The sequence below is a fragment of the Monodon monoceros genome, unplaced genomic scaffold (assembly GCF_005190385.1).
Source record: "Monodon monoceros isolate NGI ecotype Baffin Bay Population unplaced genomic scaffold, NGI_Narwhal_1 Super_Scaffold_14, whole genome shotgun sequence".
NCBI lineage: Eukaryota > Metazoa > Chordata > Mammalia > Artiodactyla > Monodontidae > Monodon > Monodon monoceros.
Window position 1 is genome coordinate 66660149 of NW_021703770.1, and position 72089 is coordinate 66732237.

Sequence of the window (72089 nt, forward strand, 5' to 3'; positions counted from 1 at the left end):
GTTCTTTTTTCCCCCTTAGGAGTTAAGTGTCGCTCTAGTTTATCACTATATAAAGTTGATACTCTATGTAAACTTTTAAAGAGAAGAGAAATGGTTCTAAGTTTAGTAAGAATGTTATATACTATTTTCTGATTATATTTCACTAATGAATTATAATAGTATTAATCTTTTACCTTGTTTATTTATTTCAATTCCCTCATTTCTGCCTAGCTCTAATCCCAATTCATTGTATTGTTTCTTCCCTATTTTCATTCCGATGGAAATCTACCCAAAAAATTACTTTGCAGTTATAAGAATTAAGACATCTTTTAAGGGATACATTTCACTCTATAAAATCCATATGAATCATACTACAACACTGGATTATTGTTAAGACACTTTGAGTTATGGAGCTTTGAGTTCCTCCACTGGATCGGGCTGGAGCCCAAGGAAATGAAGTATGGAGGATTGTACAGAAAGTGTGATGGGATGGGTCTAGAAACAGTGAACCTCACTTCTCCAAATATTTCATCGGTCAGAAGGCAGTCACATGGTCTGGGAAATACAGTCTTCTTGGAAACCAAGGAGGAAAAAGAAAGGGTTTCTGCATATAAAGCTACATTTCTTCTGTGCAAGGAAGTGGATATTTTTATCCTCACTTTATAAATGAAGATAGGAGGTATTAAGTAGCTTGCCCAAGATCATGGAGCTAATAAGAGGGAGAGAGCGAATTCAAATCTAAGTAATCTGCCTTGAAAACCATTTATCTTTCTACAGACTTTTTTTCTGGCTGATTGCTTTTTTCTTAAACTTTTCCAAAATAATGGGGAGGCAGTAGTTGCCCTACTTCCACTTCATTACTCTTTGTAGTAATTTATTTGATTGATAAATTTGAAAGATGCACCAAGCACATTTGACTCAGTCCCTTCATCTATTTAGAGCAACCTGCCTTCAACATGTTCTTGTTCATCTTTCTGCTATATGGGAAGTACCTGCCTAGTCAGGGATATGTTATAGCTGTGCCTTGGGGAGTGGAAAGGAGGTTATTTAGAGTGTGAATATTAGAAGGACTTGGCCATGGAGCCAAACCACTTTCCCAATAAAACTTTTCACTAATATAGCTGATGTCTTGATCTCGCTCGATCTCAATCCTTTCTCCCTAATGGTTCCAAATTTCAGAGGGGAAAAACGGCATATAGCTGGTCTTAAGTCAATCTACTATTTCATTTAATTTTTAGAACAATAACTTAGCATGCAAAATTTTAAAGTCAATGTACATCAAAGGCGACTAAGTCCCTTCCAGAAGAATGTGTAGCCATTAGAAATTCCAAGACAATTAAAACAATAGCAACTTTTGTATGTTGCATAATACTTGACGATTTCATTTTTAATCATGCTGTTTAACATCGGTTATAACCAGTAATGGAGCAGTACCTTGAAATGGGTGGTTAGTAACATAAATGACCCCAAGAATAGTTTTGTCTTTGCTTAGAATGCATAGAAGTTTGACATCTTAGGGTGACCCAGTGACTAATGAAAGATACCCCTTTCCAAGAGGGAAAGAGGGGAAGAAACTGAAGCTTGAAGAGGTCAGACTAGGCAAAAAGTTTGTGGAAAAAGAGGAATGAGGACAAAAACCTCCTGGAACTTGGTCCAGTTTTTATTATTTAATTTTTGAGAGCAAATACATTCTTTATTATGAGTAACTTAATTCACTGTAGTAAAGGAAAGTATCCCAACATATACTCTATAATGGAGGGTTGATATTTCACTTCAGTTAGTCCATGATGTGAATCTAAGTGCAGTTAATGAGGACTGGATTTTAGATTATATTTTCTAATGGGATTTTTTAAATGAATACCTTTTTTTCCACAGTGGAAAAAAAAATGAAGGAAACTCAAGTAACATGCTCTAGGTCATAATATAAGTGCAAAACCAAGCAAGAAAATAAGCTAACAGTCCCTCTCTACCACTTATAAGTACAATGTAATAAAATTCATTATAATAGCATTCTAGTTTTGTCATAAAACCTTAACAAACCATAGTAATTACATGAAAAATAGAGTAACTAATATTTTGCCTAGTAAAACTATAGTAAATTGGTCCTAGTAATAGCAACACTATAATGATCATACTGAAATATAGCAGCAAGTTACGATCTGTATATTTACTACATTATTATAATAATTTTAGTTCTACCATAGATTTCTTTTATACAAAAGCTAAATTTACTCTAGTAATTGCATTCTCTTTTCACTTCACTTCACTTCACATAAGACCGTAAAAGAGTAACGTTTGATTTGAAATATGAAAGTTTCAAATTTTTTTTTTATTAAATGATTTGCAATTGGGGAAGATTAAAGGAGAAAAACACAAAACTTTTTCAGAACAAATATATCTACCTGTGTAAGACTAGTAAAATGTCAAAATCAAAATGTAAGCTTTTATCAAAATTTAAGCATAAAATTTTTCTTAATATGTGGAATACAGAATAACCTGACATAACTGAACCAAACTGAAGAGAAGCTCTTGAACATATTCTATGTCATCTCCAAGGGAATCTCTCCATCTTTTCCTTGCCTGGTGACATCGACCAATGCACTTGGACTCTGCCTGTTGTACAAGCTCTCAGACAAAGGTAAGGACTCATCAGGAATTTCTAAGGGGAAATGATGTAAAGGGACTCATTGACACTCATCGGAGGATGCAATAGACAGTTGAACAGCCGTGAGCCTAGGAGGAAGTGAAAACAGTTTCTTGGCCAAGAGTAATCTTACTCATTAGATATGGACATTTCCTGTGAGAATTCAGGTCTAAAAGTATTTGATAAAGAAACTTCAGCTTCTGTAGAAAATGTTTTCTCCTTCTCTGTCATTTGCTTCTACCTGTTCATCCACTGAAGTGACCGTACTATGTCAGAGGCTGGCTAGATGCTCACCAAATCTGTTTCCAATTCCTGGACATAGAGTTAAACTACATTTCCCAGCCTGTTTTTAATTAGGTGTGGGCAATATGATTCTGTTCTGTCCCAGAGAACGTCTGCCACCTCCGGGCTCACCCTCGTAAGACCCTCATCATACTTCCCGCTCCTATGGTGGGTAAAGACGGCTGCACCACAACATGAAAGGGACCCAGGTCCCTGTGTCTCATGCTTGCAGGAGAGATTCCCTACCCACGGGGCTGCAATGTGTGCAAGCAATTCATCTTTACTCTATTCAGCCATTGAGAACCTGAGGTTGTTTGTCACAGCATTTAACCTTCACTGACACTGGAACCCCAAGTTCCAGTGGCCTCTCTGAATTTTGCTTTAACACTATTTGTAGAAGCTGTGAGAGAAAACAACTTTAACTATACTATTTTTTCTTTCTCTTTCTTCCCTCCCTCTCTCCCTTCTTTTCTTCTTTTTGTTTCTTCCTTGCTAATGGAGCTAAGTAGGTGGAGGGCTATCATGCTCCCATACCCCTATATCCTCGCCTTTCCTTTCTTTCAACTCTCAGTACCACCTCTTTGCTTGTGTTTTGAATTATATTTGGAATAATATTGTAAATGCAAATGTGTAATGTTTTGACGGTAACCTCCTAAGAACCTCTGCTGAATATCTGTACAAATCTAGCACAGAGACTCAAGCAATAAAAGGTTTATGTACAAACTGTCTAAATACCTTAAGGATGTATTGCAACAGTGAATTTCCTGTTACTTAACATTACTTAAAGTAAGGTAGAAAAACACTGGTGATTTTGATTTTGAGCTCTATAATTTCTAAGACAGAAAAAGAATTGTGTTTCATCATGTTTACGGGTTTTTTCTGTAATTTCCTGCTTCTTGTTTGTTTTCAGAACTTGCATTGTATTGACTCCTTCAACCCAGCTTCTTGTACACACCTCTGCTGTGCATATCTAGAAGATCTTTCTCACTCCTTGCAAGAGAATCACAAATCCAGCTTCCCAGCCCCACAATAAATGCCATATTTTATATGAATTGTTTCAGAATATTCTCCAAATTGAAACGGATCACCTTATTCTCTTCCCATTGCCTTCATTTTCTTAAATGGAATTCATCTCACCGTACCTCTTACAGCCTGTTACAAGGTATTATCCAGAACACACAAATATCTGTCAGGGTCTTTCTGCCTTTAGCAAATTTCCCTCTCTATAAAAACTTGAGAGAAGAAAAAGCAGCAAATCCTCAAGGGCGATGTAAGTATTTGTATATGTATGTGCTGGACTTATTATTTTTTTAATTGCTTAGAAAGAAACAGATTTTTTATAGAAATTGTCCAAAGCAAGTTTTGCTCTCAATGAAATTTGGGTTTTGTTTTTTATACGCTGCTAACATGAGATAATCTGGTTCATTTGTTTGGAAGACAGGCAGCATGGGAGCACTTGGCTGTTCCTGATTTGCTGGTTCGGTTGGAGAGGCTTGAACAGCATTGCTGAGGAGCTGTCCAACCCAAGAACTTCAGTTCTCTCCTCCCCCACTGATGGCAAACATCCAGGGTCCTCCTGCAGTGGCCCTTGAGAGTGACACCGGAATCTTTAATAGCATGTTAAGTGCAGTTGCTGTAACTGCTCAGAATAAACCCTGAGTTAAAACTTATTTCCTGGGCTTCCCTGGTGGCGCAGTGGTTGAGAGTCCACCTAACGATGCAGGGGACATGGGTTCGTGCCCCGGTCCGGGAAGATCCCACATGCCGCGGAGCGGCTGGGCCCGTGAGCCATGGCCGCTGAGCCTGCGCGTCCGGAGCCTGTGCTCCGCAACGGGAGAGGCCGCAATAGTGAGAGGCCTGCATACCGCAAAAAAAAAAACCTACTTCCCATCTCGTTTTTATGGCACCACTGAAACATGAGTTTTAAGATCAGAAAGGCCTATGTTCAACTCTCTGGCACTAACCTGTTATCATTCAAGAGGACATTTTGGGCACTGCTACTTAAGGTGGCAGGGTAACCGCCAGCCTCCAGAAGTGAGCCCAGAACATGGTAGGAGGCTGGCACCCAAATTCCTCCCTGTTTTGCACCATCCCCTTTTGGGCAGAAACATGGCCTCAGAGGGGAAGGTCATGGTTGGCTCGGGCACCTACCTGCCTGCTCATGTATCCAAAGCCTTGACAACTTCCCTTTATCAAAATCTGCCTGGATTTGTTGGCTTCTTTAAAAAAACCATAACGCAAAAAGGTTTTGCATTGAAATGCTGACTTTCACCCACCCTTAGAAAAAGGATGTCCAGCACATGGATGGAAGAGTGGCTACATTTATGTCCAGGGAGCTTACACGTGACCTTCTTACGAGAGCAATCACTTCTCTTTTAAGCACTTCTCTTGCTATTATGCGTGCGTGCACGCGCACACACAACTTCAGCTGCGCAGGGCGTCTTACTATGTGTGTCAGCCACCTATAGGAATGTCCTGTGCACTATTGGGTGTGACGCTCATTTAGTACACTTGTCTTTCTAGGTGCACCTATTGTTTATTGCTTATTGTTCCTTCTGGCTATATCTATTTATTGTTCTTCCAACTGTTTTGTACTTTATCAAAGGGGTGGGTGTCTCATCCAAACAGAATTCAGATGAACTCCACCCAAGGTGGGTAGGTGAAATGCTAGGCAGTCTTAGATTTAGGAATGGAGATCTCTGATTACTAGCAAAAAGCCTATTATGGTATTTCTTTAAATATTTTTTCTTAATTATGTAAATGTAAGGGGTAAATAACCACCCTTGGTGTTCAAAGGACAACTGAATAGGAATGTTCAGGAATTCTTTTGTTTGTTTTTAGAATTCCACATCAAAAATCTCTCCCCCTAGAGAGGTGGGGATCTATGACCAATTTACGAAAGATATTCAGAAGTCTTCAGATCTAAGGAGACCCATTGGGGTGAATGTGGTTGCTCCATGTCAGGTCCAAAAGGGGGGAAGAACAATAATCTGGATTAGCATCTGTTCACTCTACAAGGGATTAAGTGCTCATTAGACAGAGTTTGTGTGTGTTTGTTCGTTTTCCACTGTACATGACAGGTTCTGGAAGCTTCTACTGACCCAGCCACACTGGCACAGTGGCTGGAGCTTGGGGAACAACGGCCAAGCCTGTGGGTGTGAAGTGGAGAGCCGGAATGTGGGCACTCGTGCAGCGGGCAGGGATCTGAGCATCGCAGGCAACCAGGCAGAGCAGACCTTTGTCTCTCACACACTGTTCTTGCGTCGCGGCAACAGGCAACGGCAGAGCTGCAATTCCAGATCCCCCTAGAACTAGGTGTTCAAGGCAGCACTGGTTCTGCATCAGGAGTGAGCCCACAAGGGTTCTTGAACCCTTGGTATGTGGGGACCTCAAGAGGAACATGTAGGATTTCATTGTTTATGCGATGATTTCCTTGCTCTAGAGAGTAATTGGAAAAAAACAAACAGATATTTATAAACTGAACTGGTGAAGCAAGACGTTGGAGAAGTTTCCATTTGCCATGTCATCTACTCCCCTCCTTGTTTCTTGCTCTATAATATAGAAAACAGAAGAAGCTAATGTATGCTTCCATAAATAGCAGAAGTCTTATTTAGTATGGTCAGTAAAAAAGAAGCTGAAGAAACCCAAACTCCAAAGTGTAAATGAGAATTCAGAGCTATGCATATAAGGACCTATAAAATGTATCACTACAGGTAGGGAGGACTCTATATAACAATGTGGATTATTGGATCCAATCTGCAGTTGTTAAGCACTAATTCTACACAAGGCACTACGTCTGAGACTTTACCCTTGAGATGGGGTAAAGAATTATGAAAAGTGTTGATTCAAGAGTCCAGTTCCCTGGTTCTTGTTACAGGTCTGCATCTTGCTAGCTTTGTGCCTTAACTTCTCTGGCCCTCAGTGCCCTATATAGGAAGTCGGGGGTAATAACAGGCCCCATCTTATAGATTTGATGTGGGAATTGAATGACTATTTAATATAAAGCTCTTAAAACAGTGTCCGGCACATCCTAATAATGAAGAGTTGTTATCATTATTATCGTCATGGTTATTATTACTAATAGTAATGGCAATAGTACTATGTTACCTGACTTGAATAAGGACGTAACATTAGACCCTCCCCTCACACATAAAAGGAATTGTAGACTGAGAGGATGATGAAAGGAAAGGGGGGAAAAAATCAAAAGGAGACAAACAATTGAAAGCACCCAGGATACTTATTTGGGGCAATTGGAAGGAGACCATTTTTCAAGGAGTTTTACACATTTAGTCAGTATACCAAATAAATTCTTGGATCAATACATCGAGAAATAACTTTGTAAAGCAGAAGTCTAGGATTCTTTGGGTCTCTATAGGAGGACTCCCCTCCCAAGGTAATAATGCCTTTCTTGGTGTTCAAGTATGAAATACCCACCAAGTAACACGCTCCCCACCCTTCTGCAGCCACAGGGCCGGGGAGATGCAGGAAGTTAGCTTAATGCCACCAGTTGTTAATTGCTGAGCGAGATGATAATTAGTAATAATTACCACACTTCAAAGAAATTAAAAATAGTACAGTGTGCTCTCTTGATTGTATTAAGTAGGCATGGCCTCTGGTCTGAGCTCAAGCAAGAGCTCCAGCCACAGAAATAAGTTGAAAAGCTACAAAGAATGCTGATTTGTCTGTGGCTTTTGCTGTTACCTTCTCCTTTGGACTCATTCTCCTCTATACAATGAGTTCAATCAAAAGTTACAGTGAAAGAAGGGGGGATGCAAAAATACTATTTTGGACATAAAGGGAAAACAAAGAAAATTGACTTTCTCTAGAAGATAGGGAAACACATGTTTTTTAGGAGGAAGAATATTTTTAAATTGTGTCTACACTGACAGTCTATACGGGTGCTAATTTAGTTGTTTTTGGTAACTGGTATCAAACCACAAAATTGGCAGGGATTTTTCTCTCAAGTGCTCTATTTATTCCTTTTTTTATTTTGGTGTATGAGAAAAAAGGTCCAAGTGTCAAAACAATTGCTGGTTCAAAAAAACGGATTCATTACCTGATTTTTGTGTGTGTGGTAACATATCAAAAACAAAGAGTTAGTACATCCCAATTCAAGAGAAACCAAAAGGTGACTAGTGATCTTCCCACATTCAGAATACAGGGATTCGTTAATGAATCTTTATTCTCTGTGTGGCTCAGACGCCCTAAAATCGGGCCCATTTTTCTTTCTTATTTTCAATTGGCTCCATCTGCTAATTTTAACTTCTTGCTTTCTTTGGGGGTCGAGGTGGGTGCAGTAGTTTTCAAATAACCTTTCAGTGACACAAAGAGAAAACTGGAGTTTGCAGTTTGGGGAAGCTAACGCTTCAAATTAGCAACTGCATCTAACAGCAGCAGCTATGATTAGAAACAAACTCCTGCCAATGGCACCAACAAAAGAGAAAGAGATGCAGAAGCACACGCAATGAAAGCCAAAGCCTCCTGCGGGAAGACGGGAGGGTCCTGATGGTGCTGGAGAAAACGAACTTACGATACCATGACTTAAAAAAATGGTGAATAATATTTATTATATTTATACTGTACAAATGCAACTGCCAGTGGGGTTGGGGACTGTACAAGATTGCTTTATGACATAATGGTAACACTCGATTTAACACATGAATATCACAGGGTCTTCTACCGGGAGCTCGTTAGGCAGGTCACCATATTCTGGGACATATATTGGGATAAATCGCTTACACTGACTGTTAGAAAATACATGCCATTTTCCTTTTGCATTTTTGAACAATCGTTTAATCCTGATAATAAAAGTCAGGCATTTGAAGAAAATCTAGAGCTTACAGAAAAGAATAAGAAACCAAATATAATCTCACTATCCAGAAATAACCTTTGTTGATATTTCACATTTTTGTCTTGCACTTGTATGTCTGCATGTATATGATTAATACGATAATGTAGAAAAACATTTTGATTGCTTTTAAAACTATATATTTCTTAAAAAAATACTTAAAGTATAATTGATTTACAATGTTGTATTAGTTTCTGGTGTACAGCAAAGTGATTCAGTTATATTCTTTTTCATATTCTTTTCCATTACAGTTTATTACAGGATATTGAATATAGCTCCCTATGCTATACAGTAGGACCTTGCTGTTTATCTATTTTATATGTAGTAGTAAAACTATGTTTTAATATACAGAAGTAATAGATGCTTATTGTAGGAAATTCAGAAAATGTGGAGGAAATTTCAAAAAAGACAAATCAGTCACAATTCTACTATCCATATCCTTGGGTACGTGGATGCAGATTGCCTTTTTCTTTATACATATAGGTTAATATTTTAGCTACTCATTTTAGTCAACAATACATCATCATGTACATCTTATCAAGTCTCTATAACATGCTTTTTAACGGCTGAATAACATTCCACTGAATGACTGTACCATTGCCTAGGCAACATATTTTAGGATACTTGAGTTATATAAATGGCCATTTTCTAACACTTTTTCAATAATAGGTTTTTGGTTTTGTTTCGTAAATTGAGGGCTGTATGTGTACTTAGGAGCAGAGTGTGATAGGAATACCTAACTACTCTGCAATTAGAGACCCAGAGATGCACTATGGTGCTTGCACCTTAGTGTCAACAATACCAAAGCTGCAGAGCTGTCACTGACTGAATTATTAACAGGAGAACTTACCAAAAGCAGCCCAATTAGATGGCACAGTTTTGATCCTGAGTAGCCAAATTTGGCCCATACAGAAAGGTCTGTATTAGCCCCAGCATTTTTATTTACCAAGTTACCAAAGATAATACGAGGGATCCTTGGCATTTTATAACCAAACATCATTTCACAATGTCCATATGCAAACTCATACTAATTGTTGGAATTAATCACTCTTTACAGCAACTATATGAAATAGCTTTCTGTTTCCAGGTTCTGTAAATGGAAAACAATAAAGAGATATAAGAAAATGTGACTTTCATAAAACGACAGAGGAAATCACGAGGAAAACAAAGCATAAATCCTTACTTTTTTCCTTGCTTCTGCATTTAGAAAAGAATTAAAATTAGATCAGGAAACCTATGTTAAGACTCTTTTCTTGAATAAACCTGCTCATTCCTCATATAGATCTGAAGATACCCACCCTTATAGAGAAGTTTGTGCTTTTCAAAAGCATCTAGATGGTCAGGGCTTCAAACTGAACAATTTATTTAATCGAGTCTATCCATACATGAGTTAGTTTGAACTGTATCATCAAACTGGTCATTAGTGATGATTAAATAAAACCCCAAAGAAAGAAGATGTATGTGTGTTTATGTAAGTGTATAGTATACAATTTTTATATTTTATTGCATTTTTGATTAAGCCATTCAGTATTTTTGAATCAAGTAAACCAAAAATATTAGTTATATCTAATATCTAACAGTATTATCAAATGGTCATAAGTGTTGATTAGATAAAGTCCCAGTGATGAAGACAGCTCCGAGCAAATATAAATATCTGTTATATGTGTACAGTAGAATTGCTTTTTCCATTTTAAGTGCACATATATCTTCATGTCTGAAAGAAAAATGCTGATCTCTCTCTAATGTTGCTGCAGACTATCACCTGTCCTTTCCAAAAACCTGATGAACAGACAAACCCCAGGCTCTTCTCCATAGAAATCCCACTAAACAATATTGCTAATCCTGGGCATTCCACTAAACCAAACAACTAGTAAATAAGTTTAGAAAAAAAAAACAACCCTTTTTCTTTGATCAAAGTTATCGGTAAACTCAGTCAGAATAATTGAACTAGGATTCTCAAATAGGCAACACTCGAAGACTCTTCAAAGGTTTACAGGACAGAAACAATTTCATTTTCAAAGCATACAGGGCTGTGTAAGAGAAAATGTAAAAATACCCTCACAACAACAGTGCTCAACTAAAAATAAGCAGTAGAGATTCAGCCATGTGGAAGAGTTTCTACCTTACAAATCCCTAAGGATTTTGAATAAGAAAGCTTAGGCTAATAGCTGTGTGTGGTACAGTGGAAGAAAACAGCCCTTCAGGAAAACTGTGTGTTCGTGTTAGGATGTGTCCGGTCAAGTTATGCTCTTCCTCTCTCAGAGAAAGAGAAATCTTGAGCTATGAAAAGAATAAAGAAAGCTAGATAAATTTCTGTGTGGTGCTGAAAATGTGAATTATTCTTTGTTCTTAATATATAGAGGCAGGGTGCTGCTAACAGAGCATGGGCTTTGGAAGGAGATTAACTGGGTTTAAATCCCAACCTATCAGTGTGCGACCTTGGGCGAGCAACTGAATTTCACCCTCCTTCCTTGTAAAATAGAGGTAATAATACCTGCCCACTTTTCAGGGCAGGATATAAGCAGTAAATTACCCACTGTGAGGGGTAAAAACAGCTTAACATAGTCCCAAGCACCTGCTGGATACCCAACAAATGTTAGTTTTGTTTCTTCCTCTTAAAAATACTTGGCTCTAAATACTAACACTTGGGTGTCTGTATAAAAGACACTTTAGGATTTTGGCATTTCTTAATTTTCAGTTTTATCACAAGTTCTAAGTGTTCCCTTAGTTTATCTATGTTTTCCTCATTGTTTTCCCTGTTTTATTTTACTTCATAGCTTTTATCATCACTTGATACCTATTTGCTTGTCTGTTTTCTACCTTTTGCCGTTAGAATACCAGCTATAAGAGAGCAGGAACTTTGCGCGATGCTGAATCTCCACCAGTGGGACTTCAATAAATATTTGTTGAAATAAAGAATAAATGCCTTATAAATGTGTTTTATTTAAAGCTGTTTCCAGCATTTCATGCTGAAATCGTTGGCAACAACACACCAGCTATTTGTAAATAAATATGTACACGAATAGATAGTATCATAATATATACTTTTACAGCTCCCCATAAGATAAATAGTACCCTGAATACAATCAACATTTAATCAATATTTGTCAAACGTGTTAATACGAGCTCCTTATTCAACCAATATATATGCATGAGTATATCTTCAGCTGGCAGAAGGGTATTGTTTCTTATTTTTGTGCAGACAAATGACTGCTTTGTGTGGAGAAAAAATACCATAGTCATGTATCGCCTAGTAACATATATTCATAATTTACCATAATAAGTACTGGAGGAGTCTTGTAAAAAGCAATATTCTGGGATTGAGTTGTCATTCACACATGTACAAATAAATATAACGTCATAAATGTTTAGGTGTGTTATGTGTGCATATGTGTACGTGCTTGTTAAGTGGATCCTGGCTGTCTATTTGTTGAATAATTCATTAATATATTCACATATGTGTATATAAAACAAGCTATAAAAATGCATTGACACAGTGGCATGGTACCATAAATGTCGGGATAAGTGGTATAGGCCAAATGTCACTGAACTGAGTTCTGAAAGAAGAAGAATGCTGAAGTTTGATTTAAAAAAAGGCAAATTATGTGAGATGAGCTTAAAAGAAGCCAGGTTGTATACCATGTTTTTATTTACCATCCTTTTAATATATATATATATTTTGCCACGGATGAGAGAGAGAAGTGGAAAGGCCTTCCAAGGGCCTTTTGGACGACAAGGAACATTAGAAACAGGGGGTGGAAAGTTCTGGTCGTGGAGAGATTGTAGCCAACCTCCCGCCCGCACACCCTCAGCACTTCAACTCCTGCCAGGCAGGAACTAGAATCTTCTGTAGAGCACCATTATAGTATTAGGAAGTAAGACAACCACAAAGGAGAGAAGAAAGGCTCGATCTACCGCCGGATAGGACTCTAAAATGCTGCCCTGCGAGGAAGGCTGGGGCAGCGTGAGTCAGAAGAAAAGACCTCCCCACCGAAGTGTCATGTCTAAGAGAAGCTCTGAAGCCGGCTAGGAAAAGCATTTCCACCCCCAAGGGCTTTCATTTATTTTATTTTTTTTTTAAGTTAGTTCAAAGTTAGAGATAATGAAGCACATTTTTGTAATTCCATCCCTAATCTTGGCTCTGGACCAAGGCCTCTCCCATCTCTTGCCTACCTATCTCGATTCTCAGGCTCCTCCCACATCAGGGGAAACTCAGGGATCTCTCGTGAAATGTGCTTGACAAGTTATTGAACATTGGCAGAGGATGGCACTATTGATAGAGAATCCAGACACACACACACACACACACACACACACACACAGATGCTTGAAAGCATCTTTCTCCATTTGCTCTGTCAGTTAGAATATTCTCCTTTATTGATTGATTTATTTATTTTTAATTGGAGTATAGTTGCTTTACAACGCTGTGTCAGTTTCCACTGTACAACAAAGTGAATCATCTATATGTCTACATATATCCCCTCCCTCTTAGACCTCCCTCCCACCCACCCCCACCCCACCCATCTAGGTCATCACAGAGTGCCGAGCTGAGCTCCCTGTGCTGTACAGCAGGTTCCCACTACCTATTTTACACATGGTCAATCCTTAAAAAAAAAAAAAGAATATTCTCCTATAACTCCCAGCCCACATCACCATATTTATCCAGACCCCTTTATTCCCCTCAGGAACAGTCTGGGATCTTCCAAACTGGCCTGTGACTTTCTCAGTAAGGTAACAGGGAAAAAAAGCCAATAAAATAATATTGAAAATCCTGCGGCACCACCTCCCGTACCCCCCGCCCCAGACACACACACAGAGGCACACACGATTACTTGCTCCACTTTACAATGGAACACTGGCTGTTTCATGGGCCTTGGCTGGTGCTAAGGCCCAATACATCTGAAATCTAGAAGCTGAAGGAAAAATAAAAGCTAGGTGTGCAAAGGAGCCAGAAGGAATTGTTGCCTTGTCCTGGATCAGAGCTGGAGAATATTCCCTTCTGTGATTTCCTCTCCCCATCACAGGGCTATGAAAAGTCTCCCTGAAATAGGGAGACAGAAGAGGGGAAAGAAAAGGTGAAAGAAAAAGGGACAGTCATAAAAAGACTTATTATTTACTTTTGAAATAAATCAGCAAAGGGAGGCCCAATCGACCACGCACTCTGAGGGCCCTGGGATCCCACACTGACTGATGTGCCGCTGCCCATTTTGATCGGCCCTGAAATTAACAATCGGCTGCTTTATGAAATATTATCTTTGTTAGCTTTACCACTAACAAAAATACACTTCCAGTTTCTCACACCCACACACTACATCTATTAAAGCAATCTGGGAAATTAGTTGGAGATAAACTGTACAGCAATTTTATTCATAGCTTCCCCATATCTCACACTGTTCCTCTGCATCACAGCTCGCTAAATAGTGCCTAATGTTTATTGCATTTAACTGAATGTATACAATTCTGAGGGTACGCCAGGGACCGATTATCATAATTATACATGTTTCTATGGAAACCCACAAGTCTAACAGTTTTGATTCATTATATTGTTATACCTTCTAGCACTTTCTAATTATTAGGTGCCCATAAAAAGTCTCCGTCTTGCTGTTACTATAGAAATGAGCTATAGACAGGCCTCAATTGTTAACCCTTAAAGGACCAAAATATATAGACTCAGACAGCTGGTAGCTATTCACACAACTGATACAGCTAATAATTTCATCTGTTACTTAAATTCATAATTGATTTTATATAAATTTCTGAAAACATTTCGCACGGATAACTCACGAATGATTATCTCAGATTTTATAAAACTGTCCTGACTTTGAGGTTCCCTATCCTATCAAACCCCTTCAGGTCTGATAAAAGACACACGAGCACTAATGCAACCTGGAATTAGCATACGCCAAAATCTGGAGTCTTTCAGGACCTATTTCTTATATCATAGTAAGGATGCTTTTGCTGGTGTAAACTTAGAATTAACATGCTAAGTGATAAAACAGATAACTCAGGATATTACAGCAAAAACTCAGACGTACTGAGAGCCTTTAAATCAAACATCTAAAATGGCTTCAGAGTAATATGGCTATTTGGGTATAATTTAATGTTGCTACTTAAATTGCAATTTGTAATTTAATATTTTCATTTTACTTTTTCTCCTATATTCACTAACAGAATCCTGTGAAAATTGAAAGGGACTGAGCAGTTTCATTGTCTCTCTAACCCTCCTGCTATTATAGTTTTCAATTAGAAGTGCCTTTTAATTTAGATCAGGAAAGCTCTCCTAAAGTGACAGCTCGCCCTTCACACTGCATATCTATTTATTTCGGAAGTCAACACACCATTCAATAACCTGAGAACAGCCCTGATTGCTATGCTAATAGTATTCAGAAATATGTCGACACAGATCGAAGCAAGTAAACTAAGGCTAATTCATAAAGTGAATAATAAAAGGCAAAGGAAAGCCTTTCATACCTTCTACTACTACTTCTTCAGCTGGAATCTTAAGCTTACAAATTTAATTTTTTTTTCCTCCCTTAGGGAAATGAACACTATATGGTAACCAAACTGAAATTAGATTTTACCTAATATTACAGCCTTGCCTCTTTGACGCGGCTTGTTTTATTATATAAGGCTGCCATGGGAAGCACAGAGACAATGACCGGGTATGTTAATGTTTGTGTGATCTAGGAGATGCTTGCTTCAGCAGCCTCTTCAACTCAAAGCTAAATGCATTTTGCTTTTTGAGGTAGGGGGAGGAGGTGGGGAGCCATAAGAATTTTAAACGGATGCCCACATGAAAAACAACAGCGCATGTGAGGGAACAATTGTCTTCTTATTCCACGCCCAAGCCACCAATGTCCATAGCAGCTCCCCGCCAATTAGGAATAAATCAGACTGTATAAAGAACAAAAGGTATGGACATTTGCGTGTTGACATTCAAACTCTTAAAAACCAGAGAAGCGATCACAGCCTTTTGTTCCCAACTCTTATAACGCCATTAGCCTCTGAGAAAAGTAGATTTACCACTAAATAGAAAATTTAAAGTCAGTTAAGAGTAAATTAAATCAGAGAGTTTAAAAGCTCCATTCATCAGTATGTGCATATATTACTACTTACATGTATGTGGCCTGAAATTGATTATATTTAATTCACATTAAAATTCGTCTCCTCGCCATAACCAGTTATTGGTTATCCAGAATAATTAAAGTATGTCTGCGCATTTTTTTTACTTACCCATAGAAATTAAACTAACCTTCGATAATCAACATCTTATTTTTCATCTTGCTTATACTGTCATTCCCATGATTATTAGTTATTCCACCTAATTCAATAGCCCCCTCCAAAAATCTAAAGAGCTTTTTCATACATTTTAAACCAAGCAAATACATACACTCATTGATAAAATGTAACAAAATATATGTGTGCAGAAAATTATATGAATGTTTCTAGATGAGTCAAAGAACTATATGAGAAGAACAATGATACTAGTGCCAAGATTTCACACACTCGATTAATAAGCCTTAAAAGTGACAATAAAAGCTTCTGAAAGCAAAAGCACAAACCGCTGTGTGTTTTTGAAAATACCTTAAGATCACTGTTAAGTCAGTGAATCCTGGGGTAAGATGGGGGTCAGATACCGAGGTCAGGAGGGTGATTAGGCAACAAAAGCAGAGACAGTAAGTCATTCAAGCAGCAAACATATTACCACCTGGGATGTCATTTATTTCCTAGAGATAGAGGTGGGTAAAGTCCCTGCATGGTAAAACCATGAATTAATTATATTCTGCCCCTCCCAGTGAGCATAAAGTGCTCAGATTTTCTTTTGGGGGGATAGGGGGAAAGATGGCTTATCATTCACAGTTGGATGTTAAAATCCCAGAGGAGAAAGCCAATAAAAGCAGCTCCTAGTGACAAAAATCCAGGAGCTGTACCATCACTATCAATCAAACTGAAATGTTTTAGGATTCATATTTATTTTCACCACTTTGTCACTGAAGAAAATGTCTAGTCAACTAGACAATGTATAAATTCTAGTTTTCTGATGCTTAAAAGAAAAGTGAAAAGGCATTAGGGAGTTGTGATTTACTTCAGTGGAGGGGATTCCTTTGGAGAAGGCCGGTCCATGGTGAGGGCAGCTGATAGATGCCTCTGGCACTGTTTCTAGCCCCCAGGGTCAGTCTCAGGGGGACCAGCATCAGCCAGGCCCCGGGCAGAGGCACCCAGACAGGCTCCCCTCCTTGAAGTGTTCAGGATGAAGCAGGAAGATAATGTTATTTCTGTGGGGCTTAATCAGAGGCCCTTGGGCAGTAGTTCTTTTTCCAGTTTAATTACAAGAAATCAGAGAAGGAAATAGATGGCTTGCTCCCCAGTTAGGAACTAGCCAGTAAGTGTAACAGAGTGAGACCAGATAAAGCAAATTCTGATCCAGCTGAAGGAAGATGTTCTGGGAAGAAAATGTAGGAAGAGAAAGAAGCCAAAGAGAGACTCAGCTAAGCAGCCACCACAAGCAAAAAGTGCTCACCTACACTGTTCCTTCCAATACCCTTCTTGGCCGTTTGTCTTCCATGTCAATTTAACATAGACACATGTGCCTCTCAGCTGTGGATTGCCACATCGCTATGAGCACTAAGGATCTGGGCAGGGGGACTGGGTACCAAAAAGAAAGCAATAAAGGAGCCACTCCCACAGGAGACAAAATGTAATCACTACACAAGAGTACTACAATACCATCAAAGTGTTTTAATGTGTCTATTTTTCTCAGGCCCGATGTGTTATTTCAGAAAATATTATGTTGCTTATGCTTGAGGAACACAAAAAGTCAAATATTTTAGTTTCTCCTCTTTAAGCAAATAAAGAATATAGCTCTCACTTTCTCTTTCTCTGTGTCTCTCATGTTCCTCTCTCCCTCTCTTTCTCCCGCTCTCTAGCTCTCTCTCTTTCACTCTTCTACTTTATCAGTGCATCAACAAAACACTCATTATTATTCACTCTGGAAGACTGTCGTTTTAAGAGGCTAATCAACAATGCTCGCGGTTTATGTTTAGCTTTTAATGCTACTTGGAAGTTTGAAAATGAAAAATCACCAGTATTAACACATGTTTGTTTGAGTCTCACTGTCTGGCTGATAGAAACCGTTCCTTGGATGTTCATATATGGCACACACGTGTTCCCTACCAGCAAGTAGCTTACATTCTCTCCCAGAGGCAGGACACGATGCTAAACAATTACATACACAAGGGGTGTGCTGCAAACCACTGTGTCAGCCAGTCCGTGCTCTGTGACTCAGGTAAGGATGGGGGGGCTAGTGAGGGTTAGGACTACCGGGGACTCGAACATGAGCTACAAGGAAGGGTAGGTTTAGCTCATGGAAGGGAGATGCAGAAATGTATTTGACAAATACAGAAATTATAATCACCTAAATAAAGTGGACCGTTTGTTTAGATGGAGAAGAAGCAGAGGAACTAGAGGGTGCTGACTGATTGGTACAGGAGTTTGCGGATTATTTTATTGTAAGAGAAAGTCATTAACGATACTTTTGAATAGAAGATGTAGCTTGTGTAGCAGGAGAAAAGTTGGAAATCGTGTGCCAGAAGACTAAAATGAGGAAAGATTTTGCCTAAAAAGGCTGTTAGAGACTCTTATACAATACTTCTATAGACACGAGTTTTATACTAGAGTGTTCCTGGGGAGAGGAAAAAGAAACGAGCGTGATGAAAGAGAAGTAGGATCAACACATTATGGGCAGAGAGGAAGAGATAAGGGGTGAGTCCAAGCCACCAAGGCAAGTTACAACGGGATGATGACATACTGGCAGAAATCAGTTTTGGGGGCAAGAGAATTCACTTGACTGTTGACATATTGCTGGAAACTGTGCTGAAGTCCAGCAGGCAGCAGGACTAAAGATCAGAAAATTATCTTTAAAGCGAGGTCACTAATTTTCATTCTCATAGTCATGCACATGTTTTGTTTTGTGTTTTAAATTAGCCAGTAGGTAAATGAATATGAATAAGTAAAAAATGAACAGTACATGTGATCTGATAGTTGATGTTGTAAGAAAGAATAAACTCTACAAGAAGATATGGAGGGGGAAAATTAAATAAATAAGAACTGAATCTTTTAATTTTCATCCAACTATGGACAAAGGAAGAAGTAAAATAAAGAAAGAAAGGAAAGAGAAGGAGTCGCAAAAATGAAGGGAAAATTTGCAGCAACATGGAAGGACTTGGAGGACATTATGCTAAGTTAAATAAGTCAGACAGAGAAAGACAAATACTGTTGTTATCCCTTAGGTGTAGAATCTTAAAAAGATACAACAAAGTAGTGAATATACCAAAAAAAAGATGCAGACTCACAAATATAGAAAACAAACTAGTGGTTACCAGTGGGGAGAGGGAAGTGGGGAGGGGCAAGATAGGGGTAGGGGATTAAGAGATACAAACTACTATGTATGAAATAATCTACAAGGACATACTGTACAACGTGGGGAATATAGGCAATATTTTACAGTAACTATAAATGGAGTATAACCTTTAAAAATTGTGAATCACTCTATTGTACACCTGTAACTTATATAATATTGTACAGTAACTATACTTCAATTTTTTAAAAAAGTGAAGGTAAGGCAAAGATGAGAGGATGTCAAGAAGAGAGAAAAATAGAACAGTAGCCTAAGGGAGGTATCAAGACTGAAAGAAGCTTTAGTGACGTTGAATTTGTGTGTGTGTGTGTGTGTGTGTGTGTGTGTGTGTGCGTGTGTGTGTAAAATAAGAGAAAACTAGACACATATGAAGGCACAGGAGGAGACACCAATGAAAAGGTTCAGGTTAAATGTTTCATTCTTATAAGGACCGGTTGATACTCTCAGGGGCGAAGGCAGAGGGGAGAAAATTTGGGAGAGTTCCAGGAGGACTTTAAACCTGGCACTGGTAGGGGTGGGGGGAGGTTTATTCTATTGAAAAGGAAAGAAGAGAAAATAAGTGATGATCCAGAGATATTTTGAGGTTTGAAGAGATATGTGCACAAAGATATAAGTAGGAAAGAAGAAGGAATACATGCCAGATGGTCTCAAACTAGGAACAAAATGGCTGGGTAAACCAGGCTTTAAGGAACCAACTGAATGAAGCCAAAAAGTAAAATTAATATTGAAGAGTTGAAGGGGCAAGGCCCTAGTATTGCTACTGTGAACAATAGTCACCAGGATTTTTACTGCTAAGTAAAACTTCCATCTGCAAATCTTGGAAGACTACCAGGTGTAACAGTGAGGCAAACAAAACTGTCAGCAAAAAAAAAATAAAGGAACTATCTTAAAACTCAATTCAATTAAAAATATATCTTGAGCACTGATTACATGCCAGGCACTATATTAGATAAGAGCAGGAAAATTTTAATGGAATTCTAGGACCTGGAAACTTGCAAAAAGTGAACATAAAATTTGTGCTAGTTTCTTAAAACTCTAAAAATGAGCTTCCTCTAACCCGGATGACTCAAGATGACATAAACTGGCCTCAGATGACCCCTCCATTCTTTTCCATATCAGCTTGTTGGGAGAGCTCTGCATATCTAGCCAAAAAAAAAAAAAAAAATTAAGTGAGGATTAGGTAAACTAAGATACCACCAATAATAATGCTGTTGTGTCACCAAAGCCAGAAGGAAATAGTATTAGTTATTACTCAGTAATTTCCATCTCATCCATCCCAACGGCTGTAGGTTTTCTCATGACCTACAACAAAGCATGAAAAGATGCACGCTGAAATGATGTACAAAGATTTAACAGACGTTAAATATTGAATGACTACTGTTTCGGGAACACTATCCATGTCATCTCAATAAATCTTTATATCTTCATGAAGCAGGTATTATCATCCCTATTTTATAGGTGAGGAAATTAAAGCTGAGAGACAATAAGTACCTGCCCAAGGTGACTAGATCAGTAAGTGGACAAGCTCCAGCTGAAACATAGCTGCATCGTTTTCCAAAGTCTGTAAATTTTCCGCCTAGCCTAGTGATGCTCAATCTTGGTTGCATATCAGAATAAGGTAGAGAAGTTTCCAAACATATCAATGCCTAAGTCTCATCACAGACCAATGAAGTCAGAATGTCTGTGGGTGTGGAACCGGCCTCTGGGTGCTGAATGATCTTCCGGGTGACTCTCACATGCGGTCACCACTGGGAACCACGCTTCTACATCAAGCTGCCATCATTCAGTCATCTTTCATCCCTCTGTCTTTCTCTGACTTCCTCAGAGTCAGCCTACTTTTTTATTAGTGCTTACACTGGACAATAAGAGCAAATACTATGTCTTCGTGACCTTATATTTTCAAATTCCTGGTTTTCTCATCTGCAATTATCCCTTCTAGCTGAGACTTTATGATTCTATAATTAATAGGTGTAACATCTTTTAAATTTTAATGAGTTATATTTATATCTGTTATACACATAATACACATTATTCTTAGAAAATTATTTATCAAGTATTCACTACTTTTCAAGCACTATTCTAGGGACTAGGGTATGGTAAGGAAAAGAAAACACAGGCTAATAAAGAGTCAGAATTTGAATTCAGCCTTTTAATTATAGGTTTAGTCCTCTTTCTACTTCCTTATACTCATATAGAGTATATTTATGTAGCTATTGTAAAATTATTAAGGGGGAGGCTAATATAATCCAAGGGTTGGCTATGCAAACATTACGTTTATTACAATATATTCTGTATATGACTCCGTCTGCTCCAAAACATTTTCCTCACTATGCTATCTACTCTAATTCTTCTTTTACTATAAAGTCTGAAATTCCCACCACTCTTTAGAAATAGACATCAAATATAAAAATGATGATACTTCAGTAAGGGTTACTATCACCTGCCACTTACAGAAGTCCTGATTAAGAAAAGCTTAAGCCAATCAGTTCTTTACTACCAAGAAGTCTGAAGACAGGTGGCTATTAACATTGGTTCAGTGGCTCACAGATGGCAAAGCCAGTATCTCTGTAATTCTCATGAGCAGAGTGACAAGATGGTGACAAGATGGATGTGCAGTGCCGTCATTCCCGTCTACACTAAAGGCAGGATAAAAGAAAAAGGGGCTTTCTGTGTCAGCTGTCTGTCCCTTCCATCAAGAAAGCAAAACATACCCTGAATCCCCAGCTCACTCCAGCTCATATCTCTATAAACCTTGTTACATGATCATATCTAGCTGCAAGGGAGACTTGGAAAGTGTGTCTTTTCTTGTCTCTTTAGTGAGGACTTGAGAGACAACGTCTAGGCTCTAGTCACACATTATTTAGAAGCCATATTTAAAAGGTACTGCATTTGCAAGGATATGTGGACCATCAGGAAGTCTAGCCTTTTCTCATCTGTTCATTCACGTTACTTAATCAAATACGCTGAATGTTTTCTCGGAAAGCTCAGAGCTCCAAACCAAGGAATCCCGGAGTTTTTAGACAAGAAGAGGTCGAATGCCAATGATAGCTCTATACATCTGGAAACATCAAAAGGGACTAAGGATGTCAGCACCTGTGAGGGGTGGTAGGGGAGGCAGCTGCTCATAAACACGGGAGATCCAAAGAAGGGGTCTGTGGAAAGGTCGTGGAAACATGGACACAGTTTGGATGAGAGTTGGTCCTCTCTCCATGTAAACTGATTCTAATATTGTAAAAGTCATTTCAGTTTTAACAGCTTTATTGGGATATAATTTAACTACCATATAATTCACACATTTAAAATGTACATTTCAATGGTTTTTAGCATATTCACAGATATGTGCAAACATCACCACAGCCAAGTTTAGAACATTTTTATCGGCTCAAAAGGAAGCCTGTAATATCACCTGACTATCCTTCATCCCCCACCCCTGTCTTAAGCAGCCACTAATCTACTTTGTATCTCCATAGAGCTGCTTCTTCTGGATGTTTCATTTAAACGGAATCGTATAATACGTAGCCTTTTGTGACTGGCTTCTTTCACTTAGCACTAGGTTTTCAAGGTTCATTCGTGCTGTAAATGCATCAGTACCCTATTCCTTTTTATAGCTGAATAATATTCCATCCTATTATTTATGTTTGTCCATTCTTTAGTTGATGGATGTTTACGTTGTTTCCACCTTTAGGCTACTCTGAATAACGTTGCCACAAACATTACTGTTCGAGTTTTTATGTGGACGTATATTTTCATTGCTCTTGGGAATATACCTGGGAGCAGAATTTCCGGATCTATATTAACCATTTAAGAAATTGCCGGAATGTTTTCTAAAGTGGCCGCATCATTTTGCATTTTCACAAGTAGTGATAAGCGTTCTGATTTCTATACATCCTTGCCAACACTGTTCTCTGACTTTTTTTATTCTATCTCATTGCAGTTTTGATTTGCATTTTCCTGATTACGAATGCTGTTGAGCATCTTTTCATGTGCTTATCGGCCGTTTTTATTTCGTCTCTGGAGAAATGTCTATGCAGGTCCTTTGCCCAGTGTTAACTGGGTTATTTGTCTTTTTTATTATTGAGTTGTAAGAGTTTTTAATATACTCTAGATACAAACCTAATATTAGATAGATGATTAGTGGATATTTGTTCCATTTTTTTGTTTTTTTTACTTTCTTAATAGTGGTTTTTGAAGCACAAATATTTTTAATTGAGATGTTGTCCAATTGATCTCGTTGTTGTTCATGCTTTTAGTGTCATATCTAAGAATTCACCGCCCAGCCCAAGGTCCTGAATATTTACTGCTATGTTTTATTCTAGAGTTTTATAGTTTTAGCTCTTACCTTTGAGTTTTTGATCTATAATCAATTGATTTTTGCGTATGGTGTGAGGTAAGGGTCCAACTTCATTCTTTTTCATGTGGCTAATCCATTTATTCAAAAGACTATTTTTTGTCTATTCAATGGTTTTGGCATCATTGTTGAAATCCAGTTGACTATGGACACATAGGTTTATTTCTGGACTCTCAGTTCTATTCCATTGATCTATATGTCTGTCCTTATACTAGTACCACACTGTCTTGATTACTGTTGCTTTGTTGTTAACTTGAAATTAGGAAGTGTGAGTCCTCTAATTTTGTTCTTTTTCAGGATCATTTTGGCTATTTTGAATCTCGTACAATTCTAGATGAATTTTAGAATCTGCCAGTTGCTACAATGAAGCTAGCTGGAATTCTGACAGGGATGGCATCTTATCCACAAGATCAGTTTGGGGAGCATTGCCGTCTCATCAATAGTAAGTCTCCTGATCCGTAAACTGGTTCTTACCTTGTCAAGGACGTTTCTTACTGTCTCTGTGTTTGCCATTGTTCAGTCCCTTTTCACTTTATTGGTCATGTGTAAGCAGAGTATAATAAGGAAACAGAAAATCGAAGTATAGTGGTATATGGACAAGGAACCATAATTAAGGAATAGAACATGGTTCCTGTGAATAAATCCAGGTAGAACAGTTTCCTGTAAGATCAATCTTTTGTGTTTGAAGGGAAATCCTAGAGGCATTCCATTCCAGCGCCTCATTTGGGGTCATCTCTTTCTTTCATATGCTGCAGCCCTGGGCTCCCTTTTTTTTTCTTTCTTTTTTATTGCTGTGGCTGCCATGGCAACGGTTCACATGGGCCGGAATAGAGACGATGAGGCCTCCGTGGAGCCATCATTAGTGCTACTCTGGCCAGCAGGGGGTGCCAAGAAGAGCAGCCACTTGCACCTTCTGTTTGTAAGTGTTCACACCCACACCCAGGAAAGCAGAGGACGTGGAACGAACTGAGGGGTGACGTGTGTACTACTACAAAAGGAGATCTTGAACTCTCTGGAGAGGTTTTTAAAGATTTGTAAGGATTTCACTAGGAATTCATATCAGAACATAATGTACGAGTGATTAAATAGATAGGAAAATTGAAACTTCACTACAAAATATGACCTTTCCAGAAATCAGAGGTCATATTCTTATTTTTACTTCTTTCTGCTGCACAGATTTAATTTTTATGTATCCTTCACTCAAAAGACTCCCACAGGTTAGCTTCTCTTTGTGCAGAGTGGTTAGACATCCTCAGGAATTAACAAATGTTTATTAAGTTGAATTCAAATGCCTGTTCTCTAGATGCTGAAGGAAATTCTGTTTCCATTCAGTATAGAGCAGTGAATTGACCACCCACCAGTGCTTTCCTAGAACCACAGAATGAAATTTCAAGAGGACACCTGGTAGCTCTTTTACAATTCCATTTCACGTATGCATCAGAATATTCTACCTTCACACACGTAAGCAGGCAAGCAGCTATTAAATTAAAATGTGATGCCAAATACACTTTAAAAGAACTGTGGAGAACAAGGTAATGACCTCCTATCACCCTCCCCAGAGTACTGTGTGGATAGTTATGGATTTATATTTTGGGGGTTATATTATGTGGAATAATTTGCACAGCTCTGACGTGTGAGCTTGAAATCTTCAGATCTTTGATGCCTATGGCTGACAGTTTTTACCTTTGCAAATTCTTTGGTATGCAGCCAGTGCTGCCTGATACACAGAGTTGACTAAATATTTAGCAAATATTCATACAGTTACTCAGCGCATTAATTATTGAACAAGTTTCCACTCGACCATCCTTCTTTTTGCTACAGCTAATTCTCCGTTGCTCCACTGACATCTGTTCTGGGGAGAGGCAGAGAAATAGGCAGCTCAGCAACTTTTATTCCTTTCAAGGTTATGCATTAAAGTGTGAGAAAGCAAGACACCCATGAAAGCTACATCACTGGCTTGGCTAGCTTAGAAGTTTAAATATATAGATGAAACTCCTAATGGGTTTGTGTGTTTTGCTTTTTGAACAAATTTATTTTTAAAGTAACTCTTTGATATTCTATTAACTGACAAAAAAGAAATTCTTTTTTGCAAAGCTAAAATTTTTTATTACAGAAGACAAAATATTTTCCACTGAGTAACGTTCATAATAATAATTATGAATTACAACAGAAGCCCTGTTCTTGATGAAAATATTCTAATTTTAATGGCTTATTAAAAACATTTATTTAGTTATTGAATATTCAATCTAGTTTATCTTATAAACCTTAGATATTTCTAAACAATGAAAGCCAATACGTTTATAACCACTTAAACTGAAATGTACAAGTTCTGTTTTCAGTAGCTTTTTCTTCTTTTTTTTTGAATTTTATTTTATTTATTTTTTTCTACAGAAGGCTCTTATTAGTTATCCACTTTATACATATTAGTGTATATATGTCAATCCTTTAAATAGCTAAAAAATAATTATTTCCATAGAGACTTATTATAGTATATTCTCCTGTGCAGTATTTCATTTTTTTCCAGAGGAAACCCAGGCTAGCTTCTCTATTCCCATTTTACAGAGGAGGCAGATGAGGTTCTGAGCTACTCACCGATTTTTCCCAAATTCACACAACTGATAAGTGGCCAAACTGGCACTGGGACTTGTGTTCTGTTTTATGTAGTGTAGCATAGCTATGTATATTAAAGGGAAAAAATGGAAATATTTGCTACTGGGATCAATGGGATTTTATTTTAGCAATGTTTTCATCATTCTCTGTATTCAGAATTGAAATTACATTATGCACAATTCTTCTCTTGATTTTGATAGGCTATACCAAAAAGAAGTTACTGTTTCCATAAACCAGATCAGAAGAAATGGGGGAGAAGGCGGACCCGGGGATTTTTGTCCCCTCGTAGAGCAGCTGTGCTACAGCACTAGGATAGTCTGGACCAGAACGAGCAGGTGTTCAGGGATCAAGTGATTGCATCATCACCGCCAATCAGTCATCCAAAAATTCATAACCTTAGAGAAGACGGTAGAAATAAGATAGGTCGGGGGGGGGGAGGGGCGGTGCAGGGGAGGAAACCAATTACTGTCAATATTCAACTGCGGCATAGTCTTAAATAACAGGATTCTCTTTGGGATCTTTAACATAGAATTTGCACTCCTCGGAAGAATATCATTTCCATTACAGAGTTTGATTTCCGCTTTCAGTTAGATCTAGGTAATTTATATCTCCTTCATAGAAGAATAGATCCCAAGCTACCATGCAAGCATCAGGCATCTCAGCATTTCTATATTCCGATCCAGTGCAGAGTTCTCATTTCTACACCCTTTAATTGGGTCAGCAAGATTTTGTTTTTCCATCAAACATTCTCAACAAGACATTCTAATGTCATATCATATATGCTACATCTCTTCATTTTGTCCCTAATAACATTATCATAGTTTACCCATTTGGGTAGTCTACTTAAAATCTTAAAACTAGGAATTTAAACAATATTTTTGGGATCACAGTAAATGAAGATTTTGAAACAAAACACTTTAACATGCTTCTAAAGTATCCTTTTGTGAAGAAATGTTTAAAAACAAAAGATTTGCTAGACATGTGACAATTAATATCTATTATAAATAGGTCAGGATTTCAAGGTTACTGACCAACCATTAATTACTAGTGTATTGTTTCAAATAAATAATAATACAGATTATTTACAACATTATCAGCAGATGTGTTCATGTTGTAAAACACGGGTAGTATATTTAATTAGTTGTAAGTAATACAAATGCTCGACATAAACTCTTGAGACTTCAGGTGTGGAGATGGTTTGTGAAAAGCTTTGAAATCCACTGGCACACACCATTCTTTCATTCAAGACAAATATGTGGACGAATCAGGAGGAGTCCATTCTGGCTTCCAGAGAGTGCCCTGGAGCTGTCCACGGGAAGGTGCTGGAAAAGGCAGCCGCAGATGGTCCAGGTACACAATTATTTCAGCCTGAAATGCAGCAGAATAATCAGACTCATGTTAGGGTATTTCTACAATTACATGACCTGGAAACGGCTTCATGAAGGTTTTCAGGGCCACCTTCAATCTCCTTTGATAATTATAAAGATTTTTTTCCCTAAGAAATAGGGAGAAGATTCACGTAAGACAAGGAATCATTTATTTAGTCTCAGATTTAAATGACATTCCTAATAGGTACCTGGCTGAATTGCTAAATAACTGGCATTTTATTCCAGAATATTTAAGTTCTTTATTGAAGAATGTTAAGTTCAGACTCTCTGGATGTTCCTAATATTTCCAAATCCATATTGGAAAATCAAACATCATTTAAAAAATCAGCTATTTACCTCCAATAGAGTTGCCCTCCTAGCACACTGAAAAGAAAGGGGACAAAAGGATTTGTAGTTTTAGCAATATACAAGGGCTGACTTTCAGATCCGTGGTAAAGGTCAGGTGTAATATTCAAAAACAAATTAAAAGGCAGCCATTCTATTGGACTCAGAAGATTCCAGCAAGCATTGGGTACCCATGGGCATTGGCTCAAAATGTGTTTATTGTGATCACACCCCAGATGATGCTGCAAGCACTATTAAGGACCCTATTCACCACCATCCTTCTTGCATTATGTATGCAGTTATTGTTTTGCATTATGCACTATCTAAAATGATACAAAAACATTTTGCTGAAAAATAAACCACTGGTTTTATGCTTAACACCAGGATTACAAAATGTGATGTCATGAATTATTCATATCATTCGATTTAATGTAATCATTTTCTCCCCAGCGCTAAGCCTCTGTGAATGGCGTCCTATGCAGCCACTGTTCTGAAGAACTTAATACGAGGGGGAGGAACACCTGGCATTAACTGACAGTGAATTAGGCTCATTGTCACTTTGGAAAAAAAATTGCAGTTTAATCTTTGATCTTCTGTACATCCTAATTCCAAGGAGCATTTATCAGCACTACAAAATGAACCAACCTTAGGAATTTATGGAAATATTGACCCCGACGTCTAGACACAGACGTATATAAAAGTGCACATACACATTTGAAATTTGAACTATAGAATGGAATCCATCTTTGTTTCTTTCAAAGCAATAGTGGGATCTATTTTGAATGTGTTTACACTAATAGCAAACAGATTTTGATACACATTTAAAATTTATTTAGATCAAATCTTTCAGAGAAGAACTGACCTCAGGACAAAGCATTTTGAGAAAGATAAATACATCAATGCAACTTAGCCTGCAGATTAAAGCAATTTATCTTCAAGGCAGCCCCGCCCTCAAAAAAAAATCAAAACCGAGAGAAAAGAACACTTCTGAATGTTTGAGACTCTTTAGAGAAAGTACAAACATTGGCTTAAAACTGGTAGAAGAAACTTTTAAAAATCAGAATCTCCTTCTGGTGGCCTATCTTTGACTTTGAATCCATGTTTAATGAGAAAAGTTATACCAAAATGTTTCTATTACTCTTAAATTAGAAGATGCTTCGTTCTGGGATTGAATATATGACTGTGTTATTAGTGAGAAGAGAAGAAACTCAGCCAGCCTGATACCTAATCCCAGCCCCTTTCAAAGTCCAGCCCCCGAGCATCTCAAAGTGGTGCTCTCACCTACCCTACCACCCACAGGATGGGGTAGGGAGACCCAAATGATGTACTGAGAAGTGAAACACATCCAAAACTCTGAAGTGATCCACAGATGTGAGGAGTTATTACTTAAAACCAAAAATGTTTGTAACCCGTACATGTCTGTAATCTACAGAAGTGTTGGAATGGATACTGATACAGGTATCAGTAAGAAAGGTTTAAAAAAAAAAAAGGAATTGCCTTAACACAAAGAAAAGAACAACATGCATAGCAATTTAAAAATTAAATGCTACCCAAATCTATACGGAATAACTCACCCAGGTAATTAGGAAAAGGAAGGAAAGTTTGTACATAGTGTCAGGCAAGATCACAATCACAGCTCCAGAACAATTTTTATCTCTCGCGGCACCTAGTATAGCATCTTGCACATAGTTGGGACTCAGCCAGTGTGGCCTGATTGAAAATGAAGATAGCTACCATGGTCAACCAGTAATTCAACGTTCAGTCTTTATAAGGTCAGTGTAGTCTGTCAACTGCTCCTCTGTGATAACAAACGCCTGAAAAACTTGAAACTTGGGCTTTACCAAAATAATAATTGACAATGTTCGCCGCTTTTCAAAACAGCAATGGGGTATTTTAAGAGGTGCCGGGGCAGGGGGCCGGGGAGTAGCAAGAGAGGCAGAGCAGTGGATGGAAAGTATTCCTTAAACTAATGGCTTCTTTGATTTGTTTCTATAACAAATCTCTTTTCTACTTAATAGGTAAAGGAAAATTTCTCTTTCCCCTAAATAAAAATTATTAGGCACTTTGTCTATCAATCTTAGAAGCAGGCTTCAACTAGTCTCATTAACATTGTGAACTGGGCCAGAAGAAACCGTGTCATGTCATAAGAGCAGCCTTCCTTTCATTTCAAGAGCACCTTGACCTTCTCCAGCACCCTGTGCTCCTATCATCGTTCTCACTGCTTCCCAGGGCGGCTGTCTGGTCTCCCGAGGGTCCATCGGTACAGGGTGATCCCCAGAGACAGTCTGCACGGGAAGCCTTTAGGGTCAGCTTTTCATTTGCTCACTTACACACCCACGGTTTTAAAACATTATCATGGCTCCAAATCCAAAAAATGTTTGTGCTTTAAAAAAAAAAATCTGGAGAACTGAGAACCAGAGCCGGTGCTTTAAGCCTCTCCGTGAAGCTACAGCCTAATTACTGCCTGCTGCGTGGCGCAGTTAAACACAATCAGTCAGAAAGCCTTAAAGATACAATATCCCTTTTCACAAACTGTCTGCTTGTCAATTCCAAGTCACCCCCCTGCTTTAAATCAACCAACCACAGAGCTGTTATGAACAGCAACTGATTTTCCATGCAGTGCTGCAAAACAAAATCACACCGTATCCTATTTTTAATGGCCACAGTTTTTCAACTACATAACAAGAGTTAGCTGGCACTGCTGAGCTGAACGGTATCAAAAAAATGGGTTCAAGTAGAAATAGCATGGAACCCTTGAAGTGAACAAGTACAGACCCAATTACAAGAGCTCAGTACCAATTACATCCAAATAACAGTGGAGCAAATTCCCCCTTAACAGTTATATTGTAGACATCAACTTCTTTTATTTTTGTTCCTCTAGGTTACAGCTTGATACTTAAAAGGAAAGAAAAAGGCTGAATCATAAATATTATTTTATTAATACATGGTCTATTTATGCACAAAGGCCTTTCTGTGATGTCAGCTTAGAGACACGGTACCTTGGTCACCACAGAGAGAAGTGCTCTGCTTCTCTCTTGCAGAGTTCGTGGTCTGTCAGGAATTTCACTTGGGAAAATCAGATTTTCTTCCTTGTGTATTGCTCATTAGAAATGATCTTCCCTCAAACAATACCGTTTTCAATTATTTGAGCCTTAGAGATATAAACAGATACTACCAGGGAATTTTTTTTTTCCTTTTTAAAGGAAACCTAGCCCCATCTCCAAAGTAGTGGGTAAAATTAGGCATTCCATGAATTAAGGAAGCTGCCACTCGGGCCCCTGGGGGTTGATACATGACAGGTGCCTTAATAGCTAGAAAGAAAAAAGGAAGAAAGGGAAATAGAAAAACAAATGAGGCTGAATGGGAGTTGAAGAGACGGAAAAGAAGGTGCAAACACCAAATAGGTCCTTAAAACACGGAGACAAGGTATGAGAAAAGAAGAAGCAAGGGAGACCAGATTAAACCAAGCAAACCAAGGAAACGTAGCTCTAGCGTATGTGTGGTGTTTTGTTGACTACCAGAGAATCAGAGAAACGAGGTCCCTTCAATGTCATCCTGTCTAACCCTGGACCACATACTACCCCAGTGGTCACCCTTGCTCTGCTGGAATGTTCTGCTATAGCAGCCAGCGTTCACTTATTCCTTGGGTATTAACTTCACTTCCAACTTCTTCCAGGCCAGTATGGGCTCTAGAGTCGTCGGTAACAGCAGAACACCGGCTGCATCTTTCCAAGGCTGGCCACTCAGGCTTGAGGAAGGTAGCGAGAGAAATTAATGATGTCTCCAAGGCTTCAACAACATGCTTCAGAGGATAGGAGCACAGTTGTGAGCAAGTAGATCCTTCTTTATTTGCCCCTTTGCTGTGCCCATTTTCTCTTTATTCAGAACCATGAGATGGAGCATGTGGCCCCGAATTTCCCCAGCTTGCTATCCTTTGCTCTTTCCTCTTTTCCAGTTCAGTGTGAGCTTCATCCTGAAACATAGCAAAACAGAATATGCACCTTGGGGTGTAAGATGAAATGCAAGTTCTTTAAAAGTTTTCATTCAGAATAAAAGCTAAACAAGAGACATGCCACTGATACCAAGAAAAGTGTTAGAAAGCTACCAACCATCTCACCTTAGAGATGAGGAAACTGAGACTTCGGATGACCATGAATTCTATGGCACATTTGTCGTCAGCAAGCAGGGGTGTCAACGGCAGTGACACCTGGCATTGATTCCAAGACTCGTGGTAGCAGGGGGAATGCTATTTATTGTACATAGTGACTCACAAATCTAGGTTATGTGAACTATAAAAAGCCTGACTCAGAACCCCAGAGAGCAAGGAGGTGATACTACTTGAAATATAGGCCATAGATTGCGGTATGAGGGTGTTTGTAGGATTATCTTTCAAGGCAACATGATCCAGGCAGCACTGAATATAGCCATAGGTCCACTGATGAATAGGTCTCAGGAACTTTATAACATTGACTACAATAACTTGTGATGGTAATCAGCATATATACTTCAGGGCGTTCTTGGGGAGAGGGAGGGAGAATCGGGGTATAGCTGAGGTGGAGGTTGTGAGGCGATGAGCCTGTGACGCAAGTGAGCCTGGGGGCGGCCAGAGAGGGCAGGAGAAGCCAGGGCCCCAGACCCACCAGCAACCCAGGGCCGAGTCTCTGTCAGTCTCTGCTATCTCTTTGTCCCTCTGGAAGGTCAGGGAGAAAAGTTATAAACGTTTCCATGCCCAACTTCAACATCTCCCCCAAAATGTTAAAGCAAGTCTACCTTCAGGACATTTGAATGATTTCAACCCCTCCTGCCTTGCCTCCAATTTCCCCAACCTCTGTCAATAACTGACGTTCCTTTAGACACTGAGAGCTAAAATGACCTAAAATGCAAATGCTTGGATGAGGTAATGTTTAATCAGTGAAATAAAAAATAGAACCAATCCATCAAAAGGCAAAGCCTGACTTGTGATCTTTTCCTGTTTTGACGGAGGAGTCTGTAAACAGTAGGAGGATACTGGTTACCTCACGTACTGGGGAGAAGAAATCAGTTTTGAAAGAGAGAGAGCTGAAGACACAGAAAGAACATTTCAACGACAGCCAACACAGCAGGGGTGTGGAAGGAGGCTTAGTATCAAGTGTATTTTAATCTCAGCTAGGAAAATGGAGTTTTATCCTCAAATGATTTAGGGAGATTTTTGTGGGGATGTTTTGGAGATGTTATGGGGATTTTTATTGTTTGCTGCTTCTGTCGTTTTTAACATCACTTGCTTCCTATAAAGAGAAATTTTTCCTTCAGGGGATTCTATCCCTGTAACTATATTGACTTAATTCTGAAGCGCCAATGCAATTAAAAGACGGTTCTAATTAATAGGCAATAGAATGGGTGTATGTGAAAGATTTAAGCAGTTTATGCTTGATGCACTAAACGAATCTGAACAAAGTCGCAAAAGGCATCGGAGCTCCATTAGAATTTATCAGCTGAGATGCTTGGAATATTTTTCACACTGGGTAGCCACACTGCTCCCTGCATTTGAGATTGCACTGAGAGGAAAAATAAGGTCGACATATTTTTCTGTACCGGTGGCAGTAAAACGGCTTCTCATTTCAGCTGAGAAGTGCCAACCACCAGAGCAAAAGTACCTTTACTGCAGGAATGCTGCTTCTGACCCGCCAAAGAGAAACCTGATAGCATCCCTGTATGTGCTTTTCTAACAGGCAGCTGGACTGAGTGGGTCAGGCTCTGGGCTTTGGGGTCAGACTGCCTGCGTTCCAATCTGGCGCTGGCCACTAACGAGATGTAGAAGCCTGGGTGGGTAACTTGCTCTCTCTGCTTCAGTGTCCTCATATAGAGGAGAATAGGAGAAGAACAACCTTTCTTCTTAGGGCGGTTGTGAATTACATAAGCTAATTGGCGTAAAGCACCCGCAGTGATGTCTTACAGTACCGTGAACACTTGATGAATTTTGCATTATTATTATCTAAGTCTGTCGTCACATATCTGTGATGGTCTTGTAAAGAAGCTGCATGACTAAGCATGTTCCATATTTCATAGGATTATACTTTGTCCTGTGGATCTTATAATGCGTGGTCAGGTATGAAGGGAAAGAGGTTCTAAACTCTTATCTCCTAAATAAATAAAGTTCCCCAATGCAATGCTGTACAAAGCATTACAATTCCACTTTCTCTTCTGTTAATGCCCACGATTTCTGAGCATTTGAAAAAAGATGATCCCTGGTTACCCACAGAGGCTAAACACAGTAAATCTTAGATACTGTGTCATTATCACTTATTTACTTTTAAAAATAACGTCCTTGATATTCTTACTCCTGCGTGCAGTCTGTATTTAAAATAGCAAGAAAAAGTATTATTCAGAAATGGAAGCATTTAATCCCCTACCTACCAGAGGCCATCTTAAAAAAGTAAAAATGGTACAGAGAATTTTGGTCTTTACATAAGTCTAAGATGAGAGGGTATAAAGTAAGGAGGTAAGAGGGCACCAATGGTAATTTTGCCAGTCTTGGGGCTGCCCAGCTTCTGAACTCTCTGCCTATGTTTCGAGAAGTCTCCCCTTATTTGGTGCAGTTGTGCCATTTTCGCAGCCATTGTACTGACATGAGTCCTAGGCATTACCAAGAGCCTGAATAGGACGGGTTGGATAGCGGCTCTGCTATCCAGGCAGTGGCTGCTGTCATTCCAGGGGCAGCTCCAGGCTCCAAGTTCTGTGGGGCAGGAAGTAAAGCTCGGGGGTACAGTCCCCAGTGGCAGTGGCCTCTCCACCGGAAGCCAATTGAAATGTCACCTTGGGCTCCATTCCTGGCTGCTTAAGCTCTGAGCCTAGTTCTCTGGCCCTGGTCGAGATTTTGTAAGCTCCCCAATTATCTTTTTAGTAAATTTCTTTCCACCATACATCAGCCACTGTAAGTTTCTGTTGCTTACAGCTAGGAACTCTGGTGGACTGATAAAGTGGCCAGCGGGGTTTTTCTGAGCCAAACAGTCTCATAAACATTGATAAGTATGAATTGAAGTGAAATAGCCTAAGCGGCTTTCCCTGGACCCTTCCTGATCGGGGCACACTGGAAATTGCACTACTTTCTGAGTGCCAGGTACCGGGAAAGACATTGTCAGACTGGAACTTGATCCCAGTAGCGCAAAGCTAGGATAACAGTGTGGGAAAACCTATCAGTTAAGGAAGGTTCTGAGGCTATTCCTCCAGATCGCTGCTTCCAGGCTGGAATAACACAGACCAACGGCAAGCTCCCTTTCCTTCAGTAATCCAACAGGATCCTTATGAAAGGGCTACCTTTCCTAGAGTAACTGTCCTCAGGGACTTCAGCATGGGGTAGCAGGTGAGATTAGGTTACATCTGAGATCCCTTCCCAATACAAGATGCTATTCAAGCTTGGGTGACCTAAGGTGAAAAATATTGTCTGACGTCCACTAGCAATAACTTTTCATCTTCAGTACCACCATCTAATGTGAAGGAGAGAGAGTATTTGACATCACAGGTAAAATACCATGTGTATTCACCAATTTTTCTTACCTGAGTTTTCAAAATGGACTACATTCAACACCTAGTGGGAACTCAATCAATACTGCTCTGAATTGGACTGAATTATGTCCATGTGTCCATCCATCCAGAACATTTTTTCCAATTTTTCAGCTTATCATCCTTACTGGTTCCCTGACTCTGTGTTCACCTTCTCCCTGACCCTAAATTCATAGGCATTGCTGTAATCACTGTGTCTTCTTGGTCTATCCCCTACAGACAAGCACATCTCAGCTTCAGCCTGACCCTGATCACCAACTTTCTTTACCAACTTTTTTTTCCTCCTTTTTGTCCATCTAGTCCAAAAACCCCCTAGTCTCCCTCTGCCCAAGTTCCATTCTCAGAGTAGAGGCTCAGAAAATATTTGTTGAATAAAAGAATAATTCACTATCTCATAATGACTTTTTTTTAACACTCATTGGCTTAAAAAAAAGTTTATCATTTTCTGATATTTCCTGATGTTAATGAGCACATATTTTAAACTCTTCTTGAAAAGAAAAAAAAAACTGATTTAAGATCTTTCAAACATCACTTACATTTGTACTTATTTTTATTTGGGGTCAAAGAACATACCTAGAAATAAGACTTAAAAGGCTATCTGTGGTAAACGTTCTATAAACTTTGAAAATGATAGCTCATTTTCAATGCTATTGTTCATAGCTTATCATATTCCTAAAATTATGTAATGTAACAGTGAGAATTAGCATTGCTCTAGGCAAAGCTTGCAAATAAATGCCTCTTTTCATAACACTAAATAAATGTAGAAGACTCTGCCCTCTTTATTTAACAAACCAGGGCCACTTTGACCTAACATGAAAAGGTACTGGTATTACGCAATTAAGTAGGGACTTTTCCAATTTGCACTTGAACACTGGAAGTACTAGTTAAGTGAGGTATAAGTCTCTCATTTTAAACATTCCATCACAAAATTTAGGTAAAGCTGCCTCAATTTTCCTCACAACTGCCCAGCAAGTAGCCTTTAAAAATTTTAGCCACTAAAAAAAGCATTTCTATTAATTTTTATCTTTCTTCCTTCAAATATTAATGAATAGATCCAGTGATAATTAGCAATTTTCCCTAATTACAGAAAATTGGCACTTCACAAATAGCAAACTCTGATATCTAGTATTGTGCCAGTTTTCCTATTAATTTGGAAATTCAGCAATTATCACCAGAACTATGTAGGTTAAAGTGTGTCGGATTCTGGATAAACAACTTAAAATACCCAGCAATACAAGGTTCAGTGTCAAGGAAAGTTCAATATCGACATTTAAAGAAAAAAAATTTTAGTGACCACCCCTGCTATTACAGCCCTGTGGGAAGGCTTTCCAAGTTTGTTTTCTTTCAGCCCAGCCCCGCAGATGACATCAGTGGCAGAACCTGGACAGCTTGCCTCATTGTCATTTGGAAGAAAACTGCAACAAAAATGTAAATTCTCAAATTGGAAAGCAGCATATACAAAAGTGCTGTATCAGGTCTCCAATGGACATTGTTATTAATTTTCTTTTCCGGAAACAGAAATTCTCCAAGACCTTCGTTGGGTGAGAAATAACTGACACACTCATGCACTTAATTCCTAACATGTAAATATTTTTACGGAATGCAAACCAATCTTTATATGAACTGTGTTCTTGAGGTTCACCTTGCTGTTAAGAAGTCAGGTGTTGCAGAAGTGCAGTATATCTCAGTTCACTTTGGAATAGCTTGTTTCATGCTGGCCTCTCACAAGCCCCTAATTAACTCTGGTTAACACTAGGAGTCAGCAGATAGACTCTTACTTTTTCATCTTAATGTGTGTCAGGATTACTCTCAGCACAATGTCACTTAGTTTTATCTAGAACAGATCCTCGTAAGTTCAACAGCTGAAGGCAAATGCTTGACTAGGCTTCCCAGCTTTCAGCAGTCTTTCCTGAACTCAGCAATTCTGAGACCAAAATTTAGGCTGCATTTGCATGTCATAAAAATAACTGGTTTTTCTGAAATGTAGAAAATTCAGTCAACTGAATCAATCCTCAGGAAGCCAAATCATTTTGACAGATATTTTTTCATTAAATTGATAGTGTTATGTGTGTTACTCAACCTCCTCAAAAAGGGAAAACAAGGTCAGGCAACGAGGGTGGTCAGATTTCTGTTAACGTGATAAATAAAACTACGGTTTCCAAAAATGCCATTCAGAAATTAAGAATGTATTAAAAATCAAACTATGTTGAAAAACATCGCAATTGATTTTCCACCTTCAGGGAGGGAAGACAAGAGAGGAAATGGACTAAAATTCCAATAAAAAAGATTTAACACACATTACTATATATAAGATAGATAACCAACAAGGACCTATGTAGAGCACAGGGAGCTCTACTCAATATCCCGTGATAACCTATATGAGAAAAGAATCTATAAAAGAATGAATATATGTGTATGTGTAACTGAATCACTTTGCTGTGATTGAAACTAACACAACACTGTAAATCAACTATACTCTAATAAAGTTAAAATATAGAAAAAAGAGATTTAAGTCGAACCAAAACAAAATCTTCCAGTCTTTGGGGGTTAGGAAATGATGAAATGTATTAGAGAGCGTGAGATAATAGGAGACGTTCTTTCCTGTGATACTGTTTCCAGTCCACCAGAATTTCGACGTGAGGGAGATTATTTCCTGTATCACACCCTATGAAGAAAAGAAAATCACAGTGGTTCTGCATTTTCCCTCAGGCCAAGTCCAAACCTTGACACACCGTAACCCATTCACCCCCGCCTCCTGCAGTTCCTCGTGCCCCCTCCACTCTTGCTCCCTACTCCACCGCCCCCAGACATCATAGCTATCCCTATTCATTGCACCTTTGGTCAAGACAGCCCTCTCCCCTTTACCCTACTTAGGCAAATCCTGCCATGCTTTCAATCTGTCAGCTCAAATTATGCAGAATATATCAAGCAATGCTTCCTTCAGTGGGACAGTCCAGTTGAACGTATTTCCTCTATTTATCTGAGTCCTACCTGAATCCATTTAAATCCCACCGCTTCCTTGAAACTTTTCCTAAAAACTGCAGGTAATGATGGCCTCTCCTTACTGCGAGTCTTGTAATACCACAGGCATTGTACTGGATACTTACTTTGGCACATGAATTTTGTGTTAGAACTTTATTAGTTCACTAACTAGTTCCATTTTCTAATTATTTTTAGGACATGAGACATGTGTCCCTAATCAGATGACAGCATCCTTCCTTGAGAGCAGGAACAAATCTCACCTTTCTTGTGTCATCCACGAAGTCTAACAAGCACTTGACAGAAGAGGTTAATGGTTTAGAGAAAGGCTCTGGGGTTGGACCAGAGGTCATTCTAGTCCTTTGTCACTGACCAACCAGCTTATGTTGTACAAATTGCTAAGTTCTTACTAAGTAAGTAGCATTTGTAAAAGCGGTAATAATTTCCACCTCATTTATTTGTTAAGAGGATTAGATAAAATAATCTATAGAAATTCCTAAATGCTGTGGAATATGGGGTATAATAGGAAGCTGGATCATAGTCTATGTCTTATATTATAACTTACATTTGTACTATAAATATTTTTGGCCTTATCTGAAAGCAGAGGACTCACTCCAAAGCCTAGTTTACTTCTAAAATAAAATACTAGAAACTCTGTTTTATTCTTTAAAATAAACACTTGACTCTGGTCTTTCCCTGTGAACCGCCTTCCTCCTCCTTCAACCTCTGTTTTTCCTTCACCTATAGGGTGTCAAATCACCATGGTTTTTCTGGAGTAATGGGGAGTGTCAACACCATTAACCAGCTTGATCTAACTATACTCAACAAGTAGAGAATTCATATTTTCTCAAGAAAACCTGACACATTTACAAAACTTGATTATCACTAAGATTATAAGGCAATATTCAAAAATTTCAAAGGTTAATACTCCAATCACATATTCTGATCACAATTCTAAAAAATCAATAACAAAAAGAAATTTTAAAGCACCATACATTTGGAAATTTTTATAAAACACTATTAAATAACCCATGGTCAAAGAAGAAATAAAAATGGAAATATAAATGAAATTATAATAATTAAACTATAATTTTATAACTGAAAGATAACTTTGGATATAATAAGTTTATCAAAAGTTGTGCCATATAGTAAAAACAGTATCTACAGGAAAACTTAGTTTAAAAATTTTTACATTAGAAAAAAGCTAAAAACTAATGTTTCCAATTAAAAAATTTTTAAGTATAATGAAAGATAAATTAAAAAGAAAAAAAGATAAAGTTAAAAATATTGGGTTTCCCTGGTGGCGCAGTGGTTAAGAATCTGCCTGCCAAGGCAGGGGACATGGGTTCAAGCCCTGGTCCAGGAAGATTGCACATGCTGCAGAGCAACTAAGCCCGTGTGCCACAACTACTGAGCCTGTGCTCTAGAGCCCGCGAGCCACAACTACTGAGCCTGTGTGTCACAACTACTGAAGCCCGCGCACCTAGAGACCATGCTCCACAGCAAGAGAAGCCACCGCAATAAGAAGCCCACGCACTGCAACAAACAATAGCCCCCGCTCGCCACAACTAGAGAAAGCCTGCATGCAGCATTGAAGACCCAATGCAGCCAAAAATAAAAATAAACAAAATAAGTAAATTATAAAAAAAAGAATCAATAGGCTAATTGTTAACACCGACAACCAATGTTTAATAAACAAGTAATAAAAGTATTAATCAGTGAATATAAAAATAAAAAGATTCAATACAGAAGGTCAACCAAAACAATTTTTTTAAAGGCTAATAAAGTAAAAAATCTTTACTATGCTGTCTAAGGGAAAAAAAAGAAAAAATACTAATAAACCAAATTAGGGATAAAAGGGTATAGATACAACAGGAATTACAAAGATACTAATACATAAGAGAAAATTCTGAGTTTTTTTGCCAGTAAATTTGAAGCTTTTTGTGAAATGAACAAAATCCTAGTGAGATATAATGTATAACTGATTTAGGAAGAATGAGAAAGGTTGAAAAGTCCTATAGCTATTAAAGAAGTTGAAATAGATGTTTTCACAGGTTAATTCCACCAAAGTTTAAAGGTGAATATCTCTTATGTTATGCTTGCTCTCCCAGAAGATAAAAAAGGGGGGATGCCTTCCAGTCCATTAATGAGGTTAGTGTAACCTTAATATCAGTATGAGAAATGCAAATTACCTGCCAGACGCACTCACCATTCCGATAGTTTATGTGAGTTAAATCTTTATCTTGCATCATGTGGCATCATAGGACAGTATGCTATTTAAAAATCAACAAGTAAGAGTATAACAATACTATTTAAAATTATGGGCATACAACCGATGAAGCTAACAACAGACACAAAAAATGATCACCTCTGGGGAGTAAGAATAGAGTTGGTGGGTGGGAGAACTTCTTCAGAAGCACTTTTGGACTGTTTGACCTATAATCAAATGATAAATTAAAATGTGTGTTTTATCAAAAACAGAAGAAGAGGATGTAGGGATAAGAAGTAAAGATAGCAATTGGAATATAACATATTTCCGGGAACAGGAACAGGTTAACGAGTGTCTGAAAGTTTAGATCTTATTTTCTTCTTCCATTACCAGGCTGCCTTCTTCACGATTGGCTGGGACAGTGTTGCCATGGAACCAGGGCTTGTATAGTCACAGCATCATGTTTGTCATTGTTCAGACGTATCGCTTTTTTTCAAAATAGGTATCAAGGCTTTGCCATAAATTAAGTTACCTCCTTTCCCTGTTTTGTTTTGTGGTTCTTGAATCACTAGAATTATTTGGATTAATGCACGTTTCCTCATTTGCTTCTATAATAAAAAATATAAATGAACTGATATGTGTAAAGTACCTAAAACATGGTAGACATCTAATAAATATAAATTTTCTTTTCTCTGCTTGGGTTTCTGGACCCACTCATTACTTCTCATTGGAAGATTTAAGGGGGGAGATAGGATCAAATCGTATTTTGTAGACTTCAATTAAGCACTGCCATTTTCTTAAAACTGATGTCCTTTTACTACTAGAGCACATAACTGCTATTTGTTATTCCAGCATTTTCATGAATACTTAAGCACTCCTTTTCACTTGTATATCCTTAAAGAACTAGTATGTTGGCATTATTTTAAGATAAGATTCTCGAAAGCACATTCAATAGTTTTTGTGGAGCATTTAAGTGGATACAAAGATTGGGGAGTACCCAAATAGTTACCATCTACCAAGGATCAAAGTTACATCATCATATTAGGACAACTTGAGAAAATAAGGGATGGGAAAACAGAGTTCTTGAATAATTTTGTTTGTTTGCTCTCATTGCATGCAGTGAAAAACAAATCCTCTTGTGATTCAAACATTAATAAAACATTCTAGATAGCTCTCAATGTCTTCAGTACGTATATTGCTGAAAATATTAAGTTTTTGTAGCTATTTTCTTAGCTACATAGACGTCTTATTCTTAGCAATGACAGCTAACAACACTTTCTCTTTTGTAGGGGATCAGTTAAATCCAAAAGGGTCCTGGGACACAAACGATCCCTGCAAATATTTCCTGATGTCGGAAAGACACTTCTCTTGCCCATTTATCCTTGTAGTAGCAAAGTGATATTAAGTTCCTTAGTTTGACTGGAAAAGAAAATCACCAAAGTAGGGCTCAGTCAAGGGAAAAAAATCATTGTATGTTCAAATATAATACTGCGGTTCAAAACGAAACAGCAAATGTTGGAGACAGTACCCTTCAGGTCAGATGAATAAGAGCTGCAGGTGAAGAGTGATACTCTCCTTTCTTGCTAAGATTTTGCTATCGCAGAAGATTTGGAGGTGGGATATTAAATTATTTGCTCTACTTTATGACCACTGCATAGTATTCTAGAGCCTCCTATGCGAAGAAAGCTCATGAAAATAAAATATAGAGAAAGAGGCGGAAATGTTGAAGCCCCTCATTGAGGTCCTTTAGACCAGTGACCACAGAAGAGATCCCACAGTATCTAGAGTTCAGTGCTGCCTTAAGGTTCAATGAATAAAGACATAAAGACAAAAATCCTTATACCTTCCATTACTGAAGTATTAGCTAATAAGTGAACAAAGACATCAGGATACTTGGCTGAATTTCCCTCATTTCTTCAGGATTTCTGGAAGCATACAGATGTTGAAATAACCCCTTTGAATCAAATGTATTCTACTCTATGGTAAATGAACTTCTGCTTCAGAAGTTCACTTGAAAGAAATTTGATGAAAGGCTTGATGTCTTGGTCATCTGCAATTTTCCTCAGTTTATGCACACTGGGCTCTGGATAGGAAAGAAGGACTTTCACAGAGCATGAATCGAGCATCTATACTGTTTTTCACACCCACCTCAAATCTGAACCCTTTGAAAAATAGGGGTGTAAACTAACTTTGTGAAAAAACTGGTCTTGGTAGTCCATAACCTAAAACACATTGTACTACAGGGGTTTAATCTAACTTTGTGAAAAAACTGGTCTTGGTAGTCCATAACCTAAAACACATTGTACTACAGGGAAATAATATCCTGAGGATTTTTTTTTTAAAGGAAACACACTCCCCAGAAGCATTAGCATTATGCTTGTTTTCCTTCCACGTCAGGTGTCACACTTTATAACGTGGGATACCTCTGCTTACACAGATCTATTTCAATAAAGTTGTTAAAATTCAGATTGTGAACCCCACTGGTTACTAGCTTATGGAGTTTTTATATTTATGTATTCCTCTACAAAAAAAGCTTTATTTGTGGATGGAGTGAGTACTGCCTATTTGTAAAGTCCCAAATGGGTCTTCTTGTGCCAAAGCCTATTATCCTACCATTATAATTCCATGTTTTTGAGTCCTGAAAACTTTTTGTATTCAGAAGTTCCCTATTATACTTGTATGCACAGCTCTTCAAGCTTATGTTTCTAAAATTGCAGTAGATCTACCACCTGGCACATGCAGAATTGTGTCAAGGGAATGAGAAACTATATAATAAATATGACATCTCCTCCTGGAAAATAAATTTCACTTGAAAATTTTGATGCAGAAAGTCAAGTGATTTAAATGAAAATTTAAACACATTTTCTATTTAAATATATATATATATATATTTATATTGTTGAGGAGAATGCTAAGTGTGTGTAAATTGTTAGGCTGAAACCCAAAACTTCAAATAATTTCAAGGATATGGAGTTCGTGCTAGTGATTTTCATTTGTTTGTTTCAAATGGCACAAAGTACCCAGGTGGCTTAGACACACACACACAAAATATTTGCTTAGATAAATGAAAAGTCCAGGAACGGGACTGGCTTTAGATACAGCTTGTCCAGAGACTCAAAAGATGTCTCCTAGACTTTGTTTTTCTTCATCCTCTCTCAGAATCTTCCCTCCTCTGTACTGACTGTATTCTTATAACCAAAAGATGAGTGCCAAAGCTTCATATTTTATATCTTCTCTGTCTTTAATCTCAGGGGGAAAAAAGCAAGAGTCTCTTTCCTAGAAATCTCAGGAGAAAAGAAACCTTGAATCTCACCGACTCCGGTTGGGTCACTGAATGAATCATGGTGGCCAGCTATAGAATTAGCCAAATGTCACACCCACCCTGGAACTTCAACAGAAGTCTATAAATTGAGAGTGGAAGAATCCCCTCCCCACTAGGTAAATTGTGGGATGTTTCCCAGAATAAAAGTGAATCATGCCAGGTGGCATGTTTTACACACACACACACGCATTGTTGTCGCCCTACCTCACCTCATACACACACACAACACCTTCCCAGGTTTAGTTCCATATCTTAAGGGTATGCTGGTGGAAAAGAATCTGAGACACACTGCTTTAACTTATCCACCAGCACTTTAGCAGGGATTAACAGCTGGTGGAATCCAGCAACGCTCACTGGCGATAGGATAGAAGTACCCAGATCAGAGGCTTCCGATGCACTGACAGCAGATGCACCAAAGATCCTTAGCTCCTGAGTTCCTTTAGTGCTTTTCTCACCTAATGACTTGCTGATGGGAGATAAACCTAGCTGACTTAGTCAGTGTAGGCAGAGCTGGAGGAGTGTGTGCAGGACAAGGCCTTTTTGAACTCATCTTCAAGGTTGGCCAAGATAGTTGCCAACAGTATAATGAACCATGATAATGACACTGCAGAGAGCTGTAAAGTGCAGGATGATCAATGCTGAGCTCACAAAGTATCTGATACTCTAGGCAAACCACACAACTGGGAAATTCCTTGTTAATGGATGAACTTTGTTTCTCTCCAAATTTCAACAGCAAGGGGTTTTGTTTCACGTGCTATAGCACTGCACTATATTTTCCCATACTCCATTTTCCCCAAAAGCAGATATCTTGCTCTGCCTCAAGAGATTACATTGAGTTTATTATGAAATTTATTTTCATGTAACTACTTGTTAAATATACATGAGGTAGTGGATTTTGCTAGAGAGAATCCAGATTTTGTTTAAGGTGGAAATGTGCCCAGAAAAATAAACCCTCCATATTCCAACCTTGATCACAGATAAGGGTGACCTTGGGACATATTTCTGACCATCGAGATATAGGCAGAAAGCTTCTGTGGATTTCCTTCCCACTTCAGTGACTTCCTGACACACAGACATGAAGGTTGAGCTGAAGTAGCCATTCTGTGACCATGTGGTGACACACATGAGGGTAAAACCGTGTGTCAAGGCAAGTACAAAGGAGGAAAGAGCCTGGAACAATGATAGAATGTGCTGTACCACCCTGGGTCTAGGCTTAGTTGTTAGATGAAAACCTTAACGTATGTTGTATGAAGCCGCTATAATTGACTTTCCTTCTGTTGCAGGCAGCCAAACATGTTCTTAATCAGTAAAGGCTGCTTTTCAAAATTCTGCAAAATCTATTGATTTCTCACAACCATGGCAGAAAATTAGTCCAAAATAAATCATTCCACTGGAAGTTCAGCCAGTATAATTTCTCCCCATTTTCTTTTTTTCATTTAATTGATTTTATTGTAACTGGATCAGGTCTGAGATGAGGGAAATGGAAATAGCCTTGTTATAAAGAATCAAACATTATAATGGTTCTAACTGAAATTAAGCTTTTCTTATAGGAGAATTATAAATATATGAGCATTACAAGAGCTGACTATACACTTTCAAGTTCATATTTTCTGCCAACAGATTTGATCTTTCACCATCATGTAATCCAGATAAAAGGAATCACTTGTCCCATATCAGGCATAATGGGAAATGGCACAATCCCGAGAATATGGGGGCAAGGAGTGCCCCTCTTTGACCAATTAGCAGGTCAAAGGTGACCTACTTCATCTCTCCTATGAAAAAATGTGCTTCACCATGACATGGAAATCAGACTTGATTTTAGACCACATAGTAGGGCTTTCCTCTTGATGTGAAACTAATAACAATAGCAGCTGTGTTTTTTTGTTTTCTTTTTATTCTCAAACTGATTGTTAATGAGAAAAAACGCGGAGCAGTTAACAATGCAGCTCAAATCTTTAGTCTTCTCTTTCCAACTCAAGCACTGAAATATGACACTCCTTTCATAATATTCTGGCCACCACATTCTCTCTTTTCTTTTTGGCTTCAGAGTCCTTTCCAAAAGGAAACATGCTGCCTGGCATTCTATACTACTCCTAATTTCCAGGTGGAAAAATGAGACAGATGAAGTGACATCTAAAAACATCGGGGATTATATTTTTAAAAACAAGACAGTAATTCAGATCTTCTTGCTTTAATTCTTCTCTGTGTTACCATGACAAAATATTTATCAAAGTTCAAGAGATTACTGATATGCAATAATGACCAATGACTACACATTAATGGAGCTATTCATAATAAACTCATTAGTGAAGTAACTGGAAAAGAAGTTTAAATATAAAGAGTGATTTTCACTATTCTGTTTATACAGTATTGAAACAACCATAACTTCAAACACCCATAAAAGTGCAAAACTCTAAGTAACATTAAACAATAATTGATAACTCTGAAATACTGCAACATCCTGAAGTATCTTCCAAATGACCAAAAACAGATGAAATTTTGTTCAGTATAACTTCAGTTTTTTTACACAGAATTATGTATTTAAAAAACTGTAATCCATGTAAGATATACACAAAACCCTGAACTGACTAGATTGTTCAATCAATAATACTCCACACTGCTTTGTTGTTATGGACAAATGAGCTTATAATTCAATGAAACCCATTTAAGAAATTCTAATCTATAGAATGACATGTTCAAATTGTTTGTTTTATTAACAAAAACCTCCTATTCCTTTGTCAGATGTTTAATTCCTCTGAATATCATCTTTAAAAGGCCTGAGTTGATTGTCGTCAAAATAAACCACAGGTCAAGTGCAACCCTCCAGTATCCAGCCTATGGGCTCTTCATGAGTTTTGGTTCCGTGTAAGCCACACAATGACCTTCCCATGAGTTTTCCATTGGAGATTCCACAGTCTAGTTTTAACGGTCTCCACAAAGTATCCCTCCCTTCTCTAGGCTTTGGGTAGAATGTCAAATTAATAACGGCATGTGGGTGCTTGCTTCGGCACATACACTAAATTGGAATGATACAAAGAAGATTAGCATGGCCCCTGTGCAGGGATGACACGCAAATTCGTGAAGCGTTCCATATTTTTAAGCTGGGATGAAGTGAGAGAGTGGCATGGACATATATACACTACCATATGTAAAACAGATAGCTAGTGGGAAGCAGCCTCATAGCACAGGGAGATCAGCTCGGTGCTTTGTGTCCACCTAGAGGGGTGGGATAGGGAGGGTGGGAGGGAGACGCAAGAGAGAGGAGATATGGGGATATGTATACATATAGCTGATTCACTTTGTTATAAAGCAGAAACTAACACACCATTGTAAAGCAATTATACTCCAATAAAGATGCTAAAAAAATAAACAACAAAATAAATAAACACTGATATAAGGGGAAAAAATGGCAGGTGGTGTTCCTTAGCATAGCCTGCCAAAATGTGATAATTTCCTTGGAAGAAAAGCCTTGGGCTGCAATCATGCATCTGAGTTGACAGACATTCAGATGGATCCTATATAAAAAGAAAAGGTTGGTGTCTTCTGGAATATGAATGTCCACTTTTAATAAATTCAAACAGATCCCAACATAAACATCTTCAAACTTGATGGGTTTTACGTGACTCATCATTTCATAGATTCTTGGCACCAAATTTCTGGATATTATATAACCCAACCCACCGCAGTAGGGAGGAAACACCTTGAAGGGATACCCCTGGTATGAAATATGGGGGTTTTGGTAAAATCCTCTATAGGAATAATCATCAATTAGAGGATAACTTGTGAAAAACTCCTCTGAGTGGTTTAAATTTAAAAGATACTTCACTAAGTTGCCAGTATTGATGAAAACACCAGTGTCTGTCTTCGTGATGTACCATGCGTTGGGGCAAAACTCAGTTACCCACCTAAATGCCATAATTGTTTTCAAGGTCACATTATTGTATGTGTCTAAAAAATCTTGTATTATGTTGCCATAAAGGAGGTGTTCATCCTCTAAGGATAATGCTAATACTTTGTCTTCCCTTTCAGCCTACTGGCCTAATAAGAAAAATGTAAGAACCTCATATCTCCACCAAGACTTCTTTTCACCCCGAGTAACTCTAATGGCCCGTCTGGCTTTCACATCTGAGGGGTGTGAGGTCACCGGGATGACAAGACATGCATTTTGATGAGAGCAGCTCCAATGCTCTCGAAGTGTGAAGCGGAAGACTTGTCTGTAAATGGGCTCATAGTCATAGAAGTACATACAGTTCACGCGTTCTAGCACATTGTAGTGGGGAAGACTGAGGTACCACATCACCAGGAAACTCAGGAGCGACGGCAGCAGGAGGCTCCAGGGATCTCAGTGACATCCACCCGGAAGGGTGGTTCGGAGCTCCGGGGCCATTCACAGAAGCTCAGGAGCACGCAAGCCTCAGGTTCTTGATTTACTTCTTCTGAGTGAAAGACCTTCAGTTTCATCAACTGAACATTCCATAGCAAGTGGTAGTCAAAACTAATGCTTGAAATTTCTACTGAAACAAGACTCTCAGATTGGCCTAAAACTCTGCCATATACTGCTTACAAGATACATGCCTGTAGAATTTCAGATGAGACTAAAGCACTAGTTGAAGTCTTTTGTTTCCCGTATTCCATATGCTTTAATTAAACGATTTGCCGTGAACTCTCCAGCGCGCCGTGCGCACCCTGCTCCAATGCGGGCAGAGGGCCGACCCTCCCCTCTCCCCATTTTCCAAGGCCATGTTAATACTGACATCTTGGACAAGTCACTTAACATTTCTGAAACTCACTTTCTCCATCTCTAAAGTGGTATTAACGTATCACCTATTCCCTAGGTTTGTTATGAGGATTAACTGAGATAATCTGTAAATATTTCCTGGTAAAATATAAGCACTAAAAAATGGAATCCATTATTATTAATTATTATTTAATTGTATAATCTTGGAAAGAAACATATCAAAAGGCGCATAGTAAACCCCTAATATGCATTTATGAATGAATGGTTAACAGTGGTTGTCTATTTGTTGGGAGTAAGAGAGTTGGTGATTCTTTTTTCTCTTCTTCTGCATTTTCTAAATTTTATTGAATAAACATATTTATTATTTTATAAGAACATTTGTTCACCTCTCCGTCCACCCTAAATACCTAATAACCAAAATTATATATATTATATAATATTTACTATAATATATAATTTGATATAAATATATTTAATACATGTTTTAATATAGTTATTTCGTATTTAATTGATAAAGTATAGATTTATAACATATCTGAGGCTTTATTTAAAAGACTAAGAGTGTTAGAATGAGGGGGAAGATGCAGTGATGCCTCTGTGAATACAAACACATATGCACATATACATGCATAGACAGTCACAAATTATAGCAATAAGCTACTTGAACAAGACACACTTAAACCATGGCATCAAGAGTTTAAAAATAAATATGTAGTCTATAAAGAAAGCAAGGATAACAATATTATTATCTGACATATAAAATTCAAGGTGACAAGCATCATACAGTAAGAATGCAAAGAGCTTGAATTATATTATTAATAATGTGGCCCATTTTTATATGGTAGAATACAGCAAATACGTAATTATGTTGCTGCGTTAGGAATTAAGAATTTCTGTGTACGAAAATAAGGGATCAAAATAAAATGACTCAGCAAAAACTTGTAATGTTAAATCTGAATTGGAAATACTATTAAATCATGAACTTTTTCTTTAAAAAGTATGTATTCCCTAGTTCTGTCCACTTAAAATGCCTGAAGGCAATGACACCCCCAGGAGCAATGAGTCCTCCTATATGTAGACTGTGCTCCGTAAATACCAGGGTTCTTTGGATAAGTGGCTGATTACAAGTCTGAAGCATAACATTAGACTTGCCTGAGACATCTTGTTCCAGAACTCACGGACACTATCACAGACTAATGGGGTTACAACCAGATGACACAGGAATCACATGAAGGAAGAAGGGACACGTGAACGCCAAAGAGCGCAAAGTCTACAAATTATTAAATCTATGGAACAGAAAAGTTATGAGTTAAAAAAGGAAAAGAAAAGAAGAATTTATAGTAGTACTTAATAAAGAGAAAGCCAAAATAAACTCAAATCCTGAAGATTATTGCAAATAACCATTACAACAAAGAAATCTAGCTAATGAAAGTGAAAGAGAAGATAGAATTTTAAAAATAATTCGACTTCTGGTTTCCAGTTCCATATGCAAGGAGCCTGGAAGTCACTCCATCATAGCAACAAGCAAAAAGCTGAACAGACTGAAAAATCAACAATTCCTCATGGATTCATAAGAGAGATTGAGGGCACAGGACAAATCCCCAGCACTGGAGAGACAGATGGCTGAGTATAGGGAGTCACATAGAGTCAGGAGCATAAACTGCCACAGGGACCAGTGCCAGGGTGGGAAAACCTCAACTATAATTAAAGAGCTGCTGGAAGCTCAGTGTGGACAAGTCTGAGAGTTAAAAACTTTGGGCAGACCCTATCACATTGAGATCCCCACGCGTTTTGTAAGTTTTACCCCCAGGAGCTCAACCAGATTCTCACTGTAAATACTAGAGAAAAATCCCCTCTTGCTTCCAGCAGGGGGAGGAGAAAAGAAAGAAACTGGAAATGAACCACAGTACTCTGGGTTGTTTTTTTTTTAATGGATAAAACAAACTTTATTTTATTTATTTTTAAAAATTTATTGTAGGGCTTCCCTGGTGGTGCAGTGGTTGAGAGTCCGCCTGCCGATGCAGGGGACACGGGTTCGTGCCCCGGTCCGGGAGGATCCCACATGCCGCGGAGCGGCTGGGCCCATGAGCCATGGCTGCTGAGCCTGCGCGTCCGGAGCCTGTGCTCTGCAATGGGAGAGACCACAGCAGTGAGAGGCCCGCGTACCGCAAAAAAAAAAAAAAAGAAAAAAATATTATTGTATAGTTGATTTATCTATAGTTGATTTACAATGTTTTGTTAATTTCTGCCATACAGCAGAGTGATTCAGTTGTATATATAGATACATTATGCATGTATATACATATACACATTATATATATATATGTGTGTGTATATATATGTATACATTCTTTTTCACATTCTTTTCCATTATGGTTTATCACAGGATATTAAATATAGTTCCCTGTGCTATACAGTAGGAACTTGTTGTTTATCCATTGTATGTATAATAACTTGCATCTACTAATTCCCAACTCGCAATCCATCCCTCCCCATCCCTCTCTGCCTTGGCAACCACAAGTCTGTTCTCTATGTCTGTGAGTCTGTTTCTGTTTTTTTTTTTTTTTTTTTTTTGCGGTACATGGGCCTCTCACTGCTGTGGCCTCTCCCGCTGCGGAGCACAGGCTCCAGATGTGCAGGCTCAATGGCCATGGCTCACGGGCCCAGCCGCTCCACGGCATGTGGGATCTTCCCGGACTGGGGCACGAACCCGTGTCCCCTGCATCAGCAGGCAGACTCTCAACCACTGCGCCACCAGGGAAGCCCTGTTTCTGTTTTGTAAATAAGTTCATTTGTGTCGTATTTTAGATTCCACATATAATTGATATCCTATAGTATTTGTCTTTCTCTTTCTGACTTACTTCATTTAGTATGATAATCTCTAGGTCCATCCATATTGCTGTAAATGGCATTATTTCATTCTTTTTTATGGCTGAGTAGTATTTCTTTGGATATATCTGCCACATCTTCTTTATCCATTTATCTGTCAATGGACACTTAAGTTGTTTCCATGTCTTGGCGATTGTAAATGGTGCTGCAATGAACTGTGCTTAACAAGCCCTGTCCTTAGGAGAAAGTACTTAACCAGCACTTAATCTGCTGAGGTATTACCAGACCATAATGGACCTAGGGGAGGAAACTAATCAACTCCAGTCAGTTCTACACTTACACATGGGAGAAGGGAAACACTGAACTCCAGCTCATTCTAGCCATCCTGTCTGACTTAAGGGGAGAGAAAAAACTGAGAAATACTTGTGAGGTTCACAGTCTAGAGGCATAGGCTCAGGTAAGACTGAGACTTAATCATAGGACTATAGAATTATTCCCCTGCAAACCCACATTATCATCACATTACTAGAGAACTCTTTACAGCAGTGCTTTTACCCAGTACATCATGTCTGGCTATCAAGAAAAAATTACAAGGCATACTAAAAATCAAAAAACAAAATTTGAAGAGAAAGTGCAAGTGGCAGAGCCAGACATAACAAGGATGTTAGAATTAACAGAAAAGGAATTTAAAATAACTATAGTTAATATGCTAAGGGCTCTAATGTAGACAGCATACAAGAACAGATAAACAAGGGAAACAGAGAGATGGAAATCCTAACAAAGAACTAAAAAGAAACAAAATGAGGAATACATTAGATGGGCTTATTAGTAAACTGGACACAGCTGAGGAAAGAATCTCTAAGGATAGCTCAACAAAAACCTCCAAAATTGTAAATAAAAGATAGTAAAAACTTTAAAATAGAACAGACTATCCAAGGACTGTGGGACAACTACATAAGGAAACAGAAGAAATATCTGGAACAATAATGAGTGAATTTTCCCAAATTTTCAAACTGGTCAGACACAAAACCACAGATCCAGGAAGCTCAGGGAACACCAAGCAGGATAAATGAAAAGAAAATATATCTGCACCTAGGCATGTCATTTTCAAATTACAGGAAATCAAAGATAAAGAAAAATTTTAAAAGCAGCCAGAGGAGAAAAAATGTAAGAAAAGAATTATGTTCAACTTCTCCTCAGAAAACATGCAAGCAAGAATAGAGTAGAGTGAAATATTTAAAGGGTTGAGAGAAAAAAACACCAACCTGGAATTCTGTACCCTACAAAATTATCCTTCAAAAGTGAAAGACTTCCTCAGACAAACAAAAAATGAGGGACTCTACTGCCAGTAGACCTGCCTTGCAAGAAATGTTAAAAGAAGTTCTTTAGAAGAAAGGAAAATAATATAGGTAAGAAATTCAGATCTACATAAAGAAAGGAAGGGCATTGAAAAAGGAATAAGTGAAAGTAAAATAAGAACTTTTATTTTTCTTATTCTTGGTTCTTAATAGATAACATTTTTTCAAAATAATAATAGCAACAATATATTCAATTATATATATATTTGTAAATGCTTATGTGTAAGTGAAATGAATGACAACAATGATACAAGGGATGAGGAAGAAGGAATTAGGGTAACTTTCTTATTATAAGGTACTCACTACCAGTGAAGTGGCATAGTTTATTTAAAAGAGAACTTGGATTATTTGTAGCTAAATATTGCAAACTCTAGGGCAAGAACTAAAATAGGGGGAAAAAATGAAGCATAACAGATATGCTAAAAAAAGGAGAGAAAATGGGGTCATATAAAATGCTTGATTAAAACCAAAGGCAGAAAAATAATGAAAGACAAAAAGAGGAACAAAGAACAAGAGCAACAACTAGAAAGAAGTAACAAATATGGTAGTTATTAGTGCAAGTATATCAATAATCACTTTGAACACAGATGGTATAAAAGCACCAATTAAAAGACAGAGATTGTCAGGAATTCTCTGGCGGTCCAGTGGTTAGGACTCGGGGCTTTCACTGAGGGGGCCCACATTTGATCCCTGGTCAGGGAACTAAGATCCCACAAGCCACATGGCACAACCAAAAAATAAATAATAAATAAAATAAAAGACAGAGATTGTCAAAGTGGATCAAAAAACAGGACCCAAATATATGTCATCTACAAGAAACCCACATTGTATATATTGGATACATATAGCTTAAAATTAAATGGATGGAGAAATATCTACCATGCTAACACTAATCAAAGGAAGCAGGAGTAGTGTATCAATTTCTGACAGAGCAAATTTCAAAGCAAGGAAAGTTATGAGGGATAAAGAAGGGCATTACATAACGATAAAGGGTCAATTCTCCAAGAAGACATAACAATGTGTATGCACCTAATAGCAGAGCATCTAAATATGTGAGGCAAAAATTGATAGAATTGCAAGGAGAATAAATGAATCCACCAACATAGTTGGAGACTTCAACACCCTTCTATCACAGATGGAAAGATTCAGCAGCCAAAAAAAAATCAATAAAGACTTAGTTGAACTCAACAGCACCATCAATCAACTGGATATAATTAACCTCTATTGACTGCTTCATCCAACAACAGCAGAATACACATTCTTCTCAAGCTCACATGAAACAATCACCAAGAAAGACCACATGCTGAGTCATAAAACACACATTAACAAATTTAAAAGAATAAAAATCATACAATGTCTGCTCTCAGACAACAATGGAATTAAGCTAGAAATCAATAACAGAAAGGTAACTAGAAAATCCCAAAATATGTGGAGATTAAAAACCACACTTCTAAATAACATGGGTCAAAAAAGAAATCTCAAGAAAAATTTAAAAATATTTTGAACTAAGTTAAAATGAAAACATAACTTACCAAAATTAGTGGGATGCAGTAAAAGCAGTGCTAAAAGGGAAATTTATAGCATTGAATGCATACTTAGAAAAGAAGAGGATGAGAGTGAGGAGAGGAGGATTTGGATGAAGGTGGTCAAACAGTACAAACTTCTAGTTATAAGATAAATAACGTCTAGCAATGTAATGTACAAAATGATAACCATAGTTAACAATGTTGTATGGTATACTTGAAAGCTGTTAAGACAGTAGATCCTAAGAGTTCTCACCATAAGAAAAATTTTTTTCTTTTTCTTTTGTATCTACATGAAATGATGGATGTTAACTACACTTACTGTGGCAATCATTTCACAATATATATAACTAATACCATTATTCCATATGCCTTAAACTTACACAGTGCTGTATGGAAAGTATATCTCAATAAAACTGGGGGGAAAAAAGAAAAGAAGAAAAATCTAATATCAGCCACCTAAGTTTCAACCTTAGGAAACTAGGAAAAAGAAAACACAGCAAATTCAACCCAAAGTAAGCAGAAAAAAATAATAAGTATAGCAGAAATCAATAACATTGAAAACAGGAAATCAGTAGAGAAAATCAACAAAACCAAAAGTTGATTGAAAAGATCAGTTATCTATAAGCCTCTAGCCAGGAAAACTAAGACAAAAAGAGAGCGCACACAAATTACTAATATCAGAAATTAAAGAAGGCAATGACTTTTTAGATACAATACCAAAAGCATGATCCATGAGAGAGATTACAGATTAGCTGGACTTCATTAAAATATAAAACTTCTCAAAGTTAGCAGAAGGAAAGAAATCATAAAGATCAGATCAGAAAAAAATGAAAAAGAAATGAAGGAAAAAATAGCAAAGATCAATAAAACTAAAAGCTGCTTCTTTGAGAAGATAAACAAAATTGATAAACCATTAGCCAGACTTATCAAGAAAAAAAGGGAGAAGACTCAAATCAATAGAATTAGAAATGAAAAGGGAGAAGTAACAACTGACACTGCAGAAATACAAAGGATCATGAGAGATTACTACAAGCAACTCTATGCCAATAAAATGGACAACCTGGAAGAAATGGACAAATTCTTACAAATGCACAACCTTCCGAGACTGAACCAGGAAGAAATAGAAAATATAAATAGACCAATCACAAGGACTGAAATTGAAACTGTGATTAAAAATCTTCCAACAAACAAAAGCCCAGGACCAGATGGCTTCACAGGTGAATTCTATCAAACATTTAGAGAAAGCTAACACCTATCCTTCTCAAACTCTTCCAAAATATAGCAGACGGAGGAACACCGCCAAACTCATTCTATGAGGCCACCATCACTCTGATACCAAAACCAGACGAAGATGTCACAAAGAAAGAAAACTTCAGGCCAATATCACTGATGAACAAAGATGCAAAAATTCTCAACAAAATACTAGCAAACAGAACCCAACAGCACATTAAAAGGATCATACACTATGATCAAGTGGGGTTTATCCCAGGAATGCAAGGATTCTTCAATATACACAAATCAATCAACGTGATAAACCATATTAACAAATTGAAGAATAAAAACCATATGATCATCTCAATAGATGCAGAAAAAGCTTTTCACAAAATTGAACACCCATTTATGATAAAAACCCTCCAGAAAGTAGGCACAGAGGGAACTTTCCTCAACATAATAAAGGCCATATATGACAAACCCACAGCCAACATCGTCCTCAATGGTGAAAAACTGAAACCATTTCCACTAAGATCAAGAACAAGACAAGGCTGTCCACTCTCACCACTATTATTCAACATAGTTTTGGAAGTTTTACCACAGCAATTAGAGAAGAAAAAGAAAAAAAGGAATCCAAATTGGAAAAGAAGAAGTAAAGCTGTCACTGCAGATGACAGGATACTATATATAGAGAATACTAAAGATGCTACCAGAAAACTACTAGAGCTAATCAATGAATTTGGTAAAGTAGCAGGATACAAAATTAATGCACAGGGCTTCCCTGGTAGCGCAGTGGTTGAGAGTCCGCCTGCCAATGCAGGGGACACAGGTTCATGCCCCGTTCCAGGAAGGTCCCACATGCCGTGGAGCAGCTGGGCCTGTGAGCCATGGCCGCTGAGCCTGCACATCCAGAGCCTGTGCTCCGCAATGGGAGAGGCCACAGCAGTGAGAGGCCCACGTACAGCAAAAAAAAAAAAAAAAAAAAAAAAAAATTAATGCACAGAAATCTCTTGCATTCCTATACACTAATGATGAAAAATCTGAAAGTGAAAATAAGAAAACACTCCCATTTACCATTGCAACAAAAAGAATAAAATATCTAGGAATAAACCTCCCTAAGGAGACAAAAGACCTGTATGCAGAAAATTATAAGACACTGATGAAAGGAATTAAAGATGATACCAATACATGGAGAGATATACCATGTTCTTGGATTGGAAGAATCAACATTGTGAAAATGACTCTACTACCCAAAGCAATCTACAGATTTAATGCAATCACTATCAAACTACCACTGGCATTTTTCACAGAACTACAACAAAAAATTTCACAATTGGAGCTGGAGGAATCAGGCTCCCTGACTTCAGACTATCCTACAAAGCTACAGTAATCAAGACAGTATGGTACTGGCACAAAAACAGAAAGATAGATCAATGGAACAGGATAGAAAGCCCAGAGATAAACGCACGCACATATGGTCACCTTACCTTTGATAAAGGAGGCAAGAATATACAGTGGAGAAAAGACACCCTCTTCAATAAGTGGTGCTGGGAAAACTGGACAGCTACATGTAAAAGAATGAAATTAGAACACTCCCTAACACCATACACAAAAATAAACTCAAAATGGATTGAAGACCTAAATGTAAGGCCAGACACCATCAAAATCTTAGAGGAAAAGACAGGCAGAACACTCTATGATATAAATCACAGCAAGATCGTTTTGACCCACCTCCTAGAGAAATGGAAATAAAAACAAAAATAAACAAATGGGACCCAATGAAACTTAAAAGCTTTTGCACAGCAAAGGAAACCATAAACAAGACAAAAAGACAACCCTCAGAGTGGGAGAAAATATTTGCAAATGAAGCAACTGACAAAGGATTAATCTCCAAAACATACAAGCAACACATGCAGCTCAATATCAAAGAAACAAACAACCCAATCCAAAAATGGGCAGAAGACCTAAATAGACATTTCTCCAAAGAAGATATACAGATTGTCAACAAACACATGAAAGAATGCTCAACATCATTAATCATTAGAGAAATGCAAATCAAAACTTCAGTGAGATATCATCTCACATCAGTCAGAATGGCCATCATCAAAAAATCTACAAACAATAAATGCTGGAGAAGGTGTGAAGAAAAGGGAACCCTCTTGCACTGTTGGTGGGAGTGTAAATTGATAGAGCCACTACGGAGAACAGTATGGAGGTTCCTTAAAATACTAAAAATAGAACTACCATTCGACCCAGCAATCCCACTACTGGGTATATACCCTGAGAAAACCATAATTCAAAAAGAGTCATGTACCAAAATGTTCATTGCAGCTCTATTTACAATAGCCAGGAGATGGAAGCAACCTAAGTGTCCATCAACAGATGAATGGATAAAGAAGAGGTGGCACATATATATAATGGAATATTACTCAGCTATGAAAAGGAACGAAACTGAGTTATTTGTAGTGAGGTGGTTGGACCTAGAGACTGTCATACAGAGTGAAGTAAGTCAGAAAGAGAAAAACAAATGCCATATGCTAACACATATATATGGAATCTAAAAAAAAAAAAAAAGGTCAGAAGAACCTAGGGGTAGATGGGAACAAAGATGCAGAACTACTATAGAATGGACTTGAGGATACAGGGAGGGGGAAGGGTAAGCTGGGACTAAGTGAGAGAGTGGCATGGACATATATACACTACCAAATGTAAAATAGATAGCTAGTGGGAAGCAGCCGCATAGCACAGGGAGATCAGCTCGGTGCTTTGTGACCACCTAGAGGGGTGGGATAGCTAGGGTGGAAGGGAGGGAGACGCAAGAGGGAAGAGGTATGGGAACATATGTATATGGTTAACTGATTCACTTTGTTATTTAGCAGAAACTAACACACCATTGTAAAGCAGTTATACTCTAATAAAGATGTTAAAAAAAAAAAGATAAAATAAAACTTCTGTTCTTCAAAAGACAGTGTCAAGAGAATGAGAGGACAAACCACATACAGGGAGGAAATATTTGCAATATACACAACTGATAAAGAAGTGTTAGCCAAAATATACAAAGAACTCTTAAAATTTAGCAACAGAAACCCAAACAACCCAATTTTTAAAAAATGGACCAAAGACCTTAACAGACATCTCACAAAAGAAAATATACAGATGGCAAATAAGTATATGAAAAGATGCTCCACATCATATATCATCAGGAAATGCAAATTAAAATAGCAATGGGAGACTACTATACACCTATTAGAATCGTCAAAATCTGGAACACTGACAACTCCAATTGCTGGTGATGATGTGGAATGACTGGAACTCTCATTTCCTCCTGCTGCAAAAGCAAAATGTTATAGCCACTTTAGAAGACAGCTTGGCAGTGTCTTACAAAACTAAACACATTTTTATATAATCTAGCAATCATGCTCTTTGACATTGCTGGTGGGAATGAAAAATGCTACAACCACTTTAGAAATATGTTTGGCAATTTTTTATAGTTAAACCTTTACTTAGCGTTCAACCCAGGAACTCCACTGCTAGAAATCAAAAGACAAAAAAATGAAAACATACATTCACAAAAAGGCTTGCCGAATGTCCATCAACTAGTGAATGAATATACAATTGTGGTATATCCATACAATGCAATCGTCCCTGTAGATTAAAAAACTGTATTAGTGATATATGTAGTAATATGGATGAATGCCAAAACCATTATGATAAATGAAGAATGCAGACACAAACGACCACATAGTTTATGACACCATTTATATGACGTTCTGTAACAGTCACATTTGTTCCCCAAGCATGTTTCCATGTCTCTACATGAAATACACTTTTCTTCCTCACCTGAAAAATTCTACTCATTATTCATGGTACAAGCCTCCACCAAAATATATCAATCATTGGTTTCTGATGCAACTTTTTGGAAGTTTCAGTTACAGAAATTACTTTTTTAGAGGTATTTTTCCTCTGTTTTCCCTAGAAAATATAAATTCCTCAAGGACAAAGATCCTCTCTCCTTTGTATTCTTAGTGTTTGGCAATGACTGATATGTGGTAGGATCTCAATCCATGTTGAACAATGTGTTTAGTTTTCTGTCTTCCAGATTCCCTTTTGGCCAGCATTTCTATAATGAAAAACAATTCAACTACAACTAAGTTGTCTCTATTTTAATTTATTGGTGTTGTCTAATTTTAGAGAATAAGCCAAAGAAACAGAGAATATCTTATTTTTTCATATAAAAATATAGCTTTTAGTACACTTTCTCTTGGTCATTTGATAGAAACTAAGTCCTTTCTTCTTCTTTCTTGTTTCCTTCCTTCCTTCCTTCCTTCCTTCCTTTTTTTTGATTGTCAGTATTTCCTGCTAAGGAAATAAAATGAGGTCATGTCTAAATAAAGACAGGAAAGATAAAGAATCTATTTAGTGGACACTGAGAAAATTCTGACAGCTACTGTATGATGGAGCTGGTGATAATTATATTTTCACAGACACATTGCACTGATATTTAAGCAAAATACACTGAGAATAAATACTTATAGAAACATGGCAATTCATTTCTACTGTCAAGCAAATTACAAATTCCAAAACTTCTTTAGAAAAATACCACCATGAATTCTCATTCATTTGTTAGGCTTGATTGCTCCTGAGAAAGTAAAGGTTTTGTTTTCTAAGATATAAACATGTGTCTACCTATATAGACATAATTAAGAAAAGTGTGCATACTTAAAACAACATTTATAGGTTAATAAAAGATACTTTTATTTAAGGGCCTTAAGGTAGAAAGACGATGAAATATAGAGCTAGCGACAACATTTAAAATAACCAAGAGGAACAAAAAGAAAATAGAAAACTAAGATCAAACGAATATAAAATGAATTTATAAATACACACACACTTTCAGGGGAAATCTATTTTAAAGGGTAACTTTAATACTGCATAGCACACATTTAACAAAATAAAATTTTCACTATGAGAATAAGCAAGGAAATCTGAAAACAGGGCTCCCCACAAAGTTCCCTTTGCTAACACTAGTCTTCACTCAATCCATGTGTAGATAGTCTTGGACTGTGGTCTCATAGGATGAGTGGTGAGACCACTAAGGGGAGAAGATTGAGAAACACAGCCTAATACTCATGATCCAAGGCAGCCAGCAATCATTCTTCCCAGGGCCTCCGGAATCCACCACCTCCAGCTTTTCAGCTCAAAAACGTTGCCTTCTGTTTGCCTGGGCTTTCCCTGCTCTCAAGGACCTACTGCTTCAGATTATTCCTTTCTTCTGCCCCCAGACATCTAAAATGTCACTGAACTTTTGCTCTGTGCTCTATAATGGGCTGTTGGAATCTACTTATCTTGCAGCCACCCAAGACAAGCCTCTATGTAAGTTCCCTTGCTTTTTAAACCTGCCACCAGCCAAGCTAGAGTGGTCTGCCTCTTTCTTGGGTCTCTCTTGCCCTTTGGTTCAGAGACTGGTTTCAGATTACAGCAGAAGCTCCTGAGGAGGCTGCACAGCAACAGGGGGCAGTTCAACCCATTTCCTACAACTCAGCTGAAATTTCTGGAATGCCAGTGTGAGCCAACCTTGAAGGGCTGGGAAGGTCAGACATAAAGGCTGTGACACTTCACTCAACAGCAGGAATCAGGCGTTCCTCTAGGAAGTAGGAAGGGCTGGTCCCCTACTTTATTCATCCAGCTTCTTCAGGGGAGAATTCTAAGGAACAGAAAGAATCAACACATTGGAGCTCAGTAGGACGACGGGGGAGGGGAAAACAAATGCCAAACACAACAGAGAGGATAAAGTCCCAAGGAGGCAGAAATACTGGCAGAGATGGTCACAGATATCCCTATGCCTCATAGAAAATTCTCTTTCTCCACTTTAACTTCCTGCAAAATAAAATATTTGTAGATGTGAAGAAATTTCAAAGTAGCCTGGAGGGGCCCTGGAGATGTTTGGGTTCTTGAGAGGTTTGAACTTCAAGGGCTTATGGAAAGGATTTCAATGACCTGAGGTCTCTGGGTCTCCTGAGACATTTGGGTGAAAAGGAGGTAGAGGCCTTTCTATGGCAGTGAGCTCCAAGGAACATAGTATATCCCAGAACAGAAGCTGGGGCTAACTGTTCAGGATTGACTCTGGTAAAGGGAGAGGAGTTGTCTGAGTTCCTTTTTCTGCTGCCCCTGCTTATCTAGAGGCAAAATTTCAAGACAAAAGTCATGTCTATAAATTAAGAAGATGATTTTGGAGTTATCATTTATCATTGCTGCATCTCTTGGGGCCTAACCCAAGGAGAGAGGAACACTGTTTGAGGCAGTAAGGCACTTTAGTAGTCTCCATGCAAATCCCAGAGGGGAAGTTTGCAGGGAGAAATAATCTCCACCACAAATAATGAAAATGCACAACTTGAATCCTTTAAAGGCCCAGGAGATACATAAATGAACAAACTTACAATGAATAACATCCCTCCAAAATGCCATGAAATGTGTTTAAGTTTCTAGTATAAACAAATTCACCTCAGTACAAAATACAATGCAGAATATTAATTAGTCACCATTAATCTGGTAACTGAATTCTCGGACAAGCCAGCTGCCCAAATGTACAGCTCTTTCTGGAATACATGACATTTGGAGTTAGAATCCTCATAAATGAGGACGGTGTTGAGAAACTGAAAGATGTTCTTCCAAATTTTAAATGAGATAATACAGTGCCTGGCATATAGGAAACGCTAAATAAATGGATTTCATTTTCTATAAATTTCTATTCCCCATCACCCTGGACTTCTCCTTTTTGCACATTCTTCCTTAATGGCCCCAAATTCCTGATGGCATCACAAACCAATGTCAGAAAGTCCCATCACTGGATTATTAGGGACAGTACTCTCTACACGGCTCTTAAGGTTGTGCAGGTGGGATACAGATCAGCTGGGGTTACGTTTGAACAGAAATGGAGATTCAGAGCACAGATTTAACAGCAAGTCAAAGAATGTCTACCAGAGCAGCTCATTAGTTACATGATTATATTATTTTATTTTATTTTACAATGAAATAGCATCTATCCATCCAGGAAAATGTTCTTTTACTTGCTGTTTGAAAGCAATGATTTCCATAGTTGACTTGTGTACATTTATTCCTTCAGTGACTGAATGTCTGTTTAAAGCAGTTCAAGAGCTCAGAAAATTCCCTCTGATGTGACTATAAGGCAGGAACAGTATTTAGGATATTATAAAACTGCCTCTGGTATTCAGGTTTGCAAGCATTTAACAAGCACCCTCTGCAGAGTCAGGTACCACTGGGGGCTGGGAGGATAAAAACAAACAAGACAGGGTAGAGTTTACCTTCAAAGAGCTCAGAGACAAACAAGCAGGTGACTTCAGTACCGTGTGAAATGAAGGGTTATGACGGAGAAGGGGCACCAGGTCCAGCCATCCTGGGAGCGAGAGACTGGAGAGACGACTGCTTATAAGAGGTGATGTATGAGAAGAGTCTTCGACAGTGAGTGACACAGGCCAAGCAAAACAGTTTGGAGCAGAGTAGAGCGTCCCAGGAGGGAGTGGGGCAGAGAGTGGAAATTGACTGGGGTCAGAGGAAGCTACTATTACGTAAAAGAGCTTAAAGCTCAAACTAGAATGGACAGGGAGCTTCAGAGAAGCTTTTTCAGAGGAATGTCATGGTTAAAGTTGCCCTTTATTTATTTATTTTTTATTATTATTTTTTTTTTTTGCGATACGCGGGCCTCTCACTGTTGTGGCCTCTCCCGTTGTGGAGCACAGGCTCCGGACGCGCAGGCTCAGCGGCCATGGCTCACGGGCCCAGCTGCTCCGCGGCATGTGGGATCTTCCCGGACCGGGGCACGAACCCGTGTCCCCTGCCTCGGCAGGCGGACTCTCAACCACTGCACCACCACGGAAGCCCTAAAGTTGCCTTTTAAATAGTTGACTCTGATAATCCATCTGAACAGGTTTGGGGCTGAATTTAGGAGGCCCAAACAAAGGATAATAATGGCCAAATTTAGGAGAGGGGCTGTAGGTTTGAAGGAGAGAAAATAGGTTGAAAACATATAGGAACTAGAAATCATGATACCTGTCATTCATTATATATGGAAGGTAAGGTCGAGAATGAGTCCAGGGTTCTTCACTTGAGCAAATACTGATACCAACAAACATGAGAGGGATACAAGAATTCTCTGAACCAATAAGCTGCCGCGTAATTCAAGGGGCACTACAGCGCACAGATGGAGAGCGTGAGCTTTTGAGCCAGAGTGGCTGGGTTCAAATTCCATCGCCATCGTTTAGAATCTAGGTTAACTTGGAAGAGCACCTCCATTCTTCCATGTAATTTCCTCATCTATGGAAAGGTGATGATAATGGTAGTACCTATATTGTAAGATTGTTATGAGGATTCCATACGGAAATATATGCAATACGCTTAGAATAGTTTCTGACACAGCAAGCAGTAAACTATATATATATGTATGAAAAACACTCAAGGTGAGAAGATAAGTGGAACAAAACCCAAACTGCAGTGAATACCACCATGAAGTAGATCAAAGGGAGAAGCGTAGCATAAAGAAGTAGAGTTTCAAGGGGGAAGAGGGAGCAAGTTTCAGATGCTGTTGAGAGATCAAGCAAAGTTAACGTAACAAAGGACTTTAAAGGCAGCAGATAGGTACACAGTGAAATATAACTTCTCATCCTCTTCTTCAGACGAAGCTCTACTGTGTTTTGAAAGCAAAAACAACGACTACTTCTCTCTTAGATGTTGTCAGTTCCATTTCACCAAACCAATACAAGGCATAAGAGCAAATGTGATTTGGGACAACTGGCTAACTATTTAGGAAAAATAGAAGACAACTAAACTGGATCCCTATACCACCCCTCATATTAAAATAAATCTCAGGTGCATCAGAGATTGATATGTAAAATACGAAATCAAAAAATATAAAAATAAATTCATAAACATTTTGTAATCTAGGGGTGAAAAAGTGTTACCTTTAAACATGATGAAATGTTTAGACACTGTAAAGAAATGATTTACAACTTTTCTATAGAAAAAAATACCATAAAGAAAAATTTTAAAAACACGATGATACGAATATTTGTTGACTGTTTTGAGCAATAATATGGCCAAGACTCTAATATTTGAAAAAATATGTCAAAAATGGAACAAATTTATAAGAAAAGACCACAATCCCAGGAGAAAAACTGGCAAAGAACATGTGTAACTCACAAGAAATGAAAAACAAATGAATAATAAATCATTGAAAATATTCTCAATGTAAATGTGAATTAAATCTATAAAGTAATTCTATTTATCACCATCCATGTAGGCAAAGGTTGATAAGATAAATATCTTCTAATGTCGATGCTGTTAGAAAAAATAGTCACTAATTTTACTAGTATTTGGAGTATAGATTATTAAAACATCTTGGGCATCATTTAGCAATAACTATTAAATTTTAAGTGCAAACATCAATCCATCCACCCTACAAAAGACCTGGCCAGTACTCTTTAGAACTATCAAGGTGATGGGAAACAAGTGAGAAATAGTCACAGACCAGAAGAAAGAAGAAACACAATGACTAAATGCAATTGGTATCCTAAATTAAATTCTGGGACAACAAAATTCAATGGGAAACATCCCACTGAAATCTGGAATTTAGTGAATAGTAATGTACAAATATTGGTTTCTTACTTTTGACAACTAATATGGTTTATTGTATTACCATGCTAATATAAGATGTTAATTTTAGAGTAAACTGAGTGAGGGGTATATATTATCTTGCAACTTTTCTGTAAATCTAAAATAACTCCAAAATTAAAAGTTTATTTAAAATTTTGATTAACCAGCAATTTCATTTCTAAGAAAGGTATCCCATAGAAACACTGCAGCAGGACTTCCCTGGTGGCTCAGTGGTTAAGAATCCACCTGCCGGACTTCCCTGGTGGCGCAGTGGTTGAGAGTCCGCCTGCCGATGCAGGGGACACGGGTTCGTGCCCCGGTCCGGGAGGATCCCACATGCCGCGGAGTGGCTAGGCCCGTGAGCCATGGCTGCTAAGCCTGCACGTCCGGAGCCTGCGCTCCACAACGGGAGAGGCCACAACAGTGAGAGGCCCGCATACCACAAAAAAAAAAAAAAAAGAATCCACCTGCCAATTCAGGGGACACGGGTTCGAGCCCTGGTCCAGGAAGATCCCACATGCCTAAGCCCGTGCACCACAACTACTGAGCCTGCGCTCTAGAGCCCGCGAGCCACAACTACTAAGCCCACGCAACACAACTACTGAAGCCCACGCGACCGGAGCCCATGCTCCGCAACAAAGACAAGCCACCACAATGAGAAACCCGTGCACCGCGATGAAGTGTAGCCCCTGCTCACCGCAACTAGAGGAAGCCCGTGCACAGTAACGAAGACCCAACACAGCCAAAAATAAATAAATAAATAAATAAATTTATTTAAAAAGAAATCTTTGCCATAAATGTCCTGAAGAACATTTAAGAAAAAAAAAAATACTGCAACCAGCATAAAAAAATAAGTATATAAGGATATTCAGTACACATTAATTGTAACTGGAAAAAGAAATGTAGAAAAGAAGATTAAATAATTGAGCTGTAACTATAAAGTGGAATGTTATACATCTATTAGAAAGGATGTGTTCTAGACTTCAAACTACTGGAAAGAAAGTTGTCTACGGTATATTGCTAAAAGAAGTAAAAGCAAGTTGCTGTATACAGATGCAGATAGAGAGATAGAAATAGATATTTACAGTTAAAAATACACACACACACACAGAAGGAATCTGGAAAAAACATGTAATCCGGTTTTGAGAGATAGGAAAGTGGAGGACTTTGACTCTCTCAGTTTTTCAAATTTTTCCCCTTGAACATTATTGATTTCGTTAGTACAATTGATATGTTTCTTTTCAAATGTTGTAATGGAAAATATAGTGGACAATTAAGAATTAGAAAAATATCCAGTTTTGCATTGCCATTATATGATCTCGGGCATGTGGCTTAGTTTATCTGGGCCCACCTTTCCCCAGATAACAGGAAGAAGTGAGATTTGATCACCTCTTGATATCCTTCCCAGACCTAAACTTCTATTAGTTTATTGTCTTGAAGGTTGGGTGATCCTGCCACTCTAACATCTGTAGAAATTGGTTTACTTAGTTTTACGATGTCTCTGTTAAGAGTTAATAAATGTTATCTTTTAGCTGATGGAGGAAGAGGTATGGAGCAGGTAAAAACGGGATATATTAACTCATTTACTCAAAGAGTTTCATAAAGTAACTTGGGACTCATGTCCAATTCATAATGAACACAACTGGTTTGTGGTTCATTACCTAACGGTAACATTAGGTTACCTGGAATATTCCTCTTTTACAAAATGGTTTTGACCAATTATTGGACACCATCAGCCTGAGAGACTATATATACTTTCAGAGGTTAATGGACATTTCAAAGGCACCATGATTCAAACTTTCTTTAAACTCTTTTATACACTTTAATGAGTTGCTCCTAGTCAACCTTGGGCACACACATTACTAAGAAGAATTCAAACACATTTTTTCCATTCCTAACAATTACATATTTTTCTGAAATCTATTCAGTTATTGCAGGCAGTGTAGGTTTATCAATTACCTCTCCAAGCTGTCCATTATCTATTTTGAGAGTATAATTTGTTTCCCGCATAGAGTATGTGTTAACAGCATGATGAGTTTTACATTTGTAATTAATTTTGAACTGACAAAGAAGGTAGGAAAAATTCTCCCATAAATAAAAGTAATGAATGCAAGTGTTTAAACAAAAGATCCTAGTAACTTCAAGCAACTAAAAAAAAGGAAAAAACTCAATCTTCTCTATCTTTTAAATTAAAAATACCAAGATATTTTGTTCCTTCTTCACGACACTCCAGAGATTTTGAAATTCTAATACTAAAAAGGATAATAAATGACAGGTATGCACACTGCATTGAATCTGTGAACAAGAAATTGTTTACTTCTCAATAAAATTAATAATATTAGCTTTCCTGTACATGACCACAAAGTTTTATCAAAAAATCATTTTTCTAGACATAAATTCCTACCCATGATGAAACTAAATATTTTGCTACTCTTAACACTTTTAGAATGATAGAGAGCTTGAAATTAAATTACACTAAATGCCTTTATATTTATTCGGCATTAAACCTTATTTTCTTTACTGTCATTCTGCCAGCGTGATATCATCGGAGTTGAAGAGGGATGCTAATGCTATTTATATTACATTGCACTGTCCTCTAATTGACCTTGTTTGTGCAATGGAACGGCTGCTTTTCTCAAGCTGCCAGCCCTTTATTGCAGCATTTTGACCATGCACTGGTGGCTCTTTGTGCTAATGCTGAGTTCAAGAATCAATACTGCATTCCCCACAGCCAATAAAGACAGCTGACAGCATGAATTAACTGAGTGTGGCCAGTTGCATGGAGGGCCATTGTCTTTAAGGAAAATCTGGACGTGATTACCAGCCTCCTTCTCTGAGTGAAGGTTTTAATGCAAAGTGCGAGGTTTCTATAATTTAATTTTGGCCTGCTGCTCTGACACGCTCCGCTTTGCCACCTCTTCATAGAATCCAAGCTATAAATGGCTGCAAACCAAAACGCATACAGAGACAAAGGCAAATACTCACAGTCCTATGATAGCAGTGGTTTCACCTGACTTGGCCATTCTCTTCTGATAGTATCCTTATAACAGGTTCTATTTCTTCAACCCAGTCTACCTACCATAGTCATAAGTCAAGCAAAAGTTAAAAATTAAACTTGTTATAACCTCTATATCTAAATGAAATTTTCATATGTGGCAAGGTTGAAAAATCTGCATGAAGAACCCATTGCTTTCAAATCGACTGTCAAAATGACAGAGAAATTTGTCTCTACGTCCTCATCCCCACCCACGGCAAGATGACTTCCGTCCCCTCTATTCCACTGACCTATTTTCCCTTACAACAAAATCCAATCAATTATTTTCAGCTCTTATCTTCTCCGCAGTATTTACTGTCAAAGACTTCCTCCTTTGTCAAGCGTTCTCATGTCTTGGAATCTTGCTGCTTCTCAGTGTTGGTGGTCCTCTCATTTTATCCTTCTCTTCTGACTTTAATGTGGCCCCTCTGTGTAGAACCTCATCCTTTTTCATGCCTGTAATTACTTTCAATCTCCATGTATTGACTCCCAAGTATTGATTATCATCTTCATCTCCAACCTGGTCCTCTTAAGAATTTTGATTGTCCCATCAGTATTTTGAACTCCTTATGTCTCAAACTCAGAGCATTATCTCCTGTTGGGTTTTCCAGTTCAGTAAATGACCATCAGTTTCATATGCAAGAACCTGGACCTGTCCTTCACCTTCCACACCGAATCAGCTATCAACTCCTCCTAATCTACCCCTTATTCTCGCAACCAAGCCATCCCCTCACCTCCATCGTTTCCACGGCCTCTATACTAGTCAGGCTCTCCTTCAAAGGCCTTTCTCATCCACCCCCCTGACTCCATACTTGGCCCTGCCCCTGCCATTGAAATATCCACCCTGAAACTAACCTTATCTTTCTAAAACTCGAATCGGTTCACATTACTTCTCTGTTAAAACATTTCAAAGACTCCACATTAAGACTTTAGCTACCTCTTTAGCTTCAAGTTTTACGGGGTGTTGCCTTTTGCCCTTTTGCAATGACATGTATTTTGGTCCCATAACTACTAACTCAATGATTTAAATACAAGGACAAGGACCATGGCAAAGACTTACTTTGCAACCAGAACAAAGGAAAACTATTAGACACTTGACTGCAATCATTATGCTCCAAGGCTGCAGTTATTGTCTAAGTTTCCACAAGTATGTTAGACAAAGGGAAAATCCACAAAATAACAAAGGGGGATTTACGTAAGCCTTTAAAAGGGGAAATGACATGTCATTTCTTGCTTTATCAAAAGACCTATATTTCCAGAGAATTTTAGTATTGAAAACATCAGTTCTGTTTATAATAGGCAATGCTCTTGGTTGAAATTAATTCAAGCAGAGTTATTCAAGGGACAGTGTATTATATACAAACCATTTAACTTGAGCTTTAAAACGATTTTTCATGTCTGAGAATTATCAAGAAGATACCGGTCTGGATCAACGCTTTCCATAAACTGGAATAAAACCTGTGGTTTTAAAGGCTTTTATTTTAAATGCAGACGTGTGTGAGGCTCTTAAAGGCACAGTTTCAGATCTCTTCCCTCTCCAAAATTCTGTTGCTATTCATTTTTTTCAGGGCGGTTTTATTTTACTTCCATTGTCCCCAAATATCTTACCCATTAAAAAACAAATTAAAGCAGCTCACGCAGCTCAACAACAAAAAAACAAACAACCCAATCCAAAAATGGGCAGAAGACCTAAATAGACATTTCTCCAAAGAAGATACACAGACTGCCAACAAACACATGAAAGAATGCTCAACATCATTAATCATTAGAGAAATGCAAATCAAAACTACAATGAGATATCATCTCACACCAGTCAGAATGGCCATCATCAAAAAATCTACAAACAATAAATGCTGGAGAGGGTGTGGAGGAAAGGGAACACTCTTGCACTGCTGGTGGGAATGTGAATTGGTACAGCCACTATGGAGAACAGTACGGAGGTTCCTTAAAAAACTACAAATAGAACTACCATACGACCCAGCAATCCCACTACTGGGCATATACCCTGAGAAAACCATAATTCAAAAAGAGTCATGTACCACAATGTTCATTGCAGCTCTATTTACAATAGCCCGGAGATGGAAACAACCTAAGTGTCCATCATTGGATGAATGCATAAAGAAGATGTGGCACATATATACAATGGAATATTACTCAGCCATAAAAAGAAACGAAATTGAGCTATTTGTAATGAGGTGGATGGACCTAGAGTCTGTCATACAGAGTGAAGTCAGAAAGAGTCAGAAACAGAAAGACAAATACCGTATGCTAACACATATATATGGAATTTAAGAAAAAAAAAATGTCATGAAGAACCTAGGGGCAAGATGGGAATAAAGACACAGACCTACTAGAGAATGGACTTGAGGATATGGGGAGGGGGAAGGGTGAGCTGGGACGAAGTGAGAGAGTGGCATGGACATATATACACTACCAAATATAAAACAGATAGTGGGAAGCAGCCGCATAGCACAGGGAGATCAGCTCGGTGCTTTGTGACCACCTAGAGGGGTGGGATAGGGAGGGTGGGAGGGAGACGCAAGAGGGAAGAGATATGGGGATGTATGTATGTGTATAACTGATTCACTTTGTTATAAAGCAGAAACTAACACACCATTGTAAAGCAATTATACTCCAATAAAGATGTAAAAAAAAAGATGTAAAAAAAACCAAATTATATAATTCTTATATTCCCACTTCCAAAAAGGCTGAAATGAAGCTGGTAATGCTACAGCTACCTAAGCTGCCTCATTCTCCCCAGAATACGTAGCCATCAGCTAAGAAACAGGTGTGTTCAACTTCAGGTCAGCATGTGATGCTCCTTCCAGGATATCTGTAGAAAACATGTTTGTTGCTTTCCTACCCTTCCTCCCACCAGCTCTTTTCATCTCTCATACGAGGCACTTCCCTGGCCTGAGAAACTTCAAGGGTTTATGGCTTGGCGGCTCAACACCATTTGAGGGTTCTGTTGAGAGTGCAAGAGGCAGATAAAAGGAAAGCATGCACAATTCTCTGTCCTCCACACCTCTCATGGAGGACGGAGGATTATAGCGTGGAAGGAGGCTCAGGCTGCCTCCATAATGACTGGCTTGCTGCTGCTTGTAATGTATGAAGAGTTAGTGAGCGGCAGTGGGAGGGGCATTTTGTGATCGTAGGTACATTCACTTTGCCATTAAAAGAGGCAACGTGGTCCAAGAAGCCTGAGGAGGAATCACCAGGTAACATCTCTAACTCACCCTCCCTTATTTTGTCAGGAGCCTCCTGGCATTGAAGTATGGCTACTAGCAAGAAAGAAAGTGGACACAAAGGAGAAAATGTCACACCCCCTTTATACTTGGGAAGGTACATTTGTGCAGCTGCTTCCGAGACTTCAAAGTGACTAATTAAAACCATTAAGTACTTTGGCTCTTGATTTAGTTTTACCTAAAATGATTCTTCTGAGTAGCAAGATGGTTTTTACCAAGTTCCCTTAATCAAAGGCAACATCCACTGGATTAGATCTGCCTAAAAATATATTTTATAGGATTCAGCATACTTTACACCTTCCTGAAATAACCCTACATTTTTAACGACAATTGTGGTTGCCCGGCCTTTTGACCTGATAGAAGAGTAATAGCAGCCCAGTTCCTTGAAGTGGTGCAAGTCTGGACAGGAGTGGGGGAATGGAGAGCCATTCATTAAAGTCTTCGCTGTGGGCCCGTCCGCAAGAATCGCTGTACATCAAAGCCTGAAAATATATAGGCTTTTTCTCCCTCTTCGGTCATGGCAAAAGCCATGTTTATTCGTTAATCTAGTCTCCATCCCCTTACCCTTACCCAAAAAGCTCTGTTTCCATTA

At 38.2% G+C, this 72089-nt stretch overlaps 1 protein-coding gene and 1 non-coding gene across 2 annotated transcripts; one reads left to right on the forward strand and one right to left on the reverse strand.

The window, feature by feature from the left end:
* Window positions 1-31456: 31456 nt before the first annotated feature.
* LOC114895358 (UDP-GalNAc:beta-1,3-N-acetylgalactosaminyltransferase 1-like) lies at window positions 31457-48631 on the reverse strand. The gene is given in 4 exon segments (XM_029222645.1): window positions 31457-31642; window positions 36689-36794; window positions 47279-48230; window positions 48547-48631. Coding segments are annotated over 4 exon segments (1329 nt in total).
* Window positions 46885-46987, forward strand: LOC114895716. The gene has a single exon (XR_003793617.1). It is a non-coding gene; the product is annotated as a U6 spliceosomal RNA (small nuclear RNA).
* Window positions 48632-72089: the final 23458 nt, after the last annotated feature.